The 71,026-nt window shown below is 54.3% G+C and overlaps 3 protein-coding genes across 8 annotated transcripts in view; all 3 read right to left on the minus strand.

Annotated features, from left to right (window-relative positions):
• Positions 1 to 3,713: 3,713 nt before the first annotated feature.
• LOC119112484 (cocaine esterase) lies at positions 3,714 to 5,932 on the minus strand. Its single transcript, XM_037236685.1, has one exon. The coding sequence runs from the start codon at positions 5,929 to 5,931 to the stop codon at positions 4,243 to 4,245; it is 1,689 nt and encodes a 562-aa protein (XP_037092580.1). The 5' UTR covers position 5,932; the 3' UTR covers positions 3,714 to 4,242.
• Positions 5,933 to 6,146: 214 nt separating this feature from the next.
• LOC119103330 (vascular endothelial growth factor receptor 1) lies at positions 6,147 to 48,883 on the minus strand. Of its 6 annotated transcripts, none has more exons than XM_037226840.1 (26): positions 48,616 to 48,883; positions 35,776 to 35,909; positions 30,751 to 30,825; positions 30,091 to 30,199; positions 28,413 to 28,543; positions 25,122 to 25,269; positions 22,906 to 23,063; positions 22,371 to 22,533; positions 22,007 to 22,156; positions 21,099 to 21,248; positions 20,072 to 20,232; positions 19,432 to 19,600; positions 18,975 to 19,145; positions 18,076 to 18,228; positions 17,411 to 17,544; positions 16,727 to 16,996; positions 16,024 to 16,177; positions 14,229 to 14,453; positions 13,913 to 14,014; positions 13,651 to 13,720; positions 12,610 to 12,794; positions 12,014 to 12,267; positions 11,284 to 11,441; positions 10,743 to 10,902; positions 10,241 to 10,448; positions 6,147 to 9,788 (listed from the first exon to the last, which is right to left on the minus strand). In XM_037226840.1, the coding sequence occupies exons 1-26, from the start codon at positions 48,680 to 48,682 to the stop codon at positions 9,454 to 9,456; spliced, it is 4,194 nt and encodes a 1,397-aa protein (XP_037082735.1). In that variant the 5' UTR covers positions 48,683 to 48,883; the 3' UTR covers positions 6,147 to 9,453. The 6 variants fall into 6 exon arrangements, with proteins under 6 accessions (XP_037082735.1, XP_037082738.1, XP_037082727.1 ...); XM_037226843.1 differs by lacking the exon at positions 25,122 to 25,269 and adding an exon at positions 23,933 to 24,086 and having other exon boundaries at positions 6,148 to 9,788; positions 12,610 to 12,719; XM_037226832.1 differs by lacking the exon at positions 25,122 to 25,269 and adding an exon at positions 23,933 to 24,086 and having other exon boundaries at positions 6,148 to 9,788.
• A 7,863-nt stretch (positions 48,884 to 56,746) lies between these two features.
• The window catches only part of BBS8 (tetratricopeptide repeat protein 8), an 18,029-nt gene continuing 3,749 nt past the window's right edge, over positions 56,747 to 71,026 (minus strand). The window contains exons 3-10 of the mRNA XM_037225191.1: positions 69,104 to 69,258; positions 67,657 to 67,796; positions 65,587 to 65,727; positions 62,498 to 62,631; positions 61,437 to 61,586; positions 58,336 to 58,507; positions 57,467 to 57,673; positions 56,747 to 57,307 (exon numbers count right to left, since the gene is read on the minus strand). Coding sequence (XP_037081086.1) covers positions 57,191 to 57,307; positions 57,467 to 57,673; positions 58,336 to 58,507; positions 61,437 to 61,586; positions 62,498 to 62,631; positions 65,587 to 65,727; positions 67,657 to 67,796; positions 69,104 to 69,258 — 1,216 coding nt within the window. The 3' untranslated portion in view covers positions 56,747 to 57,190. The remainder of the gene's footprint in view (positions 57,308 to 57,466; positions 57,674 to 58,335; positions 58,508 to 61,436; positions 61,587 to 62,497; positions 62,632 to 65,586; positions 65,728 to 67,656; positions 67,797 to 69,103; positions 69,259 to 71,026) is intronic.

The raw sequence follows: 71,026 nt of genomic DNA on the forward strand, positions 1-71,026 counted from the left end.
ATTCAAGCTTTTCGAGTGTCTGACTTACTAGGCTACCTGGCAAGGCTTTTCTAATGCTGCCATATAGAGCCTGGGGACAGATCTGACGCATCTAATACAGAAGTGTTCGATGGCGAAATTTTGCCCTCTGGAGATGTTTATCATGCGCACCTCTTACTTGTTTCGCGTTTTAATCTCAAAGGTTGGTGGGCATGATTGATAATTATATTTGGTGGTGAGTCGGATGACTGTCTGCCAGCAGACCATGCAAAGGGTATCGCATTTTTGTTTTGGGGGGAACAGGAAGAAGCCGGTAAGCCTCCTGTGGACCAAGCATTTGCTTACCTTACTTGCTTTCAACACATGATTGGTAGCCAGAGTTGGCCAGTTTTTGTTTTAATGCATCGAGTTTTTCCATAAGACAAATTGTGATGCCACAAGGCATGCAATGGGCTTATGTTGTTCCATATTCTTGGTCATTTGCCCCAAAATTTTTAAAGTGGTCCCTCATGGCTGCTTTAACCAGATGTTTTCTACAGTTGTCATGGTTTGCTGACCGGCAAATGACCGTACTGTACATATGCACTATATTTTTAACACAGGGATACTCTAAGTTACACAGCAATTATAATATGACTTAAATGTTGGTATGTAACAAATATTCAGACCACCCCATTTAAAATGTGAAGCCAACATTTCAAACTTTGTCATTAAATATGACTAAACAAGCCCAAATGGATGCATTTGCTGCAGCTGTAAAGGCAAGCAGCAATACTGGCATGATCATCTAAAAGTTATGTTATTTTTGGAGAAGAGAGATTGTTTTGTGGAGCATACCCATAATTGCCCTTGACATAGGCTAACCATGACAATCAAAATAAGTTGTTCAAAGTGATTTAAAGTGTTTTGATTTGCGTGTTGTGAACTTTGTCTGATGCCAACAAGCATACACAAATGAACTGAATAAAATGCAAGTTGAAACCAGCCAAAAACCAGCTTTAACATCATGTTTTTATCACAAGTGCTGATGTCAACAGATAGGTGAGTTGAGATGATGTTCATCATATGGGCTACTCTAATTTAGGTTAAGTTGGTCAAGTGCATGGCAAGTGGCAATAGGAATTGTGCAAAAATCAGTAACTCACAACTGCTGCTGTGATACAAACAGGTTGTACAGGATGAGATGATGTAACGGCTCTTCAGGTTAGGCATAGGCTACTTTCGTGGAAATGAGCATTGATATTTTGGAAGAAACAGTGACAAAATGTTTGTTTTCCCTGACCCCATCTCAATAGAAGCCAGAAGTATGTCTATTGTGTTTGACTTGGTGATGGGCTGATGTGTAGGAGCCCAATGTTTTTTGTTTAAGTGTTTTATGCTTGTTGATTTTCTATTGTTATATTGTTATTGAATTCCTTTGGTTTGTTTTCTTTTAAAAGATGCGATGTATTTTGTTTGAGCGTTTTATGCTTGTTGAATTTTCTGTTGTAATATTTGTATTGAATTCCTTTGCTTTGCTTTGTTTTAAAAGTGCTGTGGAAGGGAATTGAAAAGTTCGGCATCAAGTTATTGGTATTAATAATTTGCTATGCTCATAATACTGTCATGAAATTACTATGCTTTAACACGCGCCCGGTTGGCCGGCTAGACATCCTTCGCTCGGGTGTGGGGGGTTAGTTTGAACCCCTCCCTCTGAGATCTCGGGAACTAAGAACGCTAGAGACACCAAATTCACAGGGTGCCTTGATCTCTACGTGGACTCGATTAGGTTAGGGTTTCAGCTTCCTAGGTTATGACCTTCAGGTTTAATAAGGTCAAACAAGGTCAATTTCCAGGTTGGTCTCCAAACCGCCCCCAGAACCTAGGCAACTGCCTCTAAGGTAAAGGTCGCAAGCCCATTTGAGGTCATTGACATTGTTTGACCATTTGAAGGTCATGGTGACCAAAATCATACAAGACTGATCTGCGTTTTCATCTGAATAACCGACAAGAATTACGCTGGGCAGTATGTTCCTGAAACAAAACGTTCGACCCGGGTCGTCTTAGATCAATGGCCTGTTCTGGCTGCTAAGAAGTTAACTGAAAATGTATAATGCGGTTCCTGCTGTCAATAAATTCGACATGAACACCAGAAAGTACCCCATACAGCAAGCCCTAGAGTAATAAATCAGGTTGGTTTTGACCTTGGTCTGACCATCATACCTGACCTTAGGTCAACGTAATTTGCTCGTTCAATATTTGTGGTGCCTAAGAAGGTATCTCAGATATGCATGTCTTCGTCAAACACTCCGTTGTTGTATCAGAGTGAACGATTCCCTAGAAATTGCCTTCGCTGAAACCATGGGCTGACTTTGACCTGTCATAGGTCAGCGACCTTACTAGGTACATCTAAACTTTGTATGTCAAGCGATCCGCTATGCAATATTCTACAGTTATGCAAAATGTGGCGCGGCTACGTCGCGCCGTTTAAAAACCGTTTGGGAAAACCCCTTGGGGGGGGGGGGTAATTTGCCTCCCTACCCGAGCGCGTGTTAATGCATTCTGTTTCACTTTAATGGCCTAAGGTGTTAAAATACGAAATAAGTTTGTCAGGTTTCTCATATTACGTCCATGCCAACTTGAAATAGATGTCTTTGTTTGCTGAAGCATCCGTCACGAGCTCATGAGTTCCGTCTTTTGTGAATTGATTTTTTCACTCCCACACGGTCTTTTTGCGATGGACTTTTTCACTCCCACCCTTGTTTAAAAGCGATTCTAGCTCCCTGAATATCAGATCGTGTGACACTGGTGCGTTAGCGTCCGTTTCGCGACACAGTTCACTCGAGCGCTTGGAGCAGGCAGGTGAGTCAGACTCAATGGCATTGGGGTCTCCAGTTCGGCCGGAGTGCCCGCGTTGGATGATCCTAAAAACCGGCTGAAAGCCGCCCAATCTGCTCTTAGCGCACTAGTGCATGTGCAATGCAATATAGATTTGCATAATGAGAGCTGATCTGCAGGTGAAAACAAATGTATGTTTCGGATTGAGTCGTTTTCCTAGCCTAACATTCCGATCTCATCTTTTGAAATGTTGATAATGTCTCGGTCTTTAACAGCGGAAGCTACTTAAGTACGAAATAATTTGGTTAGCACCTTCTCAAGATATTTCATTCCCATGTAGGTACACGACGAACGGATGCACTGTTGCTCGCGCTGTAGCCTAAAAGGAATTTTGAATTCAATCTTAAATCCATGAATAATATTCCAAAAATGTCCTCACAAAATGGACAATTTCCCCTTTACTGATGTCTTTTGACACCTTAGGCACGCGATCTGAGTGTTTGATTCCATATGCTGCTTTGTCAGGTTTATTGTTTTTAGTGCTCATCTTCTCATTGCATTCCACAGGGGTTAGTGAAAATGTTGAAGTCATCTAAAAATGCATGAAACTGTTCTTAATGTTATGTGATTGTATAATTCCACTGTTTGCGTAAGTCCATTTTATCCGCTGCGTGGCCGGTGCTGCCCCGCTTTAGCCCGGAATGCTCTGCATGTGCCGAGCTGGTCAATGTCTGGCCGTAGCGTGACGGTATTGCGGCCTGTCCAGACTGAGGGAAATCCCCGGTAGCGAGCGGTCCGCAGGGGGCTTCCTTCGCTTCCAGAAGGTCATGCACATTGTGGTTTCTGGATCAGTGCGCCTAACTCGTCCAGACTGAGATTTCTTTGGGCGGGGGGGGGGGGGGGCGGCTCCCTGTCAAACGAATCAGTGCACTTTACCATCGATCCATCAATGCTCCCTAGTTTCTTATATTGCACCACTAGCTCTTGCTTTTCATGTGAGTATATTGCAGTTTAGCAGTTCAGTGGTCCAGTATATCCCAGTTCAGCAGACGCCTGCTCGCTGTGTCAGGATAGCACGCAAATGGTCCCCAATTGCTTTAATTCTACCTTTTGGGATAGAATCTGTAAGCAAAGCATTGTGGCTGAGTAAAGCAGCGGTTCATTTTTGGCCACTCCTCTATCAGTGCATGGCTTCCTGAAGGATAACAGAGATTTGTCGGTGCTATTCAGTTTGGTGGGTACAATCATTGCAATGGAACATCCTGCCCCGTATCGCTCCATTATGACAGCGACGCACAGTCCACTTTAATGGCTATATGCATGGTACGCAACTAGCGTGTGCAGGGCACACGAGCAGGGCTACTCATCCCTGCCGCGGTCCTTCTCCCGCCTTCGTCCTCGCAACTACAACCACGTGCCGCCGCCCATGCCACTCCCACATGGCGGTCAGAGCTCGTCGTGTAGCCGAATTGATGACTGCTCGTGCGCATTCCACGACTCGGCCAGCGGCAGGCTTTTCCAGAAGCGGACGCGCTCTTCGAAGGCATGGTCTCCAAGGGCCGGCGCCGCGTTCAGCCGCAGGTGGCGTTGACTCTGCGCCGTGAAGATGGGCCAGGCGGGCGCGTCCAGCACGTCCGTGGTGGGGTAGCCGCGCCGTGCAAAGCTCGTCCACAGGCTCACCAGAAACCGGATCATGGTGTGCTCGGGCGAGCCGCGCTCCGGCAGCGGCTGCCGTTCACCGTGGAACAGATAGGCCAGGTCGTCGCCGTGCGTAGCATGCGGCGCCGGCGGTACCGGGATCTGTAGCAGATCGGTGAAGTGCATCTGGCCCGGCCCCACGTGGTCCAGCACGTATTTGTAGACAGGCACGTACTGCGACGCCAGCTCAGACTCGGCCGACAGGGTCAGTGTGAAGAAGCGGTCGCTGAAGAAGTCGATGAGAGCGGCATCAGAGTTTCCGTCGTTCTGGAAGAAGTCACGGATCTTGGCAGCGACCTCGAGAGGTTTCTCAGTCTTGTCAGAGAGACTACCACCGCACATGAGCTCACTGGAGCCCCATGCCTCCAGGTCTCCCTGCTGGGCTCTCTTCAGTGTGTCCGAACTATCATGAATAACCTTGAGGACGAACAGGCCCTCATCTCGGGTGCATCCCATCATCCAGGGCACGCGGCTGAACTCACCCCGCTGGAGCAGCACGTTCGGCTCAGCCGGCATGAATGGTGACGTGGCCTCCGGGTCGACGCGCGGGTGGAACCTTTTGGACCGAGCGCTGACCGAGGGGCCCAGCGCGCCAAGCACTCGCATAATATCATCGACCGACGCGCGTCGCACACACTCGAGCACGGCCCGGCTATGCTCCGACGGGCAGCCGAGTTCGGCGGCAAAGTGCAGCGCCAGGGGCCGCTGCCGGCCGCCGACCGCGTAGCAGGCCGAGGCGCCACCCGACTGGCTGACGGCTCGGTGAAACAGGCCGGCCGACAGCGGGCTGATAACCTGCAGCGAGACGCTGGCGCCGCCGGCCGACTCGCCGAACAGCGTCACCAGCTGCGGGTCGCCGCCGAAGCGAGCGATGTTGCTGCGCACCCACTGCAGCGCCAGCACCTGGTCCAGCAGACCCACGTTGCCCGGCGCCACGGCGTCATCTGTGGTGAAGAAGCCGAACACGTTGAGTCGATAGTTGAGAGTGACGACCACGACGTCCTCGTCCATCAGGAAGTCGACGCCGTAGAGGTCGGCGTCGCCAGAGCCGCTGACAAAGCCCCCGCCGTGGATCCACACCATGACGGGCAGGCGGGGCTCACCGTCACCGGCTGGCAGTCGGGGCGAGTACACGTTGACGAACAGGCAGTCTTCCTGGCCCTCCTTGATGTTGTCATTCATCATATTGAACTGCAGACACGTGGCACCATGCCGGGCGGCGTCGCGCACCCCCGACCAGCCGGGGTGAGCGCGCGGCGGCCGGAAGCGCAGGTCGTCCACCGGTGGTCGGGCATACGGGATGCCCTTGAAGGCGACATACTGGCGTCCCTCGAACGAGCGAAGCGTGACGCCGCGCAGCACTCCGTCACCGAGCCGGACCAGCGGCCGCTCGGCTAGCGACAGCGCCAAACACCCGAGCACGAGCAACGCGCGCATCCCCCGGTGGACTTGGTCGTGCGACTAACGGGCGGACTTTACGGCGGGCGCAGAGTGCGGCGGCGGCGGGGCACAGGCGGTGTGCCGCAGGCAAGACTGCCGCCTGGCAACAAGGCCACGGATGATTTGCAGTTAGCGGCGGCAGTATCCACCAGAGGCACTGTTGAGCAGTGCGATTTAAAACAGTGGGACAATTTCTGGAATGAATAGTAACGCAAAACAAACGGCTTATGCATTCGCCCCCTGACATTGCCCAGAGCGCGCCTCTGTGTCAAGAGTTGGCAGTTTGCCAGCGCGGCGGACACGCGAGAGGGACGTGTAGAACTTGTTTGGATAAGGGTAGCACAGTGTTAGAGTCCTCGTCGTTGCACCGGAATGGGTCGACACTGTCAACGCGATCACAGGTCGTGAGGTACATCGCGCCAGCTCGCCGCTCATTCTCGGGGTGCTACTGCGGGACGTAAGTGTTCGGTATCTATGCTGATTATTTGCATAACGCTGAGTAAATTCAAGCTCTTCACATTCGGTTTGTATGTGTTTGTATTCTCAGTTTGTTTTCACTCAAGCTCAGTTTGTATTCACGGAACTCAGTTTCTATTCACTCAAAATATATATGGCACAGCGCGACTGCGGTTTGAACTGCTTTCCATGTGAGTATCAAACCTGTCATAAATAAACTTGACGCGCATTTTGTGTACATCATGTGGGGAAGAATGCTAGCGTATGATCAGAACGAGGGGACTCCAGATCAGCATATCGTGGATGTCCGTGTCTCCAGCGACATTTAAAACCGCATTGTCTTTATATGGCCACGACAGGAGAAAAGGCCAAGCCCGAAAACGGTACCCGTTAGAGCACTACCTCGCACCGGTCATGGCATGTGACGGCAGGATGATCAGCACGCGGCGGACCTTGCACACCGGCCGCGACCGCACGGTCACGCGAGTGGCGACTGACTTAGACGATCTGCCAGTGTCGGGCGCGACGGCACAGTGACGGAGCGTCGCACATCGACGGTGTCGCCACCAGGTCCGTGGTGGCGACGCCGTCGAACATGGCCGCCTGCCGACGACGGTGCTGGTGTCGGCCGCTCAGCGGGCTCAGGACGGCGCCGACGCCACTGCGAGGTACACGCCACTTCCGTATGCCCCTGCTGAAGCGCGCCCCAACTGAGTCCACTGCATGCACGTAAGTGATGCACCCCTCGGCAGCGCAGTCTACTGCAATGTGGTCCATTTCAATATTCTCCATGAAAGTGCACCCCAGCCCAACAGAGTCCGCCGCAGCACGCTCCCCTGCAGTGCACTCCGCTCTTATCTGCCGTGTTCCCGGCTCAAGGGCGTATCCAAGAAGGGACCAGTCGGAACGTGCTGTCCCTCCTGCCCCTCAAGATGGGTGAAGTCAGCCAAAAATTCGCACACCTTTGGACTTTAAAGAAAATCTTTAACTCACAGAAGTAAAGCTTAGACTGAGAAGAAATCCGGTCCTATGAAAATCAGGACATCATTTTGAGCTTTGCCCAGATCGCGGCGTCTTGGAAACACCCTTGGCTTGCAGCACACTCCATGACAACGCATTTCACTGCAGTGGACTTTGCCGTAGCGTTCTCAAACGCAGCACAGGTTGGGACCAGCCGCGCGGCTCTCATCACGGCATGGTCCACTAGAATGGTGTGAGACAAGCTAAGTCGGCGCAAGCGCGGCATTCATCGACCACACATTGAAAGCAGAGCAGAAAGCTTCCGCACACGCCTCCGCGAAAATGGCTCGGGGATACGCGGCGAGTACAGGAGTGGCACGCACGATACAAGGCTGGGCAACAGTTTTTCCAAATGTCGATGGAAAGAACAGTACGATACAATTGCAGCAAGCTGAGGATACTGACATACACCCATGGCCAAATCACAGACAGACACTTGGCACCGCCGTCGTCCAACATAACGTCAATGTTTGCTCCCCGGCTGAACAGCTTTGAACATGATACCTGCACATCATGCGTCATGAATGCTGGAATCCTTTTGCAATTGGAAGTACTTGACAGATGAGGAGACGTTTAGATCACCTTAGTTGTCAACAGCCCGAAGGCATACGAAGATGGGAAACAATGCACCGTTTGGGGCAAGGCAGGATTAAAGGACCCCTTTTACCAAACATGTATAGAAAAATAGTTTACCTTTAAGTTTTGCCTTAATGCACTGCGGGAAGCTGCAGCGTATTTCGCTCTATGCCTCTCGTTGAAATTTGAAGAGAAACTAAGCAAAATAGCCATTCAAAGCAATTAAACTTACTTACTAGTGGCACAATCCTCCTAGTACTATATGACATGGCTGCTCATGTAGTTCTTCCAAATATAGCATATACCTAGAAATAAGCACTACCTGTGATGCCCACGGTGCTTCGAGGGATAGAACATGGTAAAAGGTATGAACATGTTGACTAAGAATAAGAAAAGATCAACGTGCCGCATAGCAAATAGGACTCGGTGCTTACCATGGAGCCAATTGTTCGAAGACAGCGGATCAAAACAAGCCTCACACGATGAACTTAAGCGGCCAAAACGCAGCTCCCTTGAGAGGTTTATGCAGCCCCACGTCGCCTAATGCCCGGGAAACCGTCTGAGCACACGTCTTCGCCCGACATTTAAGTGCAATACCTCCGTTGTCGACACGTAGGTGTAAGCGTTCTCGTATGATCCTACACTTCGCAGCCAACAGCCCGCTGATACAGAAGTGTAAGAGCATATGAGACGCTTTATGCGTGAATATGAACGCGTGATGCCAATGTGCCTGATGTGAGCATGTGCTTAGAATTGGAATGCCTAGAATTGGATGCGGGCCGCGTGATCACACTAGACTGATGAGCTTTTTTGCCTAAATTAAGCGTGTGTGGAGCGTTTATATCCGTGGTGTTTGTAAAATCGGCGGCACCACATTGCGTTGTTTGATACATGTAATTTAAATCCCAGGACACGTCATCTACATTACAAGATAAGCAGATCAAGGAGTGCCGATATTTTGGGGCTAAGTGTTATATATGGAAAAGCAGTATGAGCAAACGTTTTCGTTTCTGCCATTAGGATTGTGCCGCAAGGAGATCATTTTCATCGCTTCAAATGGTTGTTTCGCGTAGTTTCTCCCGCAATAAGAGCAGAACAAAGCCCAGGCTGGGATGCATTTTGTGCACCTTTTGTTTGATGATGAAAGTTTTTCGGCATAGAAATGAGAGAAAGGTCAATTCGCTTCTCATCAAGTACACGTCTTTCAAAACCATGATGTCTAAATGTCGAAAAAAGGCATGCAAATACAGCGAACAATTCTAGCGAGCACTAGCTTCCACACGTAACGATGACCCCGTATTATTTCACAGAGCCGCATTCGTCGTCCTAAGCTCCCAGGCACACCCGCACAGGTCACGCGCATACTGACCTCAAGTCGCGCCAGCCACGCACGCTAGCGCCAGCACTCCCGGTGACGACGCCATAACACACGTCTACGCGCTACCGGTCCCGAGCCCCCAGCGTCGCTCACACCAACTGTTCACATCCGACCGGCACTGGGTGGCGGTAGTGCTCCTGGCCCTGTCCGACGGCCGCCAAAGCCGGCGGCGCCCTCGTGTCCGTCTCGTGCGTGGACGGCACGCGGCCCGTACCCTGGTAGGAGGGGTTCGAGAAGGCGGGCGGCGGCGAGTCCGGCGCTGGCGCCAGCTGCGGCGCCGGAGGGAACTCGAAGTGCGAGTTGGGCCGCTCGGCGTCCGCCGGCCACGGCGAGAAGATTGAGGTGCTGCGGAGCGCCTGGTCTGGCGCCGGCGTCATCAGCAGGTAGCTGTCGGTGTCCGTCAGCCTCGACGGCACGCGACCACCTGCCGAATGGGAGGGCACGTGCTGACGGTCATCACATGAAGGCACGCCCCCGCCCCGCAGCGGGACCTGACAGCGGATAGAAACAGCTCGGCCAGTGCCCATCCCGCTATCACCACGCCAGACCAGGCTCTTGCAGCATAGCACCCGATCTAAGTGGTCTGTGCCGAACCACGCTTAATGACGATGGAGTGAACTTTCATCGACGCAGAATAAACCAGCCGGGATGGCCATGTTCTGTTTAAGAAGGACATGCTACTCTCACTGACGGTTTTGACGCGATAACGTCACCATCGAGCTGAGCTGCGCCTCTGGCCCACTGTTGGTACTCACGCGGGAGTCCTTTGTATCAACCTTCTCTTTGCAGACACCTACTCTGACTGCTATCCCCCTGGGCTATGGGGCTCATTCCTCCGCAGTCCTCTACGGGATTGAGTCCTCACTCCGTACTGACCTTTGTCTGGCGACATGTATCCGACCGCTTGCAGACGAGGGCAGACGGTGACCTGTCCTGACGCGTCATCGCTGCTGTCATCCGATGTCAGGTCCTGAGCCGTCACGTTCTGGTAGTCGGGACTGACGATGACGTTCACGTAGTCGGTGCGCCGCGCGAAGTACTCCTCGTTCATCAGCTTGTACGGTTCGTTCAATTTCATGTACTCCTGGTGGGAAGAAGCCGCGTTGTATTCCACCGCCGTGTGATTTACACCAGCTTGCGCTTTGGGTGCCTGCTTCGGCTGCAGTTTATCCGGCTTGCACACAGTAATTTCGGAGGTGTGTCATTTAGAGGCCCGACGACGGTTAAAGGAGCCCTGGGGTTGCTCGGGGGGGGGGGGGGGGTCCGGAGCGGAACCAACGGCAGGGCCACACTCGCCCTTCCCCTCCCCCATGGTGACTCGGTCCTTCAGACAGCGGGTGAGCCTCACCGTTGCGCTCCCAGTGCGGCCTGTACTGACCATGGTGACGTGGTCCTCCAGGCAGAGGCCCAGCCTCTCGCTGATCTCGGTGAAGTTGGGCCGCTCGCCGGGACGCTCGTGCCAGCAGTGCAGCATCAGACGATACGCCTCCTTCGGCGAGAACTTGGGCAGCTCCATCCGGTACCCGTCCCGCAGCCGCCTGTCGACGTCACAAGCCGACGTCCGTATGTGTGTATATATATATATATATATATATATATATATATATATATATATATGGTGTATGTATATATATATGGTGTATGATGTATATATATATATATATATATATATATTGTTATATACGGTGTTATAGTATTACAATATATATATATATATATAGTATAATACTATAATACAGAATATAACAATATACTTTGTACTATACATTATACAGTACATAGTACAATACTTAGATACCTTATATCGTTAGCAACACAGGTGAGTGATGAGACGTTGAGTACAGTGTTCCAAGCTGATGTCACCGACTCTCACAGCTTACTCTGGGCATGGCTACGCGCCTGACAGCTGGATGCATTACCTGACGAAGTTGACATCGTACTCCATGCCCGGGTAGGGACTGGCGCCGAGCGAGAAGAACTCCCACATGACGATGCCGAACGACCAGACGTCCGACTGCGTGGAGAAGATGTTGTCCTGGAGCGACTCGATCGCCATCCATTTGACCGGCAGCAGGCCCTGAGGCGCCAGACCACCGGTTCAATGGCACAGGTAAGAGGTCAAAGGTCACAGGGGAATCTAAAGCGCAGGGGTAGATTTCTGGGTGATGATGGCATTTGGTGCTTAAGGTTGAGTCGACTTCGTGACAATGTTGCGTCCATCGAGAACAGTGGAGTGTCGGACTGATGACTGGATGTCCTTCGTTCGAATCTCGATAGTCACTGTTTTCTTCTTTGTTTTATCGCTTCTTGCCATACATGCTCGGGCCAGACGTAGCCGCGTTGTTTGCACAGATGGATCACACGCATACGAGTTGATTCGGAGAAAAGATCACGGGCCAGCGGCAGATGTCAGTGATCGTCAAAGAGTCGCAGTTCACGCGCAGAGGTCACAGGCCAGAGGTCACACAACGAAAGTCCCATCGCAGAACTAGCATGGCACAGAGCGGAGATGGCATGCAGCCAGCCGGAGTCCTGGGTGCCGCCTGAGCCGACACAGAGCACACACAGAGCACATCTGGCCGAAACAGAACACATACAGAGTTCGTCTGGCCGAGACGGAGCACACCGCACGCTCCGGCCGCCACTCACCTTGCCACTCTTCTTCTTGTAGTCACGCGTCTTGTAGATGTCCCGCGAGAGGCCGAAGTCGGAGATCTTGACGATGCTGTCCTCGGCGAGCAGGATGTTGCGCGCCGCCAGGTCGCCGTGCAGCAGCTTGCGCGAGGCCAGGTACTCCATACCGCGCGCCACCTGGTAGCTCCAGCGCAGCAGGTCGCGTGTGGTGAGCGGGCTCCGCTGCTGACGTGCTGTGGCGCTGGTGGTGAAGCGGTTCGTGCTGTCCACTGTAGGCGCACAGGTCAGGTCAGGTCAGGTCAGAGCGTGCCTGGCGGCCGGTGCGGACAGGAAGCGGCGTCCCCGGGGGCAAAGCACGCGAAACTTTCATCGTTATGTTTACGACGCAAAATTGCAAAGTCAAATCTTGTGCGGAGACACACGGAGACGATGCGCGCTTGAACATGTCACGTGACTCGGTGCACCGCATTCAAAAACGACAACATACGACGGAGATACACGTACGATTACATCCAACTCATACCTACCAACGCTTAGTGCGACGAGGAGCGTTGTGCACACTTCCTACGGGAGGCTACATCGGCGCTCCGCCTCGCTGCCCGGAGCCTCACCTGCGGCGCTGGGACTCTCGCACACTGATTCGGTAACGGTGCCGCCTGTGCTGCAGCTGACGCTGCCGACGCTGGAGGTGGCGCTGCCCCGCCGCGGCGTCTGGTAGTAGCTGCCACCAGACATCAGTCTCAGCCGACCTCCAGCCGAGGAGGCATGGTCGAGCATGGCGTAGTTGAGCGGCGTGCTGCCAGATGGCGTTAGTGGGCGGCGGTCAAACGCACAGCGAGCAGCCCAGGCCACCGTTGGAGATACGGTTAGCTGGTACGATGTGGTAGTGAGACCAGTGTTACCAGTGTTACCAGACCAGTGTTAGTCGTCACGTGCTGGGAATGCCATGGACGAACAGCGCTCGGTTAATGCTGGAATTTTAGTAGGTTTTCAGTGGGTTTAGAGTACCGTGGAGAGGGGCAACGGGACGGCATGCGTTCCGAATTTCATGCGTTCGATGTAATCAATGTATTCAATGTTGCGATTCCTCAGGCAGGGCGATTGTTAAATTGCAGTTCCAACTCCGGTGCAAACCATAGTCCATCATAGCACAGGGGTGGAACTTCGAAAAGTAGCAGGGACTGAACCCCATACTGGAAGGGCGCGGGGTCCAGGAGAAATCCTGCCCGATCCCTCTGCATTGTATTTAGCATTGGGGTTAACGTGTTATTGAGGGTGGCTCAACATTGGGCGAGGGGGAGGCAGTCCCCTCAAAGAGATATAAAGTTCCACTCATGTCCGGCAATGATAATCCATGTGGTCATGCGTCATGCGTAGTGCGTGAAAAGAACAAGAGGAAGTTTCGAAAATCGGAAATAAAAAGTTCACATCGGCCAAGGGACACGTTCGGACACAAACAAAACTTTGCAAAGGTAAGAAGATCCACACGTATATCTTCTTTAACGCGTATCTGCTTGATGCCGGGAGTTTCAATGTCTGGCAGCGAGGTAAATCTCGCACAATACGAGCAATTCAGCAGAGCAGACTTCTTTCGTGACAACCGCGGGTGGGGCGTTTCGATAAGTAAGATTTATTTAGCTGCAGCGACTCACTTTTCCGTTGTTTGGTGTTGACGCATGGCCGCCCGGAACTCTTCTGCGCCAAGGCTGGGGTCGTATTCACCTGAAGCAGCAAGCGGTCAATTATTGCTAAGCTCCTTGGGACATGACGGGTTATCGCTATACTTCTTGAGACATGACAGGAAGACATATCACCAGACAAGTGCCTTCAATTTTCCCTATGTCTCTCGCCCATTTTCTGGTCGCTTTCAGGCAGATCAGTCACTGCTGAAGAGTCATGATTGCTGGTACTTACCACTTATGGGGTGGACCTGGTTTATGAACCCATTCTTGTGTCGGTGGAGGTAGTCGTGCAGATTTCCATGGCGGCAATATTCCACCAAAACCATGAATTCACCTGAGAATCACAAAATATGCACTTTTTACATGACAAAACATGGAACGTGACAAAACAGAACTGTTCCTCTAACCATCTTGGAGCATGTCCACGCGTCATACGCAGCGTGTTGGCAAACAGTAACGGAAGACAACAGCGCCTCGCTCCCTACAACAAACTGCTGCAGCGTCTTACACAGAACGCAGCACCAATGAAGCGCTTGAATCCGCCTCACCGTGCTCAGCATGTACGGTGACGGCGCCCAGAAGGTTCACCACGTTCAAGTGCTTGCCCAGCTGGATCATGATCTTGAGCTCGGACATCATCGAGCGAATCTGGTCTGGGTCGGAGCCGGACTTCGGCATCTTGACGGCCACCACCGTCCGGGTCTGGCGAGGTGTCAGGCCAATGGCCTCCGCCCGAAGCACGCGCCCGAACGCGCCGGACCCGATCTGGCGCCCTGGCGGGGAGTCAGGGCAGAGCTCAGCGCCAGACCTGATCTGGCGCCCTGGCAGGGGAGTCAGGGCAGAGCTCAGCGCCAGACCTGATCTGGCGCCCTGACGGGGAGTCAGGGCAGAGCTCAGCGTCGGACCCGATCTGGCGCCTTGGCGGGGGAGTCAGGGCAGAGCTCAGCTCCAGAGCCGATCTGGCACACTGGCGGGGGGGGGGGGGGGTCAGGGCAGAGCTCAGCGCCAGAGCCGATCTGGCGGCTTGGCGCGGGAGTCAGGCACAGGTCAATGGGACGCTTAGACAATGTTATCACCTGGCGGGGAAAGATGTGGGGGTCAAGTTCAAACGACAGGGATTCCGGGGTCAGGCGTCTGGAAAGGTGCCATACCGATGGCACCTCCGCGAGATTAGATGCCATGAGATTCAGATGAGACAGGGACCGTATGCTCAAAGTTATCACAGAGCCCGTAGACAAGAAGAGTTATCGAGTCACGTTCAGAAAGCCGGAGGGGGGCAAAGGTCAGGACAGAGGTTACGGAATCGTCAATACGGTCTGACAAAGCTGTCAGGTGGTACGAATTTTGCGAAGCTTGTTCGACAACTTGACAAAGCTCACGTAGTCACGAGCACGCAGACCTGAGGGTAGGTCAAAGGTCATAAGGAAAGTCATAAATGTCATAGGTTATAGGTCGAGCTCGCAGGCATAGGTCATGAAGGAGCCTGTACACTGACAGACTGGAAATATGGAAAGGTGAGGGCTCGGGGCAGAGGCGAAGGAGCAGTCTGGTCTAATGGACTGGGACGGAGTGGCGGTGAGGACTCCGGTAGAAATCCGGTTCCGAAACCAAGGCTGGTCCTTGACCTGACCCGCCCTCCCCATCCATCTGAAGAGCTGGAATGCACAAAGTTCTATCACTGAGAAACCCCGACCTATCATCCGCCAGCCAAGATGTGGACGCGCTGCGAGAGCTATATCGCGAGGACAATGGTCAGGCCTGTTCCCGCACTCAAAGGTCATAAGCCAACGTCAAGGTCATGTAATTTACTATCTAAAACGACTTATTGATAATTAAGCGGCTTAAAATTGCATGTTGCTGCCATGACCGAGTGCCGGCAGCACCATACCACAGGCATGATGGGAACATGATGATAGGCCGAGTTCGTGCGGCCCGGGTGCATCATAGTACGCTTATCATGCACGGCAAACAGTCAGCTACGAGCCGGTCCTGTTATCAGTGCCGAACTGGACACCCATTGACCTTACCTTTCGGCGAAGGAGTTGCCTCTTACCGAAGAGTCTATCTCGCCAACCACCGACAGCATGCCACTTCACTACAGTACGCGCCTCACACAAAATAATTTCTCTCAAGACGTAACTTCTGTCCTACCAAAAAACATACAAGAAACTCGCTTTTCACGGAAGATCTTGTACCTCACAAAATACCATACACACCACTAAATAACTCACCCTTCACCAAGTAACTCCTGCTTCACCAAAGGGCCCGCCTCGCGCAAAGGGAGCACAATATACTTCACCCTTTCGTCACTCCATCACCAGCCGGCACTAGCGGCGCCCTCACCGAGGAAGAGCCGCTCCTTGGGGAACTCCCATTCGCTGTCATAGGGCAGCAGCGCCGCCTGCTCATCGATCGGAAAGCTGGGATTGAACTGGCTCATCTTGCCCCTCTTGAAGTCGTTCAGCTCGGCCTGGCTCAGCAGCTGGCGCTGCAGCGTCTGTCGCAGAAACGCCTCGGTCAGACGCCGCTAGCGCGTGCCCCGACATGAGCTGAGCCTCTCTCGGGAAGGGGGGGGGGGGGGGGACGCTGCGGTGAACGCAGGCACGCAGGCGGACAACATTCACCGTCATGTTTGCGACAAAGATATTGGCATGGAACGCCGCGTAGATAATTGCACAGGAGGTGCTTTTAGACGTGCTTACATTCCCCCTTGTCGTGAACATGATAATCCGCAGGTTCCAATGCGGGAAGCGTTCTGGTACCGTGCGCGCCCGTCCTCAGCTAGCTGTGGTTGTGCTATCGTGGGCTCCACCACAGGGGGACGAGGGGGACGCATCCCTTCAAGTTTCAGTAATCCAACATCACGTCCATGCATTCCATGAAAAAACACTTTCCGAAACTTTGAAAATCCCTCCCCCTTCCCCGCCCACCCTCTTTTGACCCGCGGTGAAGCCGAGGGGTTCCACAACGCGCGAGACAACACGGCAGACAGTGACAACCGCAGCGGTTACATCCGCAATGCTCGCAGAGCCCCTCGCATGCGCACCTTCTGCTGCTTGCACTTCCACGCCAAGCAAGCCGCAACGGCGATCAGGCAGAGTACGAGCACGCCGGTGATGGCGCCGACCACATGCATGATGGTGGTGTCGTCCGGCACCACCAGCTCGGCCGAACCCAGCAGCGCACCCTTCCTGTTCTCCGCTCGGCACTCGTAGTTGCCGGCGTCGTCGTTGAGAACGGCGCCGATGATGAGACGCTGGCCGTCGGAGGACAGCCGGACGCGCTCGCTGTTGTCCAGCTTCAGCGGCCGTCCATCCTGTCGGCGCCGGTGGCGTCAGCATGCACACGCTGAGGCACCGGCGCTGAGGCACCGGACCGGCTGCATTACATTGGGAGATACAGTACCACGCTGAAATACAACCAATTGCAGCACACATCGGACCTAATCAACCTGATACAACATGGCATCTCAGACTGACGGTCACAGCTGGACTCACGTCTGGACAAGAGTTACTATCTCGACACCATATCACATAAATTACACGCGTCCGCACGTGCATGCGCAGATAATCGTCCACGTGCACACACATCCCCGACACACACAAGCCTTACAACGCCAACAGAAGAGATGTGACCTCATACTTCGAGTGATCTGGCTTGAGGCGGCAGCCACCATGCTCGGGAGCCGGAGGCGGGGGAGGCGGAGGGCGGCAGCCGCTGTACCACCGACCTTGGTCCACGTGACGACGGGCGGCGGCCGGCCGGTGACAGTACAGTTGAGCTCGGCTGGCGAGCCCACCTCCAGCTGCAGACTAGCCGACGCGTCCATGTTGGCGCTGTTCGTGAACGCTGGCAGCAGCGCCGCTGCCGACAGGCGAAGCCGTGAGAGCGGGGTGCAGAGAGCGGCGGCCGCAGCCCGCTGTACGGAGCCGGACGACGGTCCGCCGACGCCGGCTTCGGCGGCTGAGCCAAGACAAAACGGTCTGCGCCGTGTGAGAAGTCAGTTCGCGACGAGCGCGGCAAACGGGGCGTCGGTTGGTAGTCAGCCATGTGCCTCAATGACTGCTGCATATGTCATGTAGCGTGCGATCAGCTGCTTTGGAGAGTCATTTCTAATTAACGTGGACAGGCGGATAAGCCCTCTTGCAATGCTGCACGATCCGACAGCAGATAAGTCGTGACCTGCGACAACAGATGATGTCTCATTTAAGCAGAAGTGGTGGGGCACGACGTTGGGCGGCACCCCTGAGAAGAGGAGCTGCTCAGTTTGAGTTTGCGAATGACTCACTCGGCACAATGGTAAATTCCACCTGACACTGGACCGCACTGTCACACAGGGCTTCACAACTTCTGCTAAAGAAATAGCTTCCTGCCAGCTCACTGGACCTCACGTACGTATGACACCGAACCACTCCTGTTTGCGGTTCTTGATGCCGGTGATGTCGAGCCCCGAGCAGTGGTACAGGCCGCTGTGCTGCAGTCGGGCAGGGTCGAACACCAGTACCTTGCGATACGAGTACTTGGTAGTCTCCTCCACCAGGCTCACCCCTGTCGAGCGCCGGCGAAAACACATGACTGCACGGAGCGCGTGATTGCAAAGGCGACGTCAGTGTGTGTGTGGTGGGGGGGGGGGAGGGGCAGTCGGGCAGTCGTGTGACGGGCAGTGCACCGGTGACCACGTGCAGTCGTCGACTCGAAACCTATGACCCGACCGACCCGACACCCACCGTTTCGTTTACGAGGATATTTACGAATTCGACGGCTGCCGTCTGTAGACGACGCTGGGCGGCGACCATGAGATATAACGGGGGGGGGGGGAGTTCATCTGGGATGCAGCAAGTCTGAAAATGGACGGGCGAGCTTCGTCCGTGCTGCGACCAGCGCGGCAGCCGGTGGGCTCTGACCGGGGGTGACCGCACAGGTCGGCCACCGGTTATAGCCCGCCGTCCGAGTGCTACAGTCAGGCGCCATGCGCGATCGCCATGGAGCGAGAATAATTGTGAATTCAGCGCAGTAAAGCAGACAAGCAAACACCATCAGGTTGTACCACGAGCCCAAGAGGATCTTGAGGCGTCAGGATGCGGGTCCCTGACGCTGGGATTCGATTCAGACGGCGGGTATGTACCTGCTGTCCACCTGGTCTGCCTCTTACGATCAACCGCCCCCCCCCCCTCACCCCCACTCTTCCCCCGGGGTGTCGAGAATCGGCTGAACAACACTGCAAAACAGCGACTGTGAACGGCAGAGTGTGCATCTTCGCCCAGCCGTATCGTGTCGGTTGTCCAGCTCCATACCTGGCAGGCTGGTGACAGGATCCAGTCGCTGGTCGCCGCCTGCGCTCCGGTGCCAGACGAGGTCGTCCAGGCTGCGGAAGGTCAGGCTGCTGCCGGCGCAGGTCATGTTGACGCTGTCACCATCGACCACCGGCACGCCGGGCCTCACCAAGTCGAAGCCGTCCGCTATGTCTGTGGGTGGGTCGTGGTAGTTAGGCGTCGAACGAGAGGGTTGGTCTGGGCTGTGACATTTTAGCAATTCACGCGTGGGGCATATTGGATCATACCATACGGCAGCGCAGTTAGTATATTCCACTCACTGAATGTGTGACCACAGCACTTGTAACCACACTCTACCTTCTCACCCTCGGAAGCGCAACACAACCGCACACACCCACACTGAATTACGTCGTCAAAAGTTTCAACGAACACCCGTGAACCAAACACGGTGCGACGGAGAGCCCACGACGCTTCCCACCTGTAACAAAGAAGCGCTGCCAGGCCTCTGCCTCCCCATCCGGGTGCTGACTGTTGCGAGCCAGACACTTGTAGGCGCCAGATCTGATGGCCGTGACGGTCAGGTTGCTCTGCACATGGTACGGTTTGGACGACAGCGAGACTTCTTCCTCCTCGTTCGGCCGCGTCAACTGTGGAGCGGTGGCTGCGGTCGGCGCGGGGGAGAACAGATGACCTGGGCGGTGCGGCTTAAGTGTGTGTTCGAGTGTGCGTGCTCTCCTTTTTGACGGAGTACGGGGTTGAATGCCAACATCATCTGCCAGCGTGGTTTGAGCCAAATTTGCAAAGCAATCACCCCCGTTGAGGACACATAAAACTTCACCGCATTCCTAGTCTCCAACCTCAGAAATTGTTCCCAGTTCCACGTCTGACAGTTGTCGGGGCCTCGACACAAGAGCTCGCACTGCGAGAAATGAAATTTGAGCCATAGCTGGCACGTCATGAGCAACTGAACAGCCATCAACAAGTGACACAAGGAATCGATAACAGTAGGCAGAAACAGTGCGCGGGTCTGAACGGACGCCAGTCGGAGCAGCACCAGACGCCGCAGACTCCCAAAAGAGCAGACAGCAGATCGGCGCCTCACGCCCTCCGGCACTCACGTTCAGCTCGGTGTCCGGCGCGTCGCATGGCTCGTTCATACACGGCACGAAGCGCCACATGACGCGTGGGGTCGGGAATCCGGTGACGTCACAGGAGAGCGTGTAACGCCGGCCGGCCATGTAGTACTCCCGCGGGTCGTCCAGGTGCACTCGCGGCTGGTCTGTACCCGGAGCGCGCGATCAGCGGCGGTGAGATGGACAGCTCGACACTCCGTGCGGGTGAGCAAACCACGCAAGGTGAGGAGAACGGCCAGACGCTCAGGTGGGGCTGCTGCTCAGGTAGGATCGAACGCACGGTCAGGTATCCAGGTGAGCTCACGGTTTGGGTAGGTGACCCAGACCGGGTCAGACGTACACTCAGGTGCTCAGGTGGGGTCACAACGGGGATGAGTGACCCTGGCGGGTTTAGGCAGACACGACAAACAGACGGACACTCAGGCGGAGTCACACTATGAGGCAGGCAATGTCATATCGCTGCCCTAACCACCAACAGGAGGCTGGGAGAGGACAGCTATAACTCAGAGTTTGTCCCCTTTCAAAAATTCATGGCGGCGCTTTTAACTACGGAGTTTCTCGTCAGGCACAAGTTAGCGATGCTCGAACACACAGGTGAAGTGGAACGAAGGATGTGCTTCTGGACGAGGTAACGCAGCGGCATCACACGACACGTCCGGTAGTGTGGCGACTGTCACGAGTCTACAGTTCAGAGGTTTGTGTGTCGCATAAGGTCTGACCTGAAGCATATAAACGTGTTCGCCGGTTCGACTGCTCAGGTGTGTCCGGCAAATCTACTTTTGTGTGCTTGGGCTGCACAATAGAGGATTGAATACACATCCAACAGCTATAAAACTGAATCCATTCCATAGAGGTAAATCACCCGATCAGAGATAACAAAACCACCATCGCACTGGTTGATTCGGCATGGATGCTAGAGATGAAACAGTCCCGGACAGGAGTCATGCAAACGTGCACCTGGCCGATCACTGCTGCGCCAAGCGGCGCAGCGGCCGGCCTCGCCCCTCCTCACCCCGCACGATGATCCGGACAGCGAGAGAGTCGTTGGCCTTGCCGTTGGGGCTGGTGGCCACCACGGTGTACTCGCCCATGTCCCGCAGCTGGAGGTGGGAGATCTCCAGGATTGTCTGGTCGAACGGCGTCGACACCGCGTGCTTGGCCGCTGGGGAGGGAGGAGCGTGTGAGTGAACTGGCGACGCTCCATCGGAGCGAGCTCTGGAGTTGCGCTGCTGTGTGACGTACGCAGCACGCGCGCCGCTCGGATTGTGTACGGGCAGAGTTCGATACCGAAAGCATGACGAAAGGGGCGGGGGGGGGGGGGGGCAAACACAGGGTCATCGCTCAGCATTGATGACGTCTGTAAGCATGGCAGACCAACAGAGAGTGCGGCGGCAGCCAGTGCTCTCACCGTCTGTGGCCGGATGAACAAATGACGCGTGTTTTAACCAAATGCTTACCGTTTTCACGACTCTATTCTTTTAACGATAGATGTGACAAGACACGATTTTTAACACATCCATGATTTGGGCGACCAGCCTTTTCGAAAGTTCCTATGGCGATATCGACAGAGCGAGGTGAGCTTATGAATATTCGAAATGAGCATACGTACTACCTACATATGAAGTAAAACATTGGTGAAAGACCGCCAGAATTAATCATGAAACGGTTCACACAGGACAGTAAGTTCATTTCAACCAATGCGTGCTAGATAATGTCACAGAATGTTTACCATGGGGCACAGTGGAGATACGCCACACCCACAGTGCCCACAAAATATCGCTGTCAGGATCACATACAGAGCGTGCATGAGTTAACCGTCGAGCCAGCCGGGCACCCTCACTGCAGCCTCTGTACTGCACTGTTCCGCAGAAGATGCCGCAAGACAGGTGACCTCGTACGGGTGAGACGCGAGCCACTCACTGTTGTGGATCTCGCCGCCGCCAGGGTTATACCAGACCACATCGGGCCTAGGGTACGCCTTCACATTGACGACAATCTTGACGCTGGTCCCCAAACGCATGTCAAACTCTGTCTTGGCCGCGATCAGCTCAACGCTGGCCTGGTCGGCATCTACGGGGAGACATGTCAGGTTTAGTCGGGCGATCTGGAGTCAAGTTTGATGACTTTCGATCCGCTGCGGTGTCTGGGAGAAGTGCTATTGCTCAGTTTGGAGCGTCTAAATGAAGATACAGTTTAAACACCTGGCTTCACCCAAAAATCACAGCAAGTTCCAGCTACCATTGCGTGGGCTTTAATGCCACGTGGGCACTTTCGGAGCTCTCACCGTAGATGCGAATGTACTCAGTGCGGCTGTTGGTGAGTCCGTTATGGTCTCGGCCGGTGCACGAGTAGCTGCCCTCGTCCTCCCGTCGCGCGTCCGTCACCACCAGCCGCCTGGTGACGGCCGAGTTCTGCGTGGTCTCGGCCTCCTGACGGATGCGGCCCGTCTGCAGGCCCACGAGCAGCACGTCAGCTGGACGGCTCAGGCCAGCGCAGCAGAGGCGGTCGCAGTGCGAGCCAGGCGCGTGACGTGGCTAGACGAAGTACGTCACAGGCGGACAGCCGAAAATCCCGGTGCACCGGTAACTATGCGCGAGCCTGGTGTAAAACTACTTCCCTGACAGCCGTCCACGACTTGAAGCGGCTCAGGGGGCGACGAGAAGAGCCGAAAGAACACCGAACATATCCATCTATTTCAATCAACTGAGGACACGACAGTAAGCGTCCTTCGAGCAGCCTTCTCCTCTCCCCGATGGCCGGCGCGGGGGTCGGGGCGCTCCGGGAGTCGTTCGCTGCGGCCAAGTGTGGCCGGCACCCACCTGCAGTCCGGTGCTGGTGGCCGGCACGCGCCACTCGAGCGCAAGCCGGACAGCCGGCTCGACGTGCACCCGGCAGACGAGGCTGAAGTTGTAGCCGACCACGGCGTTACGCGTCTCGCTCTTGTCGATTTGCGGCTTCGGCACTGACTCGGTGGCCGCTGGTGGGACCGAGGGCCACAGCGGCTTAGTGACGACGCAGAGGAATAGATAGGCTTGGTGAGCCCAGTCCAAAATGACGGCTCGTGTGATGCTCATAACAGCTCCAAACGGCTGCGATAGCTCGACTAACACGCGAACAGTCGTGCCTTATGCAAAAGCAAACCCGCCTTGTTCATGTTTTATTCAATGCATGTTTTTACTGGATTTAACCACTGCGTTCCGACGCTAATGTGGATAGTACCCTCACGATGCAAGGAGGACGGGACCCACGTGTAACGTGCAATCCAACATGGGCGGACATGCACTGAACTTAAAGGCGTCATGCACGAGCAGCAACTGAAGCATGCGCAAAGAAGCGAACCAAACAAGCGCAATGTTATGTTGTGTGGGGGATGACATAGAGCGAGATGCATGAGAAACTCGCGTCCTGCTTTGGGGAATTGCTGCAGAAAAAATGTCTCCAGTAACTAAATGGTTATTGGTCAAACAAGTTCTCAAAAAAGTACGGAAAGTCAACGCAACATTACCATGCTAAGAACCACTTAAAGACTGTTACAAGCGCATCCCACTTGTTTCCGCATCCAGTTACTCGTCTGTTACCAAAGCTGCCGCCGAGGCCCGAGTCAAGGATGTAGTACCGGACGTCATCCATTATCGGAAAGCACCCGAGCCTTCACCGATGCCTGCATTTTATTCAGTCACGTTCAAGCGTAAGTACAGGAGCGGACAACATGAACCGAGGCCCCCTGGCTGTCAGAGGCAGAGCCCACCAGCCAATGCCCGGCCCGGCGCACTGGTCGGCTGGCGCGGACGGACCAAGCGTTAGCACGCACGAGAGACCACCACCAGCTGTTCAACAGGTACTCACGAGCGAACACCAGAATTACCGGCAGCGTTTCCTGCTTGGCGCCATACCGCGCCTTACACACAAACGCGCCGCTGTGGTGGAATAGGACGGGGGACTGGATCAGGAAGCCAGCGGTTGGCCTGTAGATCATGTACTTTTCTGCAAGATCGGTGATCTGCGAAACGAGAACGATATTCTGTCACACATCCGTTGGTGCGGGAGCTCCGGAAGGGAGCGAACATATTCGCCCACCCTTTGCCATCCATGTGCATTAATGTGTAAGTGGGTCCACGGTTCAGATTCTTGAAAGCTCAGTGCTCTCAGGATTTTCCGGTAGCAGGGGCATGATGGCATGGTCTACGCACCGGTTTTAGGAAATTTTAACCAGCGAATCAACTGTCAACTATGTCGCATACCCTCTGAAATTCGAAGGGTAGGCCAAGCATGTCCGTACGAGCTGTTCCCAAATAAACGCGCAAGAATTAGAGTGAATAGGTTGGAAAATTAACACAGCCATTCGTACGCATCCCACAAGTTCTATCACGCGGCGCCTCACAAGTTTTTCCATTCAACCGACTGCCTCAAATAGCTTTTGTCCAGCCATAAGCTTGCACTAATTGTTCCGTAACGCCGCTAACCGGTAACTCTTCGTGCATTTAAGGTCAATAACTCGGCGTAAGAACCTTGTACTTGTAATACTGGAAACCAGGAGTTGAAGGTCTTTCTTGCTTATATCAAGTATTTTACTTTACTCTCGGGTTAACGGACCCTCCCCCCCCCCCACACTATGACGGAAGGGTGACCACTACCAAGCTGACCAAGGTAGTCAAGGTCACTACGAGAGAGGAACCCATGGAACATCTCGAAGGTAGTGCAAAGCTCTAATGCACCACTTCCTACACGCTAGTACAATTCAACATCGCATATTAGGAATGGCAGACTACAACAAGACCTAAAGCCATTCTTGTACTGTGTTCCGCCTGGTGAGCCAAGCATGATCACAAGCAGCGGGCGCAGCGTGGCGACACTCCGGGAGGAGAAAGCATGGCGGCGCTAAGCACGGAACGCTACGTCAGCCGGCACGTGGCTGCTGGGAGCACGGCGGAGAGCACGTGGCCCACGTGCTGCCAGCCCGTCGCATCTGCGGATCACGTGGCGCACGCGTCATGCGGCGCACGGGCAACAGGGCGCAAGCACGACCGAACCGTACGGATAACGTAGACATGAACTAGCTTTGACTCGTGCGGTCTCCGCCGCGAGGCGCACGTGTAGAAGCCCGCCGCCAGAGGCTGCACGTCTTGCAGGACAAACCCTCGCCGGTTGTCAAACGATATTGTCTCGTCTCCTTCCGGCCAGACCTAAGCGGGCAGAGAGCACGCTGCACAGTGCTGTCTGCAGACAGCACGCCAGCCGCGGTGCGCACCACCCGCGTGCACCTCATTCCAAGACGGCGAAAAGGCGCGCATTCACATCATGGCGCAGACAAAAGCCATTCGCACGGTGAACCTCACGTGTCAAGACCGATATTCTTGCACATTTAAGACACGGAGCCAAGAGGCGAGGCGAGGAACAAGGGCACAGGGGCGCCGATGGAAACGAGGCGGGGTACAGGGGCGCAGGGGCACAGATGGAACGAGGCGGGGTACATGGGCGCAGGGTCACCAATGGAACGCGCCTGCCGCCACCGTAAGCGCCCTTGTTGCTGCATATTGGTACCCGCTTTGCTCTGTGACTGACGTTGGAGCCACAGATGCAAGTCGTATGGTCTAATTCATTTTAGACTGTCATTTTGCTAATTTCTTTAAGTTTTTTATCGCACATTCTGCAATCTTACATGAGGGCAACTCGACTAAATGAACCCACTCTCCCAAATACTCTATGGAGTGCATCAAACCGCCTGCAAAAGATTTAATCAAGACATGACCTTCCAAAATACTCCAAAATGCGAGAGGAGTCACCAGGGTCAGTCGCGACAGGGAATTTCTGGGACCTAGGTCCCAAAAACCGCTGTGGTGCACCGCAGACATGCAGACGAACACTGAGCGTAGAGCATTTAAAAAACAGCTAAAAACGTCTTGAAAATCTTTCTGGCACAAAGCTTTTATGGTTTTCGTGCACTGTTTCAAATAGTGGTAGAGCACCTGCCGGCTATGGCCAGAAATGGGATTGTAGTTTGATTCACCAAGATAACTATTATCAAGAGCAATACATTTCTTCAAGATAATTATCATCATCATCGTAGCAATATGATCATTATCATAAATATTCATCAAGAGGTAAACGTTTTAAGGACTTCATGCGGAGAAAAAGAACACCGGACTTTTACTGGGAATGACAGTTTTATCAACCACCAGTGAGACCCAATGCGCGGTGCGGCGCGAGCGAGGCTAACGCGTGTGAAAGCTGTTCGTGGCAATGTAGATGACGCAAAAACTGAACTAGCGAAGCCTTCCACAACCAATACCAACAGGTTTAATAAATGCTTTTGAAAGTCCACGTGTTATGAAAATTGAGCAGGCAAAGGTCTTTTGATGCAGGATTCGCACCAGCCCACAAATAATCTGGTTGAAAAATGATTCGGTCAATCACGACAATGCTAATCCAGGGTATCGACGTCGCAATGACAAACGACCTTTACAATGATGCCTTCACAATGACACACTATCTTCACAATCAGAAACACAGATGATTTGAACAGATAAACGATAATACAGTTTGATGGTTGGCTGTGTCTTGTCTTGGTTTGCTGTCGAAGTGTCTTGTAATATGTCATTGTATATCGTTTTCAACAGATATTGATTTGTCAGATATGTCGTATATCGATTTCGTCAGAAGTTGAAAGAGCCGTCGTTCACCAAGATCTGTCTGATTCTTATCAATTCTGAGTGTAGTTCTGTCCCATCAGAGCGGTGCTTAAATGCATGTCCAATAAAGGACCTCATGACGCTAATTTTGCAGCGTCGAGGTTACTCACAGTCAGCATTTAAGCACCGTCCGTTGTTAGTCTGCCTTCGGTATACAGTCGCTTTGAATCGCTGTCCTTGTCCATCAACAGTCACGCCAGGAAAAGGTATTATGTTTTGCACACCCAATTATTTTGTGAATTTCAAACCAGACTGCACTTCAGAGAAGTTTTTGAGATTTCCTGGTTGGTCAATGTCCCTGACCTCTACAAAGATATCGTCTACGTAACGGTAGTAAATGTCCTGTCTTATCTCCTCATTTTGTAGTGTGTTGGCTTCTCCATGTCCCATAAAGAAATTAGCGAATAAAGGTCCTAATGGTGAGCCCATCGCAACACCTTCAATTTGGCAATACATTCGTCCATCAGGCCCGCGAAAAGGAACTCGCAACGTACAGGCTTTAAGTAGTTGTTCCAGATGGCCCTTTGACGTTATGAGAGGAGGAATTTCGGGATGATTGTAAACGCGGCGAAGAGTGATGGATATGGTTCTTTCAATGTGCGAACCATACTTAATCTAAACGATGATGCCAAGTCAAAAGCCCGGAAACAATAATGATGCGTCAAAAATCTTGTCAATGCTGAGTCTGCAGTTATTTTTAATAAAAAATGTATAAAGCGAAGGATATATATATATATATATATATATATATATATATATATATACATCATAGCAGATGGCCAACAGCTGCATATTCATTCGTAACATCTGCGAGTGTAAGAATATCTGACAATAGCACCGTGTGCATGCGCGCGCGTGTGCGTGTGCGTATGCGTTTCTGTGGGTCTAAATAAAGCATGTTGCCCCGCCATTCTATTGCACTTTGTCAGACAGGATACCTTCCAGACCGTGCCATGTCATGCGATGTCTTTGCGACCGAAATGCTGGCGGAACACAAACACATCTTTTCGGACCTAGATCCCATGCGCCCCTGGTGCGGTGGTCGGTCCATACATCAATGTGAGTCGGCGCAGCTTAAGCTCGGGTTCACACTTCTGTACTCTGTACGCGATACGCAACCTCACCAAATTATTTCATCAAACCAGCCGCAGACATCTCCCCCTTACCCCATGCCCATCCCCTTCCCCTTTCCATCCCCTTCCCACTACCTCCGTTCACGCTCCCCTGCTCTCCTCAGCGGAGTTAGCCCCCCCCCCCCCCCCCCCAACTATGAACACCAGCACGTTGGACTCGCGGGAAACTCAGTCTAGGGGCTGCAGGTTTGACGGCAGCGGCTGAAGGCGGCGTCGCCAGCTCTCAGCGCCCCCAGCCCGTTCAGCAACACAACAGATCTGACCGCCAGCTCAGCGCCACCAGCCGGTTCAGCAACACGATTGGTCTGACCGCCAGCTCAGCGCCTCCGGCCGGTTCAGCAACACGACAGGTCTGACCGCCAGCTCAGCGCCACCAGCCGGTTCAGCAACACGACAGATCTGACCGCCAGCTCGCGCCACCAGCCGGTTCAGCAACACGACAGGTCTGACCCGCGAGTGGCGGCGTCCCGCCTTCCGCGGCCCGCACAGGAGCGGGTCACTGACCTCTCTGCCGTTCCGGTTGAGCGTGACGCGCACGTCCGGGTGACTGGGCCGACACGGTATCACACCGGGCACGTTCGGCTTCAGGGTGATGAACATGTCCTTCTGGCTCAGCACCAGCAGATGCTCCGTGTCTGCGATCAGCCGAGGGCGTGGGTGTGAGGAGCAGTGGCCATTGCGCACTCAGCACACAAGGTCAGCGGATTCGCGCCGAGGGCGTTCATCGTGGGGCGAATATACATTGCGGAACAGGTACGTGTGGAGAGAGGCGGGAGGAGGGAGGGGGGGGGGGATGAGGCGGAGGAAGGTCGAGGGAGTGACCTGAGCCTGAAGCAGTCCACCAGATGCCAGAGCAGACTTCAGCACCTACACTCAGTCAGTCATAAGGCTTAGTCCGTCGTGGTCATGTGACGGACTCATCTCAGCTAGACGACCACCAGATGCTATGCGCTCGCATCAGTCTCGAAACGCTACAACGCGGCGTGCAGGCGGCAGTTTGCTGTTTCCCGTGATCATACAAAAACGCGCAAGCACGCACACGTGCACGCACACCCACCCACACCACACCACACCCACACCAACTCACACCCACACCCACACCCACCCACACCCACACCCACACCCGCCCCACACCCACCCTGCACGCACAACACACCACACATACACACACACACACACAACACACACACCGACACACACACACCACACACAACATGCACACACACCAGCACGACCACACACACACACTACACACCACAAGCCACACCACCCACACCACACACACACACCCACACACACACACCAACCACCCACACACTATACACACAGCACACACAACAACACACATTCACACACGCACACACTCACTAACTCACTCACCACTCACACCACTCACCACGTACGCACGCACTCACTCACGCACGCACGCACTCACGCAATCACGCACTCACCCACTCCCCACCACACACACACACACACACCACCCATAAATATAGATATATATCTCTAGATATATATATATATATATATATCTATCTATATATCTATATCGATCTATATATAGTTATATATATATTTCATATAGAATATATCTATATATATATCAGAGCTATATATATATATATATATCTCTCTATCATCTCTCTCTCTCTCTATCGCTCTCTCTCTCTCTCTCTCTCTCTCTCTACTCTCTAGCTCTCTCTCCTCTCTCTCTCTCTCTATATCTCCTCGCTCTCCTCTCTCTCTCTCTCATCTCAGATCATATTAAATAGCTATATAGATATATAAGAGAGATAGATAGAGAGATAGAGCGTTACTTAATGACATTCATGACGCTAATGAGACAGTAAGTTCACATCTACTACATTCCAAGTTCACATCTACTACTGAGACGTTAATGACGCTAGTGACGTCAATGAGACACCAATTTCACATCCACTACATTCTCCTGGTGTCCGAGCGTGACCACCAGAGGGCAGGGCCGTTGCCATGGAGACCGCCGCGACGTCAGCGCCGTTCCCACAAACCCAGCTGCGCCCCGCCGGCCGCCGCGCTCGCTTCCTCTTCGGCGCTATCTCCACCGCCCCGGCCCGACCGCAGCGGTGGTCGCCGGGAGGTGGTCCGCACGGACTGGGACCCGCCGCCCCTCCCCTCCCTCTCCTCCCCCCTCCGCGGGACGCACCGTTCACGAAGAGGTACACCCTGGCGGCGCTCTGAGCCGGGTCCTGAGACGGGGTGCCGGCCAGCTGGCAACTCTGGTAGCCGACGTCCAAGTGGCCGACATCCCGGATCTGGAGAGACGTCACTGGTTACGCCACCGGTTACGCAGGAGAAGCTGCGGCAGCTGACGCCCTCTCGGTTAGGGAAAACACTGTCAGACCCGCAGCCATGTGGTGAGGGCAAATACGCTGCGTGCGTCTATCACTTTTGCAAGAGTGGGCTGAATGGTATATGAGTAACATTCTTCAGCCTTGATATTAATGACGTGGTGACGTGATGAAGACGTCATCACTCTCAGCAGTTCGTGACACCTAGTTTCCAGCTCACCCTTCACGTGTGTGAGTGGAATGCGCCAGTATTTGTTTCCGTACAAAGACAGCAGCAGAGAGCTCTTCTGTGGCCGTAATCGTGCACGACTCAGTCCCAAGACCTGGCTACTTGTACTTACGACGCGAATGACGAGAATGCTTCTGATCATGCTAAGCCCACACAGATCAATATGGCATATCGTACACAAGGCGCCTCACACTGGCTGAAAATTTGGATATGAGCCTGCGTGCACATCCAGATGTGTATGAGTCAGGTGAGCCTGTCAGTCTGGGGCCACGATCAGCGGACTTACCTCCAAGGTTGACACGTACGGGTAGCCAGCATCACTCGTCGTCTCATTCGTTATCGTCACGCGGCTGGAAAAGTCCTACAAAAAGTAAATAAGAATCAATAATGCGTAGGTGCTTAACGACAGCAGCGTCAAAGCCCTGGCCTTCAAGTGCCCCAACGAACTTGTGCTGCTCTCAGGTCAGTACGATCACCTCTCTTGTAGTTGAGAAGCATGACAAAGCTTCCGTCTGGACATTGCAGCCGACCAAGGCTTCGGAGAATGCCGAAGACCCCGCCAAAAATCACCAAACGACACATCGACAGGTCTGCAGAGGACGGACAGCTCAGCAAACGACACATCGACAGGTCTGCAGAGGACGGACAGCTCACCAAACGACACATCGACAGGTCTGCAGAAGACGGACAGCTCACCAAACGACACATCGACAGGTCTGCAGAGGACGGACAGCTCAGCAAACGATACATCGACAGGTCTGCAGAAGACGGACAGCTTAGCAAACGACACATCGACAGGTCTGCAGAGGACGGACAGCTCAGCAAACGACACATCGACAGGTCTGCAGAGGACGGACAGCTCAGCAAACGACACATCGACAGGTCTGCAGAGGACGGACAGCTCAGCAAACGATACATCGACAGGTCTGCAGAAGACGGACAGCTCAGCAAACGATACATCGACAGGTCTGCAGAAGACGGACAGCTCAGCAAACGATACATCGACAGGTCTGCAGAAGACGGACAGCTCAGCAAACGCTACATCGACAGGTCTGCAGAAGACGGACAGCTCAGCAAAACGATACATCGACAGGTCTGCAGAAGACGGACAGCTCAGCAAACGCTACAAATCGACAGGTCTGCAGAAGACGGACAGCTCAGCAAACGATACATCGACAGGTCTGCAGAAGACGGACAGCTCAGCAAACGATACATCGACAGGTCTGCAGAGAGACGGACAGCTCAGCAAACGATACATCGACAGGTCTGCAGAAGACGGACAGCTCAACACACACATACAGCTGGCAGCTCACCAGAAGCCGTGCACATCGGTGGACACAATAATATCGGCGGACACAGTCACATCGGCCGACACAGTCACATCGGCGGACACAGTCACATCGGCCGACACAGGCGCTCGGAGCCCGCGGTAAACATACAGCACAAATAGCAGTCCCCTGCAAGAGGGGCGACAAAAACCACAAGACGCGGAGCAAGTGGGAGGTCATGAATGAATCTTTCCATGCAGTTAAGTGGGCTCGAGTGAGCCGCACCGCTAACATTTCTGAAACATTGACGCAGGTCATTGAACCGTGACAACAGATAAACCATTCCGCAAACCGTCCCGTTCTGTTACATTTGGTTCCGAACCGTTTCGTGCAACCGTTCCGCTCCGTTCCAAACTCTTCCGCACAACCGTCCCGTTCTCTTTTGTTTTGTTCTGTTCCGTTCTGTTCCGAACCGTTCCGCACAACACCGATTGTGATCGTTGTGCAGAAAAAATTGACTCAAGCCCTAATGTGCGTACCCACGATTAAAAAAGTTAAATTTTGTTTGATAGGACAGATGCCCTAATTACGTGAGCAATTTGGCAAGGGGCGTATGAGAGGTGTGTAGAAATAATTTACCAAAGTTCCTGATGTGGACCACCAGATTTGCCGGGGTTTCATTTCTGACCAAAACAGTCACACCAGCAGAAGCGACAAAGACATCTGCAGAGATGCCTCTGCAGGGGATGCCGTCTCTGCAGGAGGCTCAACACTAACGAAACGCTGCGACGTACCCAGAGACAAGAGACCCAGGGACACTCCAGGCAAAGCGACAACGCGGCGTGTTTTCGTTCATCCGGCGGCAGAGGGCGACAGCAGCCGGCGCGATCGCCGCGTCCAGCTTAAGCTTCAACACCGACTGGCAATGCTGGCTTTCACACTGCAGCATCGACGGCACCCCACGGCGACGAACGCGACGGCACATATGACCCAGCAGCTCGCCCCGAGCAGCCAAGGGGGCTGCTTACCGCGATGCCCTCAGCGTCGCATCATCCGCCGGATGTAGCGGGTCGAACCCTAAAACGGTCAGCAGAGCGTTGGTACGATTCATTTGCGTCTCGCCGCTTTTAATGGAATCCGTATGCAATGAGACGGCTTCAGCGCGAGTCATGATATAGCGGTTGCGTCGGCGTTTCATTGCGCGGTATGTGATCTACCTGGAGCAGACCGAGCCAGAGCGATAATTGATGAAACAATATATAGGTAGAACCTTCTGATAGGATGGAGTTCTGGAATCAGCGTCCATGCTAAGCAATGCTTGCTTAATTTTATTGCAAAAAAAGTTATTCAGAATGGCACAACAAGACCAGATTACTGCAAAACCACCAGATTTTGATCGACAGTCATGGTTGCTCAGCACGCGAGCGGCCCTGCGTCTCCGCATGTGGCGATCGACGACGCTGTGTCCAAAGCGGTAGAAGCACCGCTCCAAGAGCCAGTATCTCCGGCCGTGGTTGTTTAGATTCCCGTCACAGGGAGCATCAGCCTATCACAGCAACCAGGCGGTGCCCATTGGAGCGGCACAGAGTGGAGCGAGCTTACTTGTGACCGAGCGTCGGATCATTACAGTTTCACATCACCTATCGCCGCTATCTACCTACACATTGGGTCTATTCACACCTAAAGCGCGGGTGCAGCCACAGGGAGGCTTACAAATACCACCAACTGAAAACACCCACTGTGCGTATTGCTCACTACATCTACTTAATGATAGCCCGCTGTGAGCCATGCCTCCCAGGCTCCTGTAACGCTGCGGGGCCAGCCAGCGGCCTGGGCCTCTGGGATGGGCTGACAGGATGCACATACACGCACGCGCGCGTCACGCGGCTTGACCATCTGCACGATCCGTGGCGTGCGTTGGAAAAGCCATGGGTGCCGTCATGTGGCTGGCTGACCAGGGTTGTACATACATGGAAATGCCACGTGGTAAGGTTTGCTTAGACAGGGCGATACGTCAGAGGAAACCCAGCCGGGTGTTTACATTACGCGTGGGCAGATGACTCCGACAGATCAGAACTCTGAACTGGAAAGCCGTAGGGTCACATCCTCAAGATTTTACGTCAGGGACACCGCCTCTGCGCATGCAGTGATAGCCGCAGATATGCAGGCATGCAGATAGCAAACCGTAAGGAGGGACGACGGTGCGTTTTTGTCCGGTTGGAGCAGGACGCTTGTTTTAAACTGGTGTCGGTCTTCAAACCAGACTCGCGCTGGTCTCCGGGTGCATTCTGAGTCGATTCCAGAATCGGCCAAGCTTTCGTGGAATCAGGGTGAAATCGACTGCTTGCGATTAGGATTGAAAATAAGTCGGAGTGGGGGTGAGAATGTACATCGGCTTAGACATCACGAGAAATGTGCTCGTAGGCTTTGATGAAGCCCCTAAGACCGTTTATGTCCTAGCCGGTTGTTCTCAAAACCGACGCCATCAGGGTCTATCCGGAAATGGAGCTATGCATCCCATGAAGTCGAAATCGGAGTCGACTCAAATTCGTGCCGTGCCTTTCAAAGCATGCGTCAAAATCAAGCGCGCATGCCGAGATTCGGAGTCGCTAGCCGACGAATCAAACACAAATCTTTTTGCCATCTCCACAAGCAGGTATAGCGGACACCCTGCCGGGGGTCCACACCAGCAAGCAGTCTTTCCGATACAAAGCTCAAATCCGAAACTCAAGGTATAAGGCTTTTGCTACAAAAGGTGATATTGAAATTAGATTTGCGCACAACTTTTCTCGCACACAAACTGTGCGCATGCAGCACTGGAGAGAAGATCACGGCAGTGCCTGCGCCCCGAGGATTCTTCTGTCAGGCATGACAACGCCTTGACATTCCGCTGGTAGCAGAGTAGCTCTCAAGTTCTGAATGTTTTACTTTGCATGCGTCACCGAATAGTTCCGATGTATTGACGGCAACCGCCCCCCTCCCCGAAACCCATCAGCCGTTTCGGTGCTCTGTTCCAGCTGCGCTGCGTTCAGACCATCGTAGCAAATATCCTGTCACCGGCGCCTGGAGGCCGGTCGGTATTCCCCGCCCGTCACCCGCAGCGCATCCGTGTCCGCGACTGTTGCCGCGCGCTCTGCGGGAGGGCGGCGCTGTTTGGACAGGGCCGCCTGTCCCGCTGCCCGACCGTGTCGGGCCGAACACGAGCCGTCGGCCTGGTTGATCGGTGTCGGCAGACCCCGCCGGCCCCCTCCGCGATCGGTGTCTGCAGACCCCGCCGGCCCCTCGGCGACCGGTGTCGGCAGGCTCCGGCGGCCGGCCCGACCCTGTCCGACTCCATTCGCGGCGGCGGGTGCCCCAGCCGCGCGCGACGCGAGCGCGGTCAGTCTGCGCCGCGGCTCGGCTCAGCCGCGGGTCAGCACCGTGCCCCGTCGTGGGTCACCAGTCGGACGGTGCCATCACGAGACAGTGTCCTTCTCGCACAGCACAGAATCGGAGGAGTCGGGACAATGATTCGCCGACGAGTGCAAATGCGTCCAAAAAACAAACAAAAACCTTCGCGTGAGATGTTTAATACCGATCCTCCGGGTACGGGGCCAGCGAAGACTTTAAGATATGAACAAGATATACCAAGATGGATCGTGATATATGCTGCCAGCATCGTGCAGTCAAAGTCGGGGCTCGGGATCCAGAGTCAGATAGTCTGCCGCGCACAGGAAGTACCTTTGTATGAAAAAGTACGCTACACACGTTGTCGCTCACTCGTTTTCTGACCTGCCAGCGACTACAGAGGTCATCTTAGCGCTTAGGGGCCATGACGCGACCAGGGATGGAACCCGGGCCACCACGAGGCCGACACGGGGCGCTTTTTCACCAGCCGGCGGGCCATTACCACATTGCGTTTCGACACCTTCGTTGAACGCGGAGCGCCTGGCGCCCTGAACGGCTCTAATTGGGTCTCAACGGCCACAGACCTCTTTGAGCGTGCGCCCTGCGTAATATCCGAGCGGCGCGCGTCCGACCTGCCGGCCGTGACCTCGCCTCACCGTGGCCAGGGAGGTGGTGCTCCAGGTGACCGGACGGGTGCCGCGGCAGCGGACGGTCAGCGTCTCCCCCGGCTGCAGCACCGTCTGGTTGGCGGCCGGCTCCAGCAGCGGCGGTCGCGCCGCTTGATGTGACCCTGTGGGGCGTGGCGAGGTCAGCCGAGCAAGGTCGACGACACACGGCTCTCGCGCACCGGCGCCGCCCGTGCCCCGTGCGCGTGAATGGCCTCGTGATAAGGCGGGACGCGAGACCCTGATGTGGAGTTGACGCACAGGGGCACCAGGCGCCACGCCAGCCAGTGGCGCCTGGTGCTGGGGAGGAAAAAAATCCGAAACATCTGTTTAGGTCCGGCTAGCGGAATGTTATGTGCCCATCCGACTTACACAGAAAACTGTTGGTGTAATAGTACGCATGCTGATCATTTGCATTAGGCGGCCAACGATTTGCCGTGCGGCTTCTGATCCATCATCAGGAGTTATCAGTCCGAGCCGTTGCTCACGCAGGGCCCAGAACGCCATACCGTGAGGAAGCCGTGCCAACCCTCACCTGGCACAGTCCCACAGAGCAACAGAACGGTCACGACCCGCACGCGCGCCGTAGGTTCCATATGGTCGACGTCCGCCGCCACCCGCCTGAACGTGGGCGCATCTCCCAGGCCTCTCGACGCTGGCCGCACAGACTGACCGCACGGCGTCGCCCCCCCCCCCCCCCCCCCCCCCGCCGCCGCCCGGCGGATCCGGCCGATAAGGGCAGCCGGAGGTCCCGCCGGGCCAGCCGCCGGGGCGGCGGGGGCAGAGACGGATGTCCAGGCGCGTGGTGGGAGGCGTGCCGTGGCGGGGGGGGGGGGGGGGGTAGGAGGAAGCGGACTCCGGAATCATGCAGCCCTCGTGCGCTGTAAGCGGCGATAGACGCACAGGTGCCATGTGACTTTTTCGTCATCGGGCAAAAGTCATGCAATGTATAAGGGCACCAACCGAAGGCGCCGCGCGCTTTCTCGCTTCTATCTCGGCGCTCCTGGTTTCCTTCCGTCGGGATAACACATCCGCATCCGCATGCCGTCCAAGACCGTGTCTGACAGCTCAGCACGGTGCTGCGGGCCTAGGGGCAGCCGTGCACCGCACGATGGAGCAAACTAGGCCGTTCGAAAGCGTGCAGAGGCCCACCCAGTCACTGGCAGGCAGGCGTCACCACCGGTCATCGTATCGCACCCATGCCGCGCGATCGTAGCATATTCATTTAGTTCAGTGCCATCAGAGATTTAGAAGGGGTGCGTGTGATGTGGTAAACGGTTAAAAGACTGCGGCAATGCATCGAACAGCAAGGGTCGAGAGCAGAGTAACGTATATAAAATATCAAAATATGAAGATCGTGAGGCAATAGGATGACAATGGCCAAAGACGGCATATCACAAGGATCGCATGGATAGGGATAGTGAAGGAGCTAGTGGAAAAGATCTATGAAATAAAGATCTCATGGAATGAAAACTGAATACCGGATGCCAAAGCATTTTACGGGATGCGAATCGCACATCTTACGGCACCGGACCAGCAAACAGCGGCGCCCTCATCCCGCCAGTGGGAGAGCAGAGCTGTACGGATGCACGGCCGGTGGGCGGCGTCGGCCGGACCACGCGGCTGGGGCCTCAGTGAGTGTGACTCTGCCGGCCAGGACAGCCTTCAGCGTGGGTGGACCGCCCCCTGGTATGACCGAGCGGACCGCCGCTGGTCACAGCCGGCCGGCGGCGGTCTGCGGTCCGTGGGCGACGGCCAGGCGGCGCCCCCCCCCCCCCCCCCTCCCCCCGGACGACACCCGGCGTCACGGCCGCTGTCATCTCCCAACAGGGGCCGTGACGTCAGGACGCCAGCCCAGTCTTCCACAATGGCGGCGCTGGACGGAGGAGAGAACCAAACGCTTCCGGACGGAGCAAAAGGTCAAGTGGCATTCTAGGGCATGCGATTGGCAATACATGTGTGATGGCCAAAAGTCATTTCAGGTCCATTATTTCCTTGCATCTTTAAAAATTGTACATGGACAAAAAAGTGAATGGGGCTGTGTTCTCTCATTTGGAGATGTAACAACTCCTAATGCTAGGAAATGGGCCTGGAAAGCATTTCGTCAGTTCTGTGCAGGTAAGGAAACATGGATGGACATCATAGCCCTGAACGTGCTGGGGTGGATGTTCGTATTATTCCCTGCTGTTGGGTTTCCGCATGTAACTGATTATTTCACCTGCAAAGTATTCATGACAGCCATCCATCGACAGTCATGTGTTCTTGTGAATTTCTAGGATAAGACACGCACTGAATCGCACAAACCATTCCCCCCCTCCGCCTTCCACGCGGAAAAGTTCTCCCTGATATTGGGGATGGACAGATGGCACATGCATAGCTCCACTGAATCCGTCTCTGGTTTCTGGATGCGTTGAACGCCAACGGCGATCAGCAGAGCTGAGTGGTTTGCATTTGACGAGGGTTCACGTGCGACGCCATTATATTTGTTATACCTACATGGTCAGTGAGTTGACATTTCGCTGCTTTAATACCATACAAGAAGTATTAAATACGGTGTTTGGCTACTGCATACTTCAGAGACGCAACGATGACGAGATATTGGCATGAGCTCGGAATGTAGCTTGTCTGGTCATATGCCCCTCCCGCGTTGTAGTATTTTTCACGCGACATTACTTACCTTTGTATCACCTCGTTGGTTGTCCTTCCTTGGCCTCCCGAAATATATAAATGGAGTTTCATCGTTGAGAGCACGGAGACGAATGAGAGGCAGCAGTGCAGAAACATGACATTCACAAGCTCAGAGCCATGCCATTCACTTGCTTCATAAGGTCATGCGTGCGACAACTGGAAATGAAATTGAGAAATGCGAGCATATTTGCGTATATGACAGGAAAAAACCGTGCGTGCGAAGAAATTCACGCAAGAAGGTACAGTGTACGGATAAATGCGATGCAACGAATAGCGTGTTAGAAATGTGACACAAAACAATTGGGACGAAGCTCTGCGGATGCCAAATATCTTCGTATAAAGATTTTTATATGCACAACTGATAACGTAGGTTTGTGAACAAAGAAAGCCATACAAATAAATACTCAGCCCCAAGTGTTATTGGTCCCGCTGGTATGTACTGCGTTGATGTCAGCTGTCCGTTGCACCGAATAGTCCCCCCCCCCCCCCCAACACACACACAATAAGCAGATATAAATACGATGCTCCCTCGAGCAAACTGGTTGTTTTCACTGCGGTAAGTAGTTCCCCTGACATTGCCTTACCCGACATGGCCGGCCATAACATATTCCTCGATGACTCACATGTTATCAGTATGGGTTTAGCAGTGAGTCACGAAGCGTACACCCCTGCACCTGCGTCACGTAAGACCCGCATTGTCCGAGTCAACCGACGCGGGACAATAGACCGTCGCCGTTACGTGTTTGCCGGTGCCTCCACCCCCTCCTCCTCCCGGCGTCCCGCACGCTCGGCTGGATACGCCATCCCTCCCCGTTCTCGCAGGTTTCTTCCCCATTTTCCCCGCCCCGGGCACGGATTGCGATGGTGGTGAGTAACCGGTCGTGCGTTTGCCGGGGCAGCATGTCTCACCGCCTCACCGTCAAAGGACCCAGTAACGGACGGGACGGCGCCGAGCGCTGCCTCACAGGCGGAGTGACGGCCGAGCCGAGTCACGCAGACAAGCCGAGTCATGGCACACTCACTATGACTACCTGACACTCAGAGCGTCGAGCCGAGTTACGGCACACTCACTATGACTACCCTGACAGCCAAGTCACTGCACACTCACTATGACTACCCAGACACTCAGAATGTCGAGCCGAGTCACGGCACACTCACTATGACTACGGTGACACTTAGAGTGTCGAGCAGAGTCACGACACACTCACTATGACCACTCTGACACTGAGTGTCGAGCCGAGCCACGGCACACTCACCTTACTCACTATACACTCACTATGACTGCTCTGACACTCGGAGTGCGTGCTCGAATGGAGACAGATGTCGACAGAGTGAATTGGGCAGAACACTCTGAGCGTTTGGTAAGTGAACAAATCACGACGGGCTCCAGCCGCAGCGAGCGTTGTGAGCACTCCACTCACAGCCGGTGTTGTGTGGCACATTCACCACGTTCTACAGATATTGTCGATATGTATGATCTGTGCTTGGAAGCACATGATGAGATAAAATTATTAAGGCTGGCATTGAAATCAATGATATAAATATTTCGGCATACACGTAGAACTGGATGATCAATCAGCATCGCCTGCATACGGGTGTAGAGCCGCGCAGAGAACAACGACGAACAGACACGGCAGAGGCACGAAGTTCACTCACATGGCGAATGATTTTATTATCTTCCTCCTGGAATGTTTGACCACAATTGTTCGAGCCCAAGTGCGGGCGTTTTATCAGGGAGCATGAGTCAGCACTTCCAAGCCGCGGGGTCCATTTAGACGGTATCTCACCGTAATCCTTGACGTCACGCCCGGCCCACGCACTAGTGCCGGCCGAGCAGAGACCAGCGTTACCATTCAAGTACGCCCGCAGGTGGCTGGGTGTTGGAGACGACGCTAGAGCACACACGCACATACGCACGCACGCACGCACGCTCGTACACACGCACACACACACGCACGCACGTATGGACGTACGCACTACGCGTGTTTGCACGCATGCACGCACGTACGCATGTACGCAGTACGCATATACATTGTTAGGGGGCTGGAAGCACTTGCACCCACTCCTACCATCGGCTGCCCAAGCTGCCCTTCAGAAAGGACAAACCATCCCTAAACAAGCAGTGCCTTGTTTTATACTTGAGCTGCCCTACCAGCGGTCTGAGCGTCTGCTCAGGTCTGTAAGGGGGTGCCGGCATGCACAAATGTCTCGTGAAAATGTTTTGAACTCGCGTTGTTAAAAGCTGTTTCGTAACCCCGCATCACTGTAACGTCTTCGAACTGTGTAGGGTTGTGTGAAACGTTAATATAACCTTACGACTATCGCCAATCATGTATCACTAATGTCAAACAAAGGATTCAAAAACTTCAGCTAACGAAACAAACTAAACAAGTGGAAAAACCCTCCGGCCTTAAACAACTTGTGACCTAAAGAAAACACAGAGGGACAGGGCTGCGGAGAGACGGAGATAAACACTGACGGAGAGACGGAGACAGAGTGTAGAGAAACACAGAGGTAGAGGGACAGTGAGAAGCATTGATAAAGGACCTTGGTCACGTAACGGGCTGCGGTAGACTTCACTTCCCCAGCATCTTACTCCGCCCCCCCCCCCCCCCGCCTGAGTCACGTGGTTGCACCACCTGCCGCACAGTAGCGGTCTCTAACACGCGCACGCCCCAGAACATTCCCTACCGATGACCTTGCAGCCCGGGCTCTCGCCATTCGGGTCACGCCCCGGCCTCCGTGCGCCAAACAGGTCGGCCTGCTGAGGAAACCCGCCTAAGCTCGGCGCCAGCGTGTCGGCGGGGTCAGACTGGGTCCGCACCTGGCGCCACGCCGTGATTCAGTGGCGGTGAGTCTACGGCCGGCACTCTTCTGCCCGCGCCGCACTGGACGCCGCCGGCTCAACAGACTAATGACGTGGACGGGCGGCAGAGCGAAAACAGGACTGCGGAAGGATGATAGGAGGACGCCACGAGAGCACGAGGATGTCGGGATGACAATGAAGACGGGGTGACACGGCGGGAGAGGTGACGACGGTCGCAGTTGCGACACCGGCGCAGTTTATTTGATATATATATATATATATATATATATATATATATATATATATATATAGCACGCTGAGCAGCTAGGTGCGCAGGCAGTACAACATCTTCCCGTGGAAACTCACATTCGTTAGTTTTGTAGACGTGGAGACGCTATGACTTGTTCCGGTACCATGCAAAAAACTTAATTCGCATGGATGGAAATTCCCCAGTTCAATGCAGGCCGTCCGAGTGCGTAGATGCGCCTAATGCAATAAGAATGCGGAAGTTAGCTATGAATGGAGGCCATCTGCCATGAATGTGCACGAATTTCGGATACATTCTCAATCAGTTTAGCTTTAATGAAGCCCTAATACAGGCCACATGCGCCGGTTCCATGGGATTGTGCAGCGGATGAGGAGCTGCTGCGAGCACAGCAGGTATGGCGGGGCGCTGTCTCTATCGCTCTGGCAACTCATTGCTCTGATTCACTGTTCATCGACGACCTCGCCGCAGAGTAGCAAATGGCACCTGCCTGGCACGAACTAATCTCGCCTCCGTTTGCCTCATCACGGTTTTCACGCAAGACGGAGAATGACGGGGCAATTTTCGGGGGTTTATGGCCGAATTCGGGGAAGAGGGAGATAAAAGGTTCCGATTTATCGGGTATGACCGGCGACAAAAATAGGCAACAGACACAGACAATTTTGCAAGCTAATTGGTGACAGAATTGTGAAAATGGAAACAAATGACAACAGATCAAACCACATTACGGCAGGCCATCCCAGTTAGACGAAACTCAAAGCCTAGTATAAGTTTACACTCGCTAACGCTTGCAACGTGAGCTTGTGTAAAGCACATGTCGAAACATTGATGTTTCGCTGCGTGAGCAGGCTGACCCACAAAATGATGGCAAACTTAGACGCATTAATCAGGATAGTTTTTAGCAGGTGACAGAAATATACTGCAAACTATACTAATCAGTGCTCATGTCACAGATTAACGGCAACAGTGCCTTTTCAATGTTCCTCAGATCAGCGTTTTTCACACATTTTTCAGCAAAGATTCACGCCACCTACTAAACGGTAGAAAATACCACAAAATTAGGCTTAGTACTAGTCGTAAGAGTCGTGGCTGGCCACAGAATTTTGCGACGAACGTGATCAGTCTGCTAGGCGGCGTTTAAAGGAGTCGTGCTATTTGGGACAGATGGGCTTGAATGCCCGCCACATGGTAATGCATCGGGTTCAGTGCAAGGCTGTGTGATGCCGTTGGTTATGTTCGTGTCGTGAGGAGCTGACTGGCCTGAATAATGTAGCCAATCGTCAGTTTCTTTAAGGCTCTGTGCGTCTCTTCTAAGGATCTACCATGGAGAACGTCCCTGGCAACAGCGTCCGATCTAGGAGGCTTGTTGTTTGTGTATACCCTAATTGTAGCCTCAGAGGTAAGTAGAGTACGTTGGAGCGACACGTATCAAGGATTATCCGGGGTTTTCTGCTGCTGAGAGGAACAGGTGCTTTGGGGTATGAGGCCGAGTAGGTTGGTGGTGGCGCGGGTTTCTCACATTATCCGTCGCACGTCAGATGTAGCGTTCTAACCGGCAGACAGTTGTGAGATAAAACTGTTTTATCGTCATTTTGTTGTAAACAGAGCTAAATTAAGGTGCTAAAGGTGTCCAAAAGTCCCTTTTGCATCTGGTGATGCCCGTATTGCATGGGTATCGCATTAACTTCCATTCATTGGAGCCATAAAAACAATCGGCAGACACGATATCAGACTACCGCATGCGTTCAGCATGGGTTTGGTCATTTTGTCGCATTGTAAACTGGCTGCCTCCAGTGCTCCTGTTGGCTTGAAACACCGCCTGGTCTGTGAAGAATGAAGTACTTCGTCTGCCTGCCGGACTCACAGCTGTTTTTTGTTGTTGTCAAGACATGCCTCAGCCGTGGCGTTGCCAGTAACAAATGATCAACAACTGCAACAATAGCCCATCGATCACAAATGGATTGTACATCGCGTGAGGGATACATGAATGTAGGAGGAAAAACCTTGTCTTGCCAAGCAGCGACAGGATTCTCTCACGGAATTATGCCCATAGAAAAAAACTTTTGACTTAGATATGGGCCGTGTTAGATCTGTCGTCAGCAGGTCCGTCAGCACCAATCATGGCCCAATCTTCTGCCTTAAAGTGACGTGGTTTGTGGCGTTACGCGCTGGCTGCCGCTGCTGCCATAATTTTTTATGTCAGCCCGTCAGCAGAAAAATAAAGCGCTGCCAGATGAAATAAATCGCTCTGACCAGGACGTGCGACTTTGATTTAGCTCTTGAGCTCGCGAGTGCGTCAGGTGGGTGGCACTTGTCCCCAACTTTCGGGAATACGGCGTAGGATAGAAAAGAAGGGACTTGGACTACCTGATGCGAGTGTAGCCATGGGAACGTGAGTGACGGTGCTGATATGGTGAGTGGTTGCTTTGCCTGTAAATCAATAGCGTTGGAGCAATCGTAAGATATAGAGGGCAGGAAAAAACGCCTTGAATCTCGGAGATGGGCTTTGTCAGTGGAAGTAGCAGTGAAAGAAAGCCTTTCCTACACATGTGAAGTCAACATTAAAAATGAGGAAGGAAGAAATTGAAATGAGATGGACATGAAAAGAGACGCATGGATGATGATAGATGAATATCATCAACAATACATAGATGACAAACTTCCATGCACCACGTTCTAGGCAGTGCCTAAGACCTGAAGTTAAGTTAAGAGGCAAATGAAAAAGGGAAGGTAAAATTGCACGCCTGCCGTCACGAATTCCAGCTGGCAATCGTGCTGACGACAGGTCGAACGCAGTCATGCAGAAAATTGCCCCACGCTGATTTCTATGGCAGGTAGATGTTTACTTTTGTCAGCACTTTTCTCTTCCTTTACGCTGCAAAAATTGTCGACGTTTTGTCCGTAACACGACTCGGTGTGAGTCGTGTCACGGACAAAATGAACCACGAGGTACGTTCATTATGGAAACGTGTTTGTTCACTGCGTTACGGCGGCAGGCAAAGCGAAAAACTGACAATATTTCCGATGTTTGATATTTGTAAAGGTTGAAAACGTATGACTCTTTTTCAGAAGCTTACATGAAATCAGTGTATTTCACTTTTGCATGTAAACAAAACAAATCCGACTTTTTCATGGACACAGTTTTTTCTTCAAAATTCTTGGATATTACATACATCCCATGAGGTACGCGAGCCACCCCTCTGCGTCAGCCTTCACGCCAGCGAGACAACAGAGTGGTGTGGCACGGCACCGCCCCACTCTGCTATGGAGACAACAAAGCGGTGGATACCACTGCAGAGCAGCACGACACCGCCCCGCTCTGATATGGAGACAACAGAGCGGTGGATACCACTGCAGCGGTGTGGCACGACATCGCACCGCTCTGCCATGGAGACGGCACTGAGGACACCCGCGGCACGACGCTGCGCAGCTCTGCCATCGCGTCCCCAAACAGGCCAAGCCTGCACTGCCGTCTCCGGACAGCCAGGAAACAGGCCTTATCTCGAGCCGACAGACAGACTATGCAGCCGTCAAATGTGGCAATGACGCGTACACTGTATAACGCAGGAGCAGCACAGGACGAGGGGGGGGGAGGGGGAGCTCCCCACAAGCGCATTTTTTTCATGTTTTACCAATAGAAGGCTCTTGACAGAAAGTTGAAAACCCGCGCTGTGTGTTCTCACCGAGCTCGGCTCACTCCCCCGCCCCGCAAGAAAGTTCCAGGTGCGCCACTGCAGCAGAATGCGTAGACGCGCGGCACGACTCGTGTGTGGCGAAAAATGTCTCAACGCTCTGCTCCCAGGGGCGGATCATTGCTGACTGAGCTGGCCGCTATCACGCCCGCACACCAGCACTGCATCACGACGGAATGATTTCGCGCTGAATTATGCCTAGCGCGTGCCGTCAAACTTGGCCTGCCGCTGTGCTGGCAGTATGCACCAATGCGACACTGTGACGTTCAAGCCGTCAAGCTTGGCATACCGCTGTACTGACAGTATGCACCAATGCGACACTGTGGCGTTCTAGATTCTATCTAGCATCTAGATTTATGGCTTGACGTAGCGTGGAAATCACCAATCTGTGAATTTTGATTCGAGAGCACTTGACTGTGTTTTCCGGGTGGTTTGATAAGCTTGCTACCTCGCCTGGAGGGAGCTCCGACTGGTCAGTTCCTCGTCATTCCACACAGGTTCAGATTTCGTGTCAGCTGGCATGCGACAGCCACCAGGTGCGTGACTCAGAGCGCTCCCACGAGGAGGAATGTGGCACGCTCTAATCGGGGGTCAGTAGGGGGGGGGGGGGCGGTCAGAGACCAGGGGCATTGTCTGACGGTGCGGCATGGTATCCAAGGTTCTTTCTTTACGCAGCGCATCTGTCTTGATCGAAGACTGAGCAACACCCAGATAAGGAAACAAACACGAACGTCTGCATGCAAAACATGATGCACAAATAATGGGAGGAGGGGAGACGCATTCTGACCACACCTGTGCCTGAACATGGCAGCAGACCTCCCGGTAAGTTGGTGACAAGGAAGGATTATGTGCGTTTCGTCAAATCATTATTGTTTCGTTTCGTTTCGTAGGAAACACACCGAGAAAGTTATCGTGGTACAGTTCACCCGCATGATAAATAGCTCTTGTGATACAGTCGAACAGGCGCGATTTGTGCTTTTAAAACAAGGAGGCTAGCGACGAAAAGTTCAGCACGAACGTTCACAATGACTCACGTGTCAAGCACGGTGATTACAAGCGAGACACCGCCCGAGTTAGTCCGACTTGATTAAATTTTCGACTCGACCGACCCGCCCCATACCGGCCGCCAAGCGCTCTAAAAGTTCATAACTTTGCAGCAAGTGACTGCATACTCATGGAGTTTACAGGAACATGAAGCTCAGGTTCATAAAAGTTTTGCTGTAGATATTATCTGGCATTGACATGTAAACTGGTTGACCGAAGTGACTTTTCCTGCAACATGACATCACCCAAAATCCACCTATCCCACTCCATTCCCTTCCAACATTCGATTAACACGGAACAAGTAAAATTTCATAATTGTAACAACAAAAAACTGAATACAGAATTGGGTCCAGATCTGCTCAGCGCCACAACGAAATGATGCTAGCATGTTCTGACGACGGAAAACGGATGATTATGCGGCAAATGCGTGGTTAAGTGCATGCAGCCGGTCAAACGGTTCGAGCACAAGCGGCGGGTCCGCCCGTTGGGGGGCGTTGTTGAGAATTGATATGTCAAATTTGAGAATTGATATGTCAAATTTGAGAATTGATATGTCAAATTTGAGAATTGATATGTCAAATCTCAGCAGCCGGGGCAGGTGGAGACCTAAACCATCGCATTACGGGCCAATGTCCAACCGCAGCCCAACAGCGGGTCTCAAAACTGCATGACCCGTAAATGGGACGGTAATCGAACGACATCACCCCTTTCGAAACCGATCTTGAGTACAAGACGCTGCGGCCTTAATTGAGAGCGATCGGGCCATGCGAATCACGCTGGAGTGTAACCATCTTTCTTCTGTCGTTCATGCACCCCGAAAATGGCGTCTCGCTGTGTTTCGGTCATGCTGAAAAAAGTAACTCACTGTAAGTTCATCGGTTTCGTCGGCTATGATTAATCCTGATCAGACTTAAAACGGGTCGTTTTCGAGTTATTTTAATCGCACATTTGTGCGCGAATTTTGCATCAGTAGACCTTGTATCGGTCATCAGTCCCTTTCAAATTCTCGCGAACATACTTTGAGAATTATTGGCCAAACGTTTTGGTATCGGCTGCCGGATGCGTCTGGTTCATTAGCTTGTTTTTAACATCATCCGCACGCAAACTGACAGCCCTCACACCACACGCGGTCTCATCCGTGCTGCGCCGCTCAAGGCGACGTACTGGTATTTATCAGTCCATGAGTGCAAGACTGAACAGACCACATGGTATTCCCAGCGGGTTCCTTGCATCAGTTCCTTCTGTAAGATGACGCCATACATAGGATACTTTGACACGCTCCGAGTGTATGTTAGCTAATATGGTAGTCGCCCGTAGAGCGGCCCAAGCAAGCGTGCCACTTTGGCGCGTTGCACATTCCGGGCATGCTTCGTCCGTGCAATTGTGCGTAGCATTAAGGAGAGTAGAGCACCGTGCCAGCCCAGTAACTCGCTGCACCACGAGCCCACCGTCACCAGCCATCTGCACACCCCGGACACTTGACGTCCGCTCGGCACTTCGGCGAAGCCAGGCCTGTTTACCACACGTGCTTCTGCCTTATCGCCGCGCGCTGCAGACCACGACGAGACGACAGTGCGGAGTCCGATTCCACCATCGGCTAAGTTCCCGGACGTTCTCGGCTTGCCTGCTCCCTCATCGGAAAGGGAGAGCGGGCCGCCAGCCACCACGTGCGACGGTTGCGGCGCGTGTAAGCCCCCGTGCGCGGTACGGATGGGCCGGGCGGTCGGCGCGCAAGGTCACGCAGCACCCCGCGCCGACCCCTCCCCTCCACCTTGCCGCGCAGGGGCCGCGCAGTACGCCACGGCACGCGCCAATAGGTGGGCCCAAGCACGCCATCGGCCGGGCGTGTCGCGGCTGCGTCGGGTAGAATCTGGTCAGGTCTAATGGGAGTGCGGGATGTGGGGCGGCGCAATGCGCGGATAGTTCGGCTGGAGCCGGGAGCTCGAGGAGGCGGCTGAGGCTGAAAGCGCTTGGTCTGCTGTCATGGTCGGCGACCCAGGCTTCCGTATCATACCGTAAAGGATAGTCCTGTTCACCTATATGCCTGAGCTGTGCTGAACGCATAGCTCAACCCGAGGGTTCATTTCTTTTCGTGTCCGTGGTGACTGTTGGCCACATCTAAGCCCGACAGCAGCCACGGAGCAAGACTAAACACCTGCCAAAATATAGCGTCGCACGCACGCTACAGGGCGCTCTAAAGCCGGACAGCTTTGCGTGCCCGGTAATTGATATTCCCATATTCCGAATTAGCTGACGTAAGGCGACAGCAGACAGCAAAATACAGGGCACCAACGTAACAGCGAAAGTGTCCGCGCCAGCGTGGGAGCGAGACTCACCCAGTTCCCACGTCCAGAGGCATACCGCGGCGGCCAGCAGCCGTCCAGCTCCGCCCCTCCACACCATCCCGGCTGCGGGTCGGGCCGCCGCCGCCCGCTCACTCTGCACCGCCGCGCGAGCGCGTCCTTCGCACAGCGGTCCACCCGCGGCACCTCTTCCGCTCGCTCGTCCCCGGCTCCTGTGCACCCGCCCCCGTCGTGCGTCCGGCCGTCCCTGCGCCGTGGCCTCACACGCCTCTGCCTGTCACCGTGGCACCGCCGCGCGCCCCCCACCCGCGCGCCGCGAGCTTCGACGAGTACTGTCGAGACTGCCGAGTGGCCGCGCCTGACTCACGGCGGCGCAGATAGTGCCCTATGACGTCACTGTGCCGCCGCCGAGGCCGGCGCGGCGGGATGGTGCGGTGCAGAGAGACGGGCGGCCGGCGGAGTGAGGACGGGGACGTGTCCGCTCCGCACCTGGCGGCGGCCACCGTCTGGGACATGGCGAGGATGGGAGGAGGGAGTGTGCCTCCGGCCGGTCGCGCCGTCGGCGACCTGTCCGAACTGACGACCGGACCTGATGACGTCACCGGATAACTGCTGTTACAGCGCGTCAAGAACACGCAGTCTGGTGTACGCACGCCCCGTAATTGCATGGGTGGGTGCGTGCGTCCAGCACAGGTGCGTGGCTGAGCAGGCTCAGGCTATAGCTCAGCCGTGCTCCGCTCACCAGGGCAGACAACACGCTCATCGCTGGAAGAGCAAACAATCTCCGGCGTTCTGTTTTTTGGGAGTATCTTAGCAAGGAATACGTTGTTGGTTGAATGACACCCGTGCGATGTCTCCACGGCGTTCGAGATGTTAAATGAATTCTTACCTCGGACTCCACGCTACGTGTTGTTGGTACTGGTCTCCTCGGGTGCTGCTACCGATCCTCGACCATTGTACAGGAAGATGGCAGATTGGACGTTGGCAACAGCAGCATATCTTAGATGATGGCACGTGCCAAAGGAATTCGATTTGCTGAGGATATTGCTACAGGGTAGACTGTTAACGCTAGCCTCATCCATTCCGGTTGTGTGCAGTTGACTATTCAACATATTGATGATCATTAAGCCGGACTCGCCTTACGCCTCCCGTCCCAGAGCTGAAAAGCAATGCCAGTGTATACGCTGATGACCGGGAGCGGCATGCCCATCAGTTTGGGCCGCGATGCAGCCAGTTCGGGCTGAAAAGGTTGACGCGCCTCAGCACTATCGGCCGCCACAGACAGCCCCTCTCCAACCAACCAGGAGAAAAGCGAGTGGTCTAGTGGCCTTGAAGACGGCCAGTGGCCTATAAAGCATGGTCGGGGAGACGATTGGGCCGGAAAGGGGAGACAAACGGACGGTGTTCTGAGATGGCCGGGGACTGCAAGATCGTCCATGGGTCCAAATGTCCCCGCTCGCTTCTAAATGGGCCGTGGAGCCTCGAGTCACAATGTTGAACGACGATCAAAATAACACAATGCAGTCAAGGCCTTATACGATCTGAAGATGGCCGACATTATGGATCTGGTACGATCACGGGATTCACGCAGCAACTTTTTAAAGTTTAACCGTCATTCGACCGACCACCATGGGTGGATAGTAAGTGTTCTGAACGCGTCCAAGCGATTCCACGGGGTAAGGTCCCGGTCACGATCCCAGTCATGGTATGAGGTCATGGTATCATTCCCGGTCCAAGGTCATCCCTGTCAAGATTACCCCGGTCAAGGTTACCGGGTCACCAACCGTGACCTTGTGACCGTAAACGCATCTTGAAAGGTTGAGCGTTGACAAAATAACAATGTTTGCTCCATAACGCCGTTTAACCAGAACTTTCTGAATGTCAAATTCTGTCTGAATGCCTGATTTGTCGGGTCTGAGTCTTAAAGGCCGATTGTTATCAGCAAAATAATTAATGCCACATAAGTTCACATATGGGCTCAATTTCCTAAAATGATTGGGGGTGGGAGACAGAGTCGTGAAAGCCACCTGAGGAGACAGGTACGAGGGATTTCACGAACTTCGTCCAGTTATGTTTTGCTTATGCATTACACCAATATATTATATATTCATATTAGATATATGTTGTATATCATATTTTATGAAGTAAACGCATACAATATATATATATATATATATATATATATATATATATATATATATATATATATACATTTATATCACAACACACATACATATTACTAGTGCAGGTAAAATTGCGAAACCGGCAGTATCAATGAGACGTCTAAATTCATGACCACATCCCCATCACGACCCATGACTATGCAGCTGCAGGAGGGAGCGCCAGACCAACATATGCGCACAACTCACAACCAAAAGCTCCTGCGCTCTGACCTGACTGAAAACGCACGGAATTCTAAAATCACGTGTAAACAAATGCCGTCTACAAACTCCATCCATCGGATCGTGCTGGATCGGATCGGATCGGATCGGATCGAGGCCATCGTGATCGGAGCAAAAGTACCTGACTTAAACAAACAGCTTAAGTCATGCATTACCTTGGACCCATGCACATCTTGCTCTTTGCCGGAGCCTGTGTATTCGATGCACCGGCCCAAACAGCAACTGCTCACAGACAGGAAACCCAAAACGCGTATTGGCAGAGATCGCACGGTAGCAGAAATGCCGTCGCAGCTGGGCTCCACATATTGCTGAAGCTCCAGCTCCAGCCGCAGACGTCCTCGGCAGTGCGGCGCTGCGTCGCACTCCTAGTGTGAACCAGATAGGCAAGATGGTCAGCGGTGCCTGCACTTTGTGTCCCGTAGGTCGCAGTCGCTGAGGTCTCGCAGTAGAGGCTGTGTGACTGGTCCGTGCCAGGGCATCAGTTTGGTGTACCTCACGGCCTCGAGGTTTACCGCTGCGATGGCGAAGACCCCGTCCTGAAGAAGACTCTCGGTTTGTTGCTCACGAGCGGCGCGACGATCGGAACCGCCTTTTCGCGGACCATGCGGTTCTCATGCCACACCATACCCAGCAGCAGTCGTTCCGGACGGACCCAGTACCCGCTACGCTGGAGGACTATGTGTGCCGCAGCATGTCGCGGAGCACCGCGATGCTCTGGAGCAAGCTGCGTAAGCCAAAGTCGCAGCCGAATTTATTAGAATTTATTGGAACAATTTGCTACGAACTGAGCATTACATCATGCAAGATTAATGTACCCCTTTAGTGTATGTAATTATTCCAGAGTCCTTAAATGTGACAGAATACATATAAAAACATGTTAGTAAGTATGAACTAACCAGCAAATGATGCGACATAACATGGCACAAGGTATGATAATAAGTAAATACTCAACAGTGAGCATACGAAATATCCAATGATACTTGATGAACTTTAAACACTGATTGCTATAACTTTAAGGAAAATGCGTTTTCATATTCACCTGACATGGTTCGATGGTCCGTTTCGCCGTTGGGCCGCCACATTTCAGACAGAGCTGTTTTGAACGCCGGAGGCCGAAAGGTACAGCAGCTGCTGGTTGGTGCTCAGCTGCTGAATCAGGTCGACCGGCAGGTTTGACACGGGCCCCGACCTAGGCTTGAATGCCACAACGTCCTTCTCTCAGGCCTCTTCAGCACAGGCCTTGCCGATGGGTCCATAAAAATTTCGATCCCGTGGTCGTGCCATCCGGGCTCAGCAGCAGATGGAAGAGGTTCAGCTGGTTGCCGTGCAGCAAGCAGCGGCCGTTGCCGCTATGCAGCTGAACAAGTGCAGGGCGCGGCCGAACTCGGACGTAAAATGAGTCACGTGGCGGCTGCCTGGCTCAGTGATGACAACCACGTGTTTTTCGCCGGCATTCATCTGGCTCCGTGTAGCTCGTATAGTTCCTGCCTTCACGGCCGTCGGACTACAGGATGGTCAAACCTGACTCATGAATTGCTTCAAAATTTTAACCAGCCGTCTCTCTTCTCGCTCTGTCTCTTGCGAAGCAGATCTTCTTAGGATCTACGATATTCGATTTCAAGTAGCCAGTCCGTCTCTGCTGTCTTGTTGAAATTCGTTGATGATAGCAGCAGCGGCCCGGTTCGAGCCACCCCAGCTGTCAACCGCCAGAGTGGTGTAAGTCAGATCGTTAACGCTATGATCTACATCGGCAGTGGTCTCAACCGGAACGAACAATCGGTGTCGTCGCCACCTTCTATCATGTACGGAACCGTGTAAGAATCTCGGCTGACTCACCAGCGCTAAGACCACTTGGCCCCGTAGCAGTCTCGGGGTCAGCACTAGCAGTCAGCGCTGGCTCAGCAGGCGACGCCGGCTCAGCAGCCGGCGGGGAAGGTGACTCAGGTTCAGCAGCAGACACCGCCTCACTGGCGGCCGAGCCACGACACCCCTGAAGTTGTCTGGCCATTCTCCGCACCTCACGGGCCTCCCTAGTCACAATCGCATCCCGGTCACCCAGAGTAAGCTTCCGGTGCCTGCACTGGTCCCTCATGGCAATTCCTCCTGATACACTGTGCAGGCAACTGGGCATGGCAAGCTGCACTGAAGCTTGTACTTGCATTCCGCGACATCAAAAACCTTGTTAAACTTCACGGTGGCGGCGTTGCTGTGACACTCTCTTTCTTTGATTTCTTGCGGATAGCTGTGTTGGGATGATATCAATCCCTCTCGAGCAACTTTGTCACGCATTTTAGATCATGAATAGGGATCGCTTCGTTGGTCCACAGTTCCCTGGTTTCTACCGTCGCGGTCTTGAAAATGATATTAGTGAGATTCCTTTTCAAATCGCTCAGCCACCTCATGTAGCTCCAGGCTTTCCCGTAGTCGGCAGTTGGTGGTGGGACAGTGGAGCCGGGTGCCCTATCACAAAATGTTTTCTGTGCGACTGTTTAGCCTTCGGCATGCTTATGTAAGTAATTGTTTGAAAGAGACGTTTCAGTACCGGCAAAGCTAAACTAATAAACCCATATCTCCCACGCACATAAATTGCAAATCAGCATTACAATGATGCGCTAGCAATAACAAACTTGAACCTAACCCGGTCTGCTACAGCATTCTCATAACTGCGCAGCTTTGGGTTTTACCAAAAACAAGTTCTTTCTTACTAAAAAAAGCCAGCTTAAAAGGTGTTTGGCAATGCTTTGCTGGTGCTCTTCATGATATCTACTTCATACTTAATCCAACAAGTACCAGCAGTGTAGAAAGTGGCAGCTTTGAGACGTATTGGATGATGACCCCAGTGCGTAAAATAGGTGGCGCTAGTATCGAATACGGTTTTATTGGCCCATGAAAGAAAAACTACTCGCGAGCCACGAATATCAACATTGGTGAGGTGCGACAGACCTGAATGTTTATCATTAATCCGTGTGCCAAGGAAAAAACTTTGCCTCAGCTGATTCCAAGAGATTCACCCCCTCGATGACAAACACCATTGGCCATGCCGCATCAAGGCCAAGACCAATTTGATCATCGAATAGTTCATATTTGGTGCTCGTGAGCACGATTTCCAGATATAGCGACAGTCAGTTGGACCCCAGTATGTTGTTGACGGTGCGATGATGCAATCAAACAGTAACGTATTGAGGATAATATTTACTAAACAGACACCCTGTGTTGTCTAGAGCAGCCTGTTCACTTAAACGTACACTAGTAGTCATAAGTGAGCTTATTTCATCATATCTGAGGCTTGCTTTAATACCTTCAAACGTGGAAAACTCCCTTTGAGCCTCCACCACAGGAGTGTAGTTACGCCAAATAGGCTTGATGGGCTCAACAAGGAAAACCTAGCCCTAAATGCACTAAAAACACGTTTATACCACATTTCACACACTTTCCTCTACACGTCCTTAAGTTGGAGTGCCCACAGCTGAAAAGGAAACCACAGCCCTGTTCAACTACGTCTCCTCGCTCGGCCTCGGCGGATCCTGTTGTCAGTCATCAAAAGCCGGGCTCGGTAATCGACACACGGTTGGTGTTATGTGGCTGCTCACGTCGTTGGACGTGCACAGCTTCGGGGGTAAGGCGTGTAAGATGTGTGCTTCTGTTAAAGGCTGCCACGGAGACCTCGGCCGGTAGCCGCGGGGCGGGATGCGGCCTGCAGCGTAGCACCCGCGTTAGACGTGCTCGACACGGCTAGTGTTGTTTCGGTGGTCACTGTCGAACGATTGCCGCTATCGATTCGGTCGGCTTGTTTCGACCGTCAGGTTGTCGCAACAGTTCTATAGAATATTCACGCCGAAGTGTAGGTCGGCACATTTCAAGGGTTTTTCCGAACGCACACGGCTAAGAGCGTGGTCACACTCTTGGCTGGTAATATTCGACCGGTTTATGGCGTTTTCCGATAAGGTGTCGCGGCAAAATAACGCAACCCGCTGCAGTCAGCAGAGCTCGAAGTATTGCTAAATAATGCCAAAACACTAAGACGATGGCACAAAAATGGACCAGAGTCATCAATACTTATTAGTCGAGTCGTTGAAATATACATAATACGGGAGAACAGAAAATACTCAAGCAAACACAGCACGAACGTGTGACTAGCAGCCAGCTACACTCCGCTAAGCAGGACGTCGTAGTTTGTATTGCGTTTCTTCCTTTTACGTGTGAAACAATTAGCAAAAACCTTTCTTGAAGCTGATATAACTTTGATTTCCCATTTACAATGCCCTGGTTGTACTTAAACTAAGAAGGTTGTGGGAGGGACAAACTCACCGTTGGGGAGCCAAACTTGACATGGGGGCCAGAACAGTGGAGGGTAGTGACCCGCCCAAGAGAGCGCAAATCAAGACCTGTGAGGCCGCATGCCATGTCACGTGTCTGATGTCAAAGTGCTGTAAATTTCATGCTGCCGTCCGAGTCTTAGGCTGTTCCTGCATGAACAAAGATTCGGAAGCCCTCCAGTAATTCGTGGGCGAGCCAACGCACATTTTTGGTGCTTACGTTTAAAGCGGTGACGGGGGGCTGCAGATGAGACAGCAGCCAGCTTGAAGTTGTCCAACCCTCTGGAACGGGTTGAAACCATGGACATAGATAACACCGTTGTATGTGATGAATATGCTATATATATATATATATATATATATATATATATATATTATTTATTTATGTATATATATATATATTATTATGTATATATATATATATATATATATATATATATATACAGATTTCCGAACAGGCAAGCAGAAAGTAGCCGCACATTTTGCCCTCAACCGGCGGACACTTTTGTTTTTACCAGGAAATTTTGCGCAATACTGTGACAATCCCGTTAAGTTTCTACTGTAACGTGTCCGATGCACGTGGGTAAGCGGTCGTGGTATTTCCGCTCTAGCGACGTTTTAGTCCAAAGTGCTGCTGGCAAAGACAAAGAGCGAGTGTCAACCTTTCAGCTTTTGAGGCTTTATTGCGGTTAGCTGCCTTCTGGCATCTTTTTTGCCGTTCTAGTGAAACTAGCAGTAGGACGCATTTTGGTAGACCCGATCTTACCGCTAGTCAAGCATCAATTTAAATTCTATCGTACGAAATCCGAGGAAAAAATGTCCTTAGTGTCCAGAATTATATTCGTGCATCTGACAACTGCATCTGACAACTTCCATACGTATCACGTGGTTGAGAAGTGCAAGCGGCTCCGGAAAACCAACGCCACAGAGGTCAAAACCTGCGAGAGGTGGCCTCCCTCTACTGACACAAAGTCATGTGGGCGTCTATGTGCATACAGACGAACATGTGCGTGGTTTCGCTCCGTTTGGCTTCTAGTGACGGAAAGCGCGCGTGATGGCCTCCGCGAACAACAAACATATAAATCCTACCAAATATGGTTATTTCATTACAAAGCTAAACCAAATGTCATGATAACAAGCATCACGAGTTGATAATTGACAAGACAATCTAAGGAAACGAAAGGGTACATTTTTATCCATAGAATATGCCGTAAACACTGTCAGGCACGTAACAAGTATCATACTCGTTACAAAGCCAAAAAGTAACCACTCGACCTTAAGCGATGTCGCCGGCCGAAATTGCTCCGAGCCACTCCAGTGACGAATATAACCACCACACTGCGCGACTCAGCCTCCGGTGACGTCCACCTGCGGTTACGCGGCACCTGTTCTCTTAACCCCCCCCCCCCCCCCGCCCACCAAAAACGACAACAGTGCGCGGGGTTCTATGCCATCCCCAGCGTGGTGACCTCGCACCAGCATCCCAGGTCATCCACAGCAGCGTCACGCACCTCCAGCCCGCCAGCGACACGCCACATCCAAATAACCACAGGTCTACTTCTGTGGAGCGCGCCACCAATCCCGCAGCCAGCTGGGGACGAGTCCCGGCCGGGTGACGACGGGCGGCACCCAGCCACGTCAGCGCCGTCCGAGACGGCGGCACTGCAGAGCCGGCGCCGGCCTTAACGGCTCTGCCGCTGGCGTCGGCTCCGGGCAGGCCGCACCGCGCGTCCGCCTCGGGACAGCAAACTCCAGAGAAAGGGCGCAGACTTCCGCGGTCGGGCCGCTTTGCTCCTTATTCTCCTTCTTCCTCATTTCATTCCGGCTTGCGCCTCCTGAGGCTGGACGGATGAGAAGGGGGCGAGGTTGTCACAGCTTCCCTGTGCCACTCTAGACGGAGGAGAAGGACTCCTGCAGCTTCTCGAACAGCCGCGTCGAGTCCACGTGCTCCGGGAACGCCTCCAGAGCCTTCTTGATGATGATGTAGCTGGACTGTAAATCCCCCATCTGCAAAATGAGTCGTCAACCAAGTTGGTAAAAGCTCCTCTGCTCGTAATATCGCCTCGCACCAGTAGGTGTGGGACTGAGGCAAACACAGCCAAAGGAAAGCCCACTTCGGGCCGCTTCGTGACGTTGCTGAACAAAGACCCTCCAAGCCAAACTGACCTTCTCCGAGAGGGCGGCGTGGTTGTAGAGCGGCTCGAACATGTGCGGCGCCAGGGCGGCGGCCGCCTGGAAGAAGGCGCGCGCCTTCTCTGGTCGGCCCTGCTGCTGCTCCAGCACACCCAGGTTGTTGTACGCCTCGGCATGGTCGTGGTTGGACACCAGCGCCAGTCGGAAGCACTGGTAGGCCAGGTTGATGTCGGCGATACCCTGGTGACGTCACGCGACGTAAGACGCCGTTGAATGACGTCATCGCCGCGACGCGACCACGGAGCTTAGCATTCAGTTACGTGCTCGTACATGTCTGAGAGAGTTTGGCGACTACATTGTTAAATGCAAAAGAACGCAGACGATGAGGATGGAGCCCTTCGTGGGAGAATCCTTCCCTTCCACGGGCACACCAGGGATACAGGCCAACGGAGGATGAAGCCGTAATCAATGGATGAACCGGCCATCTGCGGACTTAACATCAAAGAAAGCCGTCTGATCGCCACAGATGTGCGTTTTCCGCTCCAGCTCACGGCACACTAGAGCTAACAGTGTCCATGACTTGAATCCATGTTTCGGGTATTTCGTATAGAAGGCACTTTCGATGCAGCCCCATGCGTCATACATGTGAGGAGCCACGTGTCCCCGGTCAAATTACCCATGTCCTAGCACCAGCACGCCAAGTCCTCATATACCACACTGCACCCGAAATTCCGGGGCCGTGTTTTGGACGCTGCGCAGGTCGTACCAGAGCTGCATGTACTGCACTGCACCCCACATGCCGGGGCCGTATTTTGAACGCTGCGCAGGTCGTACCAGAGCTGCATGTACTACACTGTACCCAACATGTCGGGGCCGTATTTCGGACGCTGCGCTGGACGTACCAGAGCCACGTGTCCCACGTTGTACCAGACGTCGCCGGCCGTCTGGTCATCGGCCAGACTGAGCGCCCGCTGGAAGCAGGTGAGCGTCATGTCGTACTGCTGCGCGTAGAAGCAGCACAGGCCAAGGTTGTTGAAGATCTCCGCATTATAGATCCCCATCTGGAGCAGCCGTCTGCGGGCGGCGGCGACAGGTCCAGCGTCACCAGCCGTTAAGGTGAGTGACGCCATCACAGCCCGTGACGCATGGCAGGCGCCGAGGTGCGGCCGCCGGGCTCGTTGCCGTGCTGCAGGCCCGCGGCGGGTCATTACGTGGCAGGGAGCGGGGGTGACCGCTGCTGGGGACGCTCGTGGTGCGGGTTACTGATACCAGGCATTGACTGTAACAGGTTGCTTTTGTTACTGGATATCTATTTACTTGATGCATGCGGCGATGCTTCACAGTCTCTTTTACAGCTCACTGCCGGCACGCGAAAGCAGCGCCACCGACGGCACCGACCGATACCACTGACTCCGGTGTCGGCCACCAAGTGCTGACGCACTCAACCGCGAGACGGATATGGCGCAAAGCCAGCGGGCTTATGTCGTAAGATGGCATAGAGAGAACAACACTGATAAGGACCGCTCCATCTCGTCCCATACTTCTCTCACAGAAAACTACATGCACGCCGCCTGCTAAGGTATGATGGGGGAGCGAGGGACTCCCAGCGTCCGCGCGCTTCCGACCAGCCCACTGGCGCCGCCGCCCTCCAGACAATCCGAAGCCCATGCAATTACGCACGCTATTTGATTACGATAATAAGGTTTTGTATCGCAAATTATCACACAGTAATATCTGCCTCCGATCCCATTCTTCGTAATCACCGAACAATCATGTCCGCACCAATATATCGGGGACACGGGCCAAACTGCGAACTACGGAGGACAGATGACGCGCATTTGCTTAGCATCAAACTTTAAGCAATCGAAACTACAACCGGCTAATGATAATATAAAACACATAACCCGCAGCTTGGCAAGCCTGACTGACTTCGGAAGCACCCAGTGAATAGCGTTTTTCTCGGACACCGCCATCTACTGGCTAATGTGACGCCATCTATAGATCACAGCTGCCACATTAAACCATCTCCGCGTGATGTCGCGCCAACAAGTCCACTGCTTTATGCATCACGGTTCGCTCGGGAGGTTGCATATTTTCCCTGAAATATATAATGATTTCTGAAGTGAGCATGCGTAATCATCAAAAGAACAACCGGAACATCTGCAGACACAGTCCATATGTTTACCACACTTGAGAGACGGAGGTCGCTGCAACGCAATAATATTCTTCCCCGGGCTCATGTCATGAGCAGTAGCGGAACCGGCACATCATGATGCATATATATATATATATATATATATATATATATATATATATATATATATATATGCATCATGATGTGCCGGTTCCATACCCCACTGAAGCAGCTCAAGCTCAAGCAGCTAAACAGAGGCGTCTATCCTCTGGCACAACGGTCTCTCGGCCTACGCAAAAATCGGCCGAATCTCCGCACATACGACGGGAACCCCCAAAATGGTGTGCTCAGGCGGCAGTTCTATGTAACAAAGGAACGTTATTCTGACACCTCTCACCTGCAGAGACGAAACGCTCATCTGACAGCCCTATCACCTACAGAACCGTGCCATACACCCCGACTGCCCCATCACTTCCAGATTCATGACACTCATCCGGATGCTCCGCTCTCCAACCGGAGCTCTCACTCGACAGCTCTTCCCTGTAGGGATGGAAGGATCAGCTGATAGCCTCATCTCTATCACTGAGGAGCTCAACTGAGTCTCACCTGTTCATATGACCACCCTAAACATGAAGAACCGGACCAGCAATCTGTCCGCCATATCACCTGTAGGCATCTCTTATCTGAGCGCACTCTTGCCTGTAAGCATCTTCATCTGGGCGCTCTCTCACCTGTACATATCTCTCATCTGAGCGCTCCCATTTGTAAGCATCTCTCATCTGGCCGCTCTCTCACCTATAAGCATCTCCCATCTGAGCGCTCTCACCTGTAAGCATCGCTTATCTGAGCACTCTCTCGCCTGTAAGCATCTCTCATCCGAGCGCTCTCTCACCTGAAGACATCTCTCATCTGAGCGCTCCCTCATCTGTAAGCACCTCTCACTCTCACCTGTAAGCATCTCTCATCCGAACGCGCTCTCGCCTGTAAGCATTTCTCACCTGAGCACCCTGTCACCGATAAGCAGCCTCAGTCGGCCGCTGCCTCTCACTGATAAGCAGGCTCAGCTCAGTCGGCCGCTGCCTCTCATCGGTAAGCAGCCTCAGTCGGCCGCTGCCTCTCACTGATAAGCAGGCTCAGTCGGCCGCTGCCTCTCACCGGTAGGCAGCCTCAGTCGGCAGCTGCCTCTCACCGATAAGCAGGCTCAGTCGGCCGCTGCCTCTCATCGGTAAGCAGCCTCAGTCGGCCGCTGCCCCTCACCGCTAAGCAGGCTCAGTCGGCCACTGCCTCTCATCAGTAAGCAGCCTCAGTCGGCCGCTGCCTCTCACTGATAAGCAGGCTCAGTCGGCCACTGCCTCTCACTGATAAGCAGGGTCAGTCGGCCGCTGCCTCTCACCGGTAAGCAGGCTCGATCGGCCGCTGCCTCTCACCGGTAAGCAGCCTCAGTCGGCCGCTGCCTCTCACCGGTAAGCAGCCTCAGTCGGCCGCTGCCTCTCACCGAAAAGCAGGCTCAGTCGGTCGCTGCCTCTCACCGGTAAGCAGGCTCAGTCGGTCGCTGCCTCTCACCGGTAAGCAGCCTCAGTCGGCCGCTGCCTCTCACCGGTAAGCAGCCTCAGTCGGCCGCTGCCTCTCACCGATAAGCAGGCTCAGTCGGTCGCTGCCTCTCACCGGTAAGCAGCCTCAGTCGGCCGCTGCCTCTCACCGATAAGCTGGCTCAGTCGGCCGCTGCCTCTCACCGATAAGCAGGCTCAGTCGGTCGCTGCCTCTCACCGGTAAGCAGGCTCAGTCGGCCGCTGCCTCTCACCGGTAAGCAGCCTCAGTCGGTCGCTGCCTCCCACCGATAAGCAGGCTCAGTCGGCCGCTGCCTCTCACCGGTAGAATCGGAGCGCCACCTCCGGCTGGTCACCGTAGAAGTGGTTGAGTCCGATGCAGGCGATCGACTCGACACTGGTGGCGTCGTGCTGCAGCACGTCCCGGTAGTACTTGGCCGCCCGCGTGATGTCGTTCAGGCCCTCGTATATCCTGAGCGCGCAGGCGCACCACCTCAGCTCGTGACCCATCAGCACCACTCACCGAGGCGCGCGACAAACGGGATGCTAGGGTGTCGCAAAGGAAGGGACAACGAAAAAATCCCCCATCGATTTGTGTACTCATTTGTGTTTCGTTCTCACACAGTCTACACGCCAGGGGACCACCGCTGTGAGCCTGTGGTCGGCGCCTGGTTTTCCCAACGCGCGAGGACGGCCTTTGCGCTGGGGTGCCAGAAACGCGGCACGGAGCAAGTGGGAGGGAGAGGGGCTAGGCCTTGACTTTTGGAAGTCCGACTCTTCCAGTGAACATACAAACCCAAGCTGTGACTGTGTATTTGAAAATGGCAGTGCTCAGGTGCAATGGCAGAGTGGTGACTGATCCGCTGCCGGTGACGGCAGGCCTACACCTACACCTACACCGCAGACCTCGGTCCAAGACGCGGCAGGCGCATGGAGTCACCAATGCCCGTCCACTCAATCACATCGGCGCCTTGACCTGTCTCCGGCCTGTGCCCCGCGAGTCTATGACTTCCAACCAACCTATCCGGCCGGGTGCTCCTGATAACTCTGTGTGACCCACCGTCGCCAGGGAGACTTGCTACCTCGGCCGCTTACTTCGATGCTCTGCTGTAGCGCTCCAGCTGTACAGACGTAACAGCGTGATGTCCGCGTGTGACCCGACATGACCTGGACAAGCAGTCCCGATGCGTGGTGACCACGGCCGTTCCCTCCCAGCTCCAGCGCCCACCCGGCGACGGGGGCGGGGGCAGAGGTGGGAGGAAGTGGTCGGGGCGGGGGTGAGGGTGGAGCGCGGTCGACAGGGGGTGGGAGGAGGTGGCTGGGGGGGGGGGGGGGGGAGGGAGCGGGGGCGGGGTTGGGGGCGGGGTGGGGCCCGTGGCCGACCTGGCGATGCCGGTGAGCAGCGACACCTCGCCCGGGAACGAGTCCAGGCCCTGGCGGAACACGTTGAGCGCGGCGATGGGCTGGTCCAGCCGCGTGTAGACCCGGCACAGGTGCAGCAGCGACGCCACCATCGGCTGCCGCACACAGGGCCGTCACGTCAGCCGTCACGTCACGCCGAATCACGGGCGCGGCACACGTGACGCCATGAGCACCGCACACGACAACAAGCAGCAGCACGCCGACCGGCGGCGCCGGCGGCGGCTGATCACTGGCTCTGCAGGCACACCGGACGGAGTCGTGTCGCAGCGATGTGCTGTACTGTTCAGGGACTCCGCATCAAGACGGAGTCGTGTCGCAGCGATGTGCTGCGCTGTTCAGGGACTCCGCATCAAGACGAAGTCGTGTCGCAGCGATGTGCTGCACTGTTCAGGGACTCCGCATCAAGACGCGGGCCTCGAAACGCGACCGCACGCCGGCAGACAAGTGGAAAACAGGAAATGAGACGGAACTAATAGCGCTATCCCTCGTAGAATAACCAGAAGCATGGACAGAAAGGATGCATAATACATCCATCTGTGCATTCTCCTGGCTATTCCACGATAAATAAGGCTATTAGTACCGTCTAATATGCATGAGGCTCCTCGCGAATGCACTTTTCATCTCACGAAAAACAGGAAATACGCATTCTCGAGCATAATTACACCTTCCCCGGATATTTGCTCTTGACCCAGAACAGTTCGCCCAAGGCATCAGTAGGTAATAGTGCGACCAACTGTATAACATCGACAGCATTCCTGACCTTGCTTCGGCGTTTTTGTGCAATACCGTTGCTTGTTCGGTCCACAAGCGTTCAGCGTAGCAGCCTAACAGCCGATGCTACGGCGTCTTGAGTGGAGTGCGCCCGCCGAGCTAACGAGGCCTCCAAGGCGAGGCGCTACGACCAACTGTGCCATAAACGCAGAAGACAACGCGGTAATACGACCCGCTCGCAGCAGATGGCGTTTATGTCAGGGGTACGAAATCGACATTTTCTGCAATAGCCGTGTTGTTTACACGTGCCGGCGAGCACACACATACAACCGGAAGCAAAGTGAAGGAGTAGATGGGCAATTGTCGCGCTTGTACTGCTGCGGGGAGAAAGGTGTGTTCGGTCTACAACTTGCTGACTTCACTACTCGGCCTCTAACCACGGCTTGCATGCGTGAGCAAAACTCTGTCGCGATCGACGGGCATCTATGCCCATAAATCCTTGATGGATGGTCCTAATATAGACAAAAGTGTCCCGTACATTCCTCGAATTTCTCTGTGGGCCCTTGAGGCACGACAGAACCGCTGACTTTATTGAAAATTAGCGTCTATGAGCGTCTTTCAATCGATGTATAAACGGTCTACCGTGGCGAGTGGGCGAGTGCCTGATTTACAGTCACATGAACTGTCTTCAAGTCGACTCCAGGCAGGTGAAAGGTACGAAGTTGCTCTCGCAAGACACGAAATGCTGTCATATCTCTGTTTTCCGTTAACCACTCCAACAAAAAATTGACCAATGTCAGAGGACAAGACCTCTTATGGAGGCATCCCTCCCGACCCCCACGCCACGGCTCGATGTCGCCCTCCCTCCTCCCCCCCCCCCCCCCCGCCTAAGGCGAGTCGTCAGTCACGGTAGCTGATGCGGACAGGTGCGCGTGTCACGGTTCCAACCGACAACGAGCCGTCGTCGGCCGCCGCCCGTGGGCTGGCCGGCGGCAGCGGTCGGGCGGAGGAGAGGGCGGGGGCGGGGGCGGGGGAGGGCGGGGCGGGGGGGGGGGGGGGTATAGCAGCGCTCGAGGTCCTGGGAGACCCAGCACACCGTGACAGCGGCACAGCGGTCACGCACGCCTGTGTCGCGCTGGCTCAGACACAGGCTCCTTAGTCTGTCCATCACTGGTGCCCCTTGGTCCGCAGTGAACGGCTTGTGGCAGGTGCAGACTGCGGTCTCCTCAGACCACGCGCGACGCCGCGCCATGTGGGCGTCGTCGGCTTTTCAATAAGAGCTTGCACTTTTTTATCTCGCTTGGGAATTACAAGTCAGACATACGCCGCCAGGGAGTGGTCGGCTTTGACGTGCCCGGAAGCCCGGGACATGCCGCAGACCGGCCAGGTGACCTTTCGTCCGGGCCTGTCACATTCTGCGCTCCCGGCTCCGGTGTGACCTCCTTCGCGGCCGACGTGATCACCGCAGGCCGCTCTTGAGCAAAATGCACGGAGCCTTGGCCACCTGGCCTTGCCACTTCCTCGAGTGCAGTGAATTGGGCGCCCTCACCTCAATAATACCGGCGTTTAGGGCGTGTACAAAACAAATTACCCACCCGACCCGAGTGACAAGGCATTGTTCTCAGAGCGGCTGTGGGGTTCAACGAACGCCACGTCACTATAGCTCCCAGCGAGGTCGCACAACTTATGACCCAGCGTCGTAACGCGCGGCAAGGTCGATCGGATTTATCAACATGACACCACATACGTCATCACTTTATGGACGCGAAACGGGGACGTGAAACGAACACCAGTAGACTGCGGTATATGCAGTATTTTAAGCTCCAGGGGGAACAGCCTAGCCTCCCGTCAATCGTCCGAGCTGTGGATCGCAGGCCGACCAGGCGGATGAAGCGGCTGACGCTGTGTAGCTTGCAAAACAGTCGCACGTTGCAATGCGTAAATAGTGTGAGACGTGCGCTACAATTGCGGCACGTTCAGCACCAAATGAACGAAACGTTTTGCTTCATACCAGCAACTAAGGTCTTTGGATTCCTGCCTGGTTCAATGTACTGAGCTCCACCGAGAAGAAAGGGCGGACTAGAATTGCTGAGTCCTTTCGATTCGTATGTTGCCATTATTGTCGGATTCAAACGTAATCCCGGCGGCGTTCGCAACACCACATACACGCCCTCTCCTCCTCCCAAAACACACAAACGAAGCGGACAGGACGGGCGAACCGCAGCCTGCATACCCTGACACACAGACACACATTTGTCAACAGCTAACAGCAGCCCGACCCTGAGTTCCACACGCTCACGCGGCCCATGTCAACCCCCCGCCTGCCGCGGCCGCCTCACCTGCTGCTTGAGCGCCGACTTGAACTGTTTCTCGGCCTCGCGGAACATGCCGAGCCGGTAGTAGCACTTGCCTAGGGCCACCTTCCACCACCAGTCCTTGTACTCGGCCGCCTGGGTGGCCTGTGACGCCAGGTCACACGCCTGCGGTACAGCAGTACGCCACCTGACTGACCCGTCGTCGCGCGGGAGCGGCCACCGGCCGACGGGGGTAGTCAGGGCCCGTCCGGTTACCGGGGCGGTGGCCGGCCGACGGGGGAGTGAGGTACCCACCCGGTCACCGGGGTGGTGGCCGGCTGACGGGGGAGTGAGGTACCCACCCGGTCACCGGGGCGGTGGCCGGCCGACGGGGGAGTGAGGTACCCATCCGGTCACCGGGGTGGTAGCAGGCTGACGGGGGAGTCAGGTACCCATCCGGTCACCGGGGCGGCGGCCGGCCGACAAGGTCAGCGTGGGCCTGTTCGGTCACCGCTCGTCCTAGCCCTGAGCACGAGTTACGTACCAGGAAGCCCTATGAAATAATGGCAATCACATGCAGAGGTTCTGGTTGACGTAAGTTTCATTTACATTTCAAAGGACTGCTGTTATATTCCCGCATGCAGAGCCCAAAAAAGGTTCTTTCATGACAAAGTTCTTGGTTTACATTGCTCTCGATGCTGAACTGGCTGGTTTGAAGTCGGTGTGTGACAAGACAGAAAACATAACCAAAAGCATGCTGTGCTAAAATTCAAACAGACTTCAACGTTGAAGCTGCAGGTTCCGCTCTCTGTTCTGCCACACGATAAAATGGACTCTGCCTTGAAAGGTAGAGGCGCCGCTACACTCCGGGAGGAACTGATGGTATATCTATGAACGACAGATCAAAAATTTCAGCTGATTCAGAAAGGCGACGCTGCCACGGACGGACCTGGTGGCGGCCGCACACACGACACGACTTCGAACGCCACACTGTACCCGCGCTTTCAGCCGAAACAGACACCCGGGCTCCAGACGTAGAGAGAGAGTAACGTCACGACTGAGCGGATGCTACGTCGTGACGGAGCTCTCGTGACAGGCACGATCTGCAGCTACGTCTCCAGCGTCACAGCGCTGAGCACCAGCCGCCCGACCCAGCGTCCAAACCGTCGCAAGGCCCACCCGTCCACTCTCTCACGGCCCCTGCCGCGCGGCGGGTGTGACGTTGGACAGGCCCACCGGCACCGCGCCGACGCCGTGTTCCCCGTGACGCGGACACGGCCGAGGGGTGGGGGGCGGGGGGCGGTTGCGCGTCGGCGGCAGCCGGCGTTCCAAGTCAAGGTCCGGCCGCCGGATGGAGCCGCCGGGCCGGGGCAGCTGGGCGGTGGCGCCCGGCACCGGGGACGAGCCCCGGGGCGCGGGAAGGGGGGGGGGGGCTGACCGCTGAGTCGTGAACCACACAGCGTGGGCTGGCACACGCGGCATCATGGTTATTTCGCGCCGCTGTTGCTGTATACATGGCAACACGACCACTGCCCGGACATATTTGAAAGCGGTTGTGGAAAATACGCCAGTTGTAAGCTCCCCAGCGAGCGGCCAATTCCACACAGACAAGATCAGCCTGAATTGAGCCCCCGGTTTGGTGATCGGTGGCCGGTGTTGATGTCTGCCGCCGGCGTGACTTGCAAGTCACAAGGCCATCCGTCACGCCGGCTGGCGCCCTTGCCATGTCAGTCGGCTCGGTTACAAGAAAACCGGCATTTGCGAGTCGACGCCGTAACATGACGGCGGACAGTGTTCATCGTTGTGTGGGTGGCCATAGATCAATGCCTGTCGACACAAGCACTCAGTTATGGGAGACTCTGGAACACAAAGGCCGCATCTTTATGACCGATAAATCGCAAATGTTATCATTCAGCTGTCCCTTGCGTGACTATCCTGGGTACCTTCTTTTATTATGTCTAGGTAGGATTTCTTTTCGGCATAATAGACGGAAACCACGGGACAGTTTTGGAACGTCCACTAGTCCACAGACACAACTGCTTGCCCAGTATGAGCCCTTCGGACATCGTCCACCGCGTTCTGAGACGCTGTTCACACGCAGACCTCTCCACTCACGTGTCGGATGTCGTTCTCGTGGTACAGGATGTACTCGAAGAGCGGCTTGGCCACGGTGGGCTCCTTGGCGTACTTGGCCAGGTTGAGACGAGCCAGGTTGATAAACGGCCCGTCGGGAGAGGACAGCATGGAAGCCGTGCCTGGCGCGCAGACGGGCAGTCACGTCAGCTACATCAGCGGGGTCAGCTGGTGCCGCGGTCCGCCCGGCTGCTGTTGGACACCGGTTCAGGGGCCCCACGAGTCATTCAAGTGCACTGCCTGCATTTCATGGGCGACAACTGGTATGGCTTCTGAGAATTAGTGTCGGAGTGATCCGATTGAACAGCCGCATTGAAAGGCTTACAGAAGCAGAACATTTCTTGTTTGCTAAAGAGTGTAAAGAAAAACATTGTGATGACAGTGATAATCGCTTTCACCATTCACATCAACATCGTCACTGTCATCGTAGCCATCAGCAGCTGCGGCAGTAGCACAGCTGACGTGGGCAGCGCGTGAGTTCACCTATATCTGTGCGGGCACATACACAACAATGCCCAACACATCACATAAACACGCGCCGCGAGCAGGCGGATATCAACACTAAGCCCGCCGCGCCCACGCACGGGCGCCATCCCGGTGCCGACGCGGCCAGCCCCGCCCGGGCGGAACGCGTGGCGGAGCGCCCGGACCGTGACCGTTCGCTGGCACGGCGACACCTCTGCGGTGGGCGCGCCGGCCGCGTTCCCACACGGCGGGCTCGCGCTGAGGTCGGACCGTCATTAGATTGACACGGCGCAGTCAGTTCCTGTGCTCCAAGTCCTTGGGTCGGATTAATGGGCCACGTAGGCGCAACGGCTGGCCGGTGACATGCACAATTGTTTGGCGGCGTCGGCGTGTAATTAACGTGCGCTGCATTTTCCGGATTCCACGTAGTTAAGTGCGGGGCGAAGGCTAAAAGAGGAGAGAAGGCCAATCAAGGAACCAAGGATTGCAAGCCGGATTACGAGTGAAAGTTCGGTGATGGAGCTTTCAATGCATGGATAGTTTTCAATTAAGTGGTATTGATGTGCAAAATAGTCACACGACACATTAAGTTCATCTTTTCTCCTTCCGGCAGCCACGCAACAGCGACATAGGATGAGTGGTCCTGGAATACCCATGCATGCTTTACAAGGCATTTCGGCCCCAGCTCGAACCCGAGCCAACCATCGCCACGCCCTCTATACGGAGCACTCCCTCCCCACCCCCCGCGGCAACACCAGACCTGAAGGAGGCGTCCCAGGTACCGGGCTCAGCTTCACACACCACCCGCTGCATGATCCTAGGGCCTGCACTCCTCGCCTCGGCGCTCCCAGCCCGGAGCGCTGGCCCCGTCGACAGCGTCAGCCGTGCGTCCGCCCGTCCCCGCGTGCCAGCCCGCTGTGCACCGTGTCCCGCTCGGTGGCCAGCCGGCCGGCTCGGGGCGTACCGATGCGGACGGTGCGGCCGGAGCTGGCCGAGATGGGCCGGGCGGTGCGTGAGGTACGCGCCGTACGCAGCGCCTGCTCCATGGTGCCCGGCGGCGCCGACTGCGTGCCCGGCCGCACCATGCCCGAGATGGGGCGACCCGACTGGCTGGTCGGCCTGCGGCAGAGCACACACAGGGGGCGATATTCGGGCGCGCCGCACCACACCGACGGCGGCAGACAGCGGAGGGCAGACAGCGGCCATCATCGGACAGCGGGGAGTCGCGGACGCCAGACAGCACGCACACGGCAAGCGGACATCACGGGCGCGTTGTACCGACGTCGTACAGCTACACACCACTCAATTCCAACGGCACCGCGAGCGAACATTGCACAGGCCAGGTCAGGCCACGGCCGGATAACAACGCTAGTAAATAGAAACCGGTGTTGCCATACTGTACCCATCAGCATTACCGTGCTTACGGTTGGTCTTACGTGTCGTTCATCAATAATGACTACGAAGCGAGCATGTGACACGCCTCCGTGGATAGATCCCCAGCGCGGCGTCTCAGGTAAACGGCGTAATGAATGTGCTGTAGATTGAACACGGTGCACCCCATTGAATCCCATTGCCGTTGCGACTTGCATGCACAGTTCAACACTCACAACACACGCGTCAAGCACGCGAACATTTCTAAGAAGGAATATTTCGGCAAAAACCTGCACTGCTCGCACAACCAAGCCGACAACGAGCCGGCGTCACCGACCAGCGTCAGTGGCGCAGCCGGCCGCCGAGCGCTCCGCTGGCACGCCGCGCCCCGTGCGTAAACCGCTCGCACACGGCAGACCTTGGCCAGCCTGCTGGAGGGCTCGTCGTAACTGACATAATGCCGCCATAAACACGGTGGCGAGCCGTTGAGCACCCCGGAGGTCAATACAAACACAATCGGGGCGCGGCGCGGCCGACCTTTCGGCGAGGTCGCCGCCAGTGGCCGCGCCGAAAAGCGCCCCGTAACGGGAACAGCGGCACGAGTGCTAGTCCTCGGGTCACGGCGGCCCCCGGGTCACGGGGAGGGTCGCGAGTGCGCGCAGCCGCAGGGGCGTGGCCACTGTCATGCAAATGCCCCCATTGCTCTGCTCGTGCAGTGCTACCTTGGTCTTGATGAACGGCCGTGCAGGAACAATGGCCAATGAGGGTGGAGAGCAGCACGGTTGCGGTGTGAATCGTGAAAACGTTAACTACCGTGCACTGAGATGGCAGGTATAACTGGCCATAAAATGCACCAGGTGTATGGGGATCGTCATCAATAATGGACGCGTTTAAGGATTATCAGACACCATGAAATAGCTTCATAATTAAACCTCACTAAAAATGAGTCAAGCACACCAGTGTGTAGCTCAGGCTAGTCTCAAAAGCCAGACGAAGCCGGATTGTCGATTTTTTTCTTGACAAAAGTCTGTCCACTTTCTTCAAAAGAAGCTCTCATATCATGATGTGCTAAACAAGAAAAGTCAGAGCATTGCGGGCCGTCCAGCGATGTCAGAAGACACGCCGGCGCTCAGCCTGCTAACGTGCAGCATTCCACATGCGAGCAAATAACAAAACAGTTGCAGCCACCCATCGTTGACGTGCGTTGTTTCACGAGCACATGTCACCCTAGTCCTATAGTGTCACACGTTAGATTGGTCGGAGTTTACACTGTTGCGGCCACGCACCTGAACGTGGCAGGGCAGGATATCACGATGTCATGAATATCTGCACTTTTACAGCCACGCACGTGAGCGTGGCAGGGCAGGATATCACGATGTCATGAAGGTCTGCACTTTTACAGCCACGCACGTGAGCGTGACAGGGCAGGATATCATGATGTCATGAAGGTCTGCACTGTTACAGTCACGCACCTGAACGTGGCAGGGCAGGATATCACGACGTCATGAAGGTCTGC

This window comes from Pollicipes pollicipes, unplaced genomic scaffold (genome assembly GCF_011947565.3).
Source record: "Pollicipes pollicipes isolate AB1234 unplaced genomic scaffold, Ppol_2.1 Scaffold_2555;HRSCAF=2994_pilon_pilon_pilon, whole genome shotgun sequence".
Classification (NCBI taxonomy): Eukaryota; Metazoa; Arthropoda; class Thecostraca; order Pollicipedomorpha; family Pollicipedidae; genus Pollicipes; species Pollicipes pollicipes.

Excerpts from the sequence above, each read along its gene's own strand:
- LOC119112484 (XM_037236685.1), bottom strand. The coding sequence starts at position 5,931 with ATGCGCGCGTTGCTCGTGCTCGGGTGTTTGGCGCTGTCGCTAGCCGAG.
- LOC119103330 (XM_037226832.1), bottom strand. The coding sequence starts at position 48,682 with ATGGTGTGGAGGGGCGGAGCTGGACGGCTGCTGGCCGCCGCGGTATGC. Across the intron at positions 20,233-21,098 it reads TGTCCGGATCATCGTGCGGG|ACCAGCCGCGAGTGCACCTG; the intron begins GTGAGGAGGGGC and ends CTCCGGGTACAG. Across the intron at positions 19,146-19,431 it reads GCAGCGCTTCTTTGTTACAG|ACATAGCGGACGGCTTCGAC; the intron begins GTGGGAAGCGTC and ends ACCCACCCACAG.